This window comes from Lithobates pipiens, unplaced genomic scaffold (assembly GCF_037356315.1).
Source record: "Lithobates pipiens isolate NorthernLeopardFrog02 unplaced genomic scaffold, aLitPip1_a1.2 Scaffold_22, whole genome shotgun sequence".
In the NCBI taxonomy this organism is placed as follows: domain Eukaryota; kingdom Metazoa; phylum Chordata; class Amphibia; order Anura; family Ranidae; genus Lithobates; species Lithobates pipiens.
Genome location: NW_027507784.1, coordinates 39257237 through 39318184, shown reverse-complemented (window position 1 = coordinate 39318184; position 60948 = coordinate 39257237). Strand labels below are relative to the sequence as shown.

Genomic DNA, 60948 nt, shown 5'->3' with positions numbered 1-60948 from the left:
TATCTCCGTCCCTGATTTCTGCATTTCCTGACAACTGGACAAACTGAGGCCCCTTGGCAGCCATAAATGGTCCTTAATAAAGTTTAATTCAGTCCTAATGTGTGAAGGGACCTCCCCCCAGCATTCCCTCTCACCTAGCAGGAGGGTCCCACATCAAAAGGTGTAGGCTGGGCCTTCAAGGATCAGTCAATGTGTTGTCCTCACACCAGTTGCGAAGGATCTTAGTTGGCACGTCTCTGGTCTTACAGGGAACCCTGTAAGGTCTCATGTTCTGATATCTGGTCTCTGAAGACCATGTACCACTCCGATTTATTCCAGCAATACGGACCGACGTATGCCGTTAGACCGCCGCACTCCCTGCCGCCCACCTACCCCACCAGCAGCGCCCATCATGATGCCTACAGGTACCCAGGTAAGAGAACATGTTGGGGTCTATTTAGATGTTGGGCTCTCGCTTCTTCTATATCTTCCCTACATCTCAAACAAAAAGTTGCGTGCTGCAATATTTATGGTTCTTGGGGTGAGGTCTCAAATGCCTTCCCCGATGCTCGGAAAGACGTATTAATGCCCTGACGAGGAGGACCAGTCCCTGGGAAACTTGCCTTTTAAAAATGTTGACTGATCTCATTATTCTGGCCATATGTTGAATGATTTCGTTTAGTCATTCTTGTCAGTTTTGAACACAACCGTGACAATTTAGGACCAATCAAAGTGGATTGTTTAAGAGCGGCTCATGGTTTATTTGTGTTGTTAAAGATTCATTGTACAACCATACAGGTTATGGTGAGACGGGACTAAAGGAATCCAAAAGCCCTCCAACCGAATCAGTGCCTAGTGCTGTGTTAAAGATGGAACTGAACAAGCTGGCCATATGTATTACCGCTTCTGTACACTCCCCTTTAGATTTACCAAAATTGGGCAAAATTAGAGCCCACCCAAACAATCCAACGTGTACCCATTCAAGAAGTTTCTTGTAGCTGGTGGTAGATCTACAGAAGATACCAGTAGAATTTCCATAAAAAAATTTCAATTTTTTGAACATTTGTTTGATTTTTTTTTAATAGTTAATGATGACCTCATTAACTATTAAAAAATCAAACAAATGTTCAAAAAATTGAAATTTTTTAATGGAAATTCTACTGGTATATGGCCAACTATATCAGTCCCGCACTGTAGATCTAAACATTACAATCTGATTGTATGTACAATCTTCTGTAGATCTACCACCAGCTACAAGAGACTTCTTGAATGGGTACACATTGGATTGTTTGGATGGGCTCTAATTTTGCCCAATTTTGGTGGTGATCGTTTTCAACTGTACTGACCAAGAAATTTGAAGGAGTAGGATGGACAATTTCTAATAGTGTATGCGCTTTTTGTTTGAGACATTCCATTCATTCCAAAATCGAAATTTAAAACTGAACCAAACTTTGAAATATTTTTGAATTAAATTCAAACCTCTGTTGTCAATATCGTTTGTACTGGTGAGTTTTTTTTTTCTACACAAACGTTTGTTTGAAAATCTATATGAATAATTGGCTTGGGTATAGGTTGAACTGTCTGAGATTCTGAGAGTTGTATTTTTTTTATCATTCTGTGGGCATTTATCCTTATTGACTGTTGTAGCAAGATATCAAATTGCTGTGGGTTAGGATTCTCCTCCCACGATCCCTGTTGATGTGCTATGGATTGGATAGATGTTTATATTACCCTCCTTTTATATGTGGAAAAGTTATACTTTGCTATTGTTTTATTCTTCCTCTTAGTCTCCTCTTCTACCTTTTCATATCTAAAGTAGAACTGTAGAACTTTTTTTTTAGTTTGGATAGCGAATGGGAGAGTTATAACCTCTGTCAGATTTTTTTTTTCACCATCTGTGTCCCATTGCGGAGATTTCCCTTCACTTCCTGTCCCATAGCCAAAACAGGAAGGTCATCAGAACTAGCAGTGGAAGATTTCCCTTCTATTACTTTTTTAGCGACAACCCAAAATGTTGGGGTTTTCTTATACTTCCACTTTCAGTGATAAAGTTAAAGGGATTGTAAAGTAAAATGTTTTATTTTTTTAAAATATTGGATGTGATTGACAGCAGCGCGAGCCAATGGCTGCACTGCTTTCAATCCATACACTCCAGCCAATCAGCGGCCAGGCTGAGCGGTGAAGAGGACGGCGGGGGCGAGCGTGGGATTTCCGAGGGGTCAGGTAAGTAAAACGGGGGGACTGGGGGCGCCGGCAGTGTGAGATGTTTTTTCACCTTAATGCATAGAATGCATTAAGGTGAAAAAAAATTTACCTTTACAACCCCTTTAAATAGGACAAATAGAGAGGATAAATCTCCTTAATGGGGGCACAGGCTGCAATAAAATCGGACAGGTGTTCTAATCCATCTCCACTCCATCCAAAACTAAAATAAAAAAGTTTTGCCTTTAGTAATACTTTAAGTAACTCTAAAGTTAATTAGAATTTATTATAAAAGTCAGAATTCATTTTTTTAAGGGAATGTCCCCCCAAAGGTGGTGCTTATTATCTGCCTTGAGGACCCTGCACTGTAAGTCATGTGACTGTTTAAGGACCATTCTGAGACCCCCTCAACCTTACCTTTTTGACCACAATGCAGAACATGATAGTGACACTTTAAAGCCCCGTACACACTATCAGTTTTTCTGCTGAGTTTTTCCTTCAGATTTACCAAAACCATATAATATGAAGTCAAACCTTAGGAGTTTAAATCTGTATGCAGTCAGGCAGGCCCTTCTACTACATGGTTTTGGTAAATCTGAAGGAAAAACTCAGCAGAAAAACTGATAGTGTGTATGGGGCTTTAGATGAAAATAGAAAGTATTGCAATTAAAGGCCGAATCCATCCACAGCTGATATTTAATCAAACTGAATTATTATATCTCTTAGGGGCCCCAGTTGTGTTTCTGTTGCTATTTCTATCTACCTTCAAGTTGTGTTCTCACTCACCCTTTAACGTTCCTACCTCTTACATTCTCACAATAATTATTATAAAATTGAGCAGGAATGGTGGGAACCCTTCACAATGGGAACAGCAGGTGTACAGACCAGGGAACTCAGCCCAGGGATGATGGGAACACCTCATAATGTGCACAGCAGGTGTGGAGAACTGGGAACTCAGCACAGGGATGGTGGGAACCCCTCATAATGGGCACAGCGGGTGTACAGACCCGGGAACTCAGCACAGGGATGGTGGGAACCCCTCATAATGGGCACAGCAGGTGTACAGACCCGGGAACTCAGCACAGGGATGGTGGGAACCCCTCATACTGGCCACAGTAGGTGTACAGACCTGGGAACTCAGCACAGGGATGGTGGGAACCCCTCATAATGAGCACAGCAGGTGTACAGACCAGGGAACTCAGCACAGGGATGGTGGGAACCCCTCATAATGGGCACAGCAGGTGTAGAGGCCCGGGAACTCAATTCAATTCATAGAGCTCAAAATATAAAAACTGGAGCAAAAAATAATAATTATGTTGTGCCCATATACTAGAGTAAGTAATTACTGATGAGATTTAGATTATGTAGACAAGGGCAAATTATGACACGCTTCAAACATAAGCAAAACCTTGGCCACTTTTTGTCTATTGAGGATGGCAAGAGCTGGCATTCCATAGGGAGAGGGATCCTACGAAGAGTGATTTTTTATTTTAACTTTAAGTTCTGTGTTTAAAGAGGAAGTAAACCCTGATGGGTTTTCTTCCTCTTTGATTCCCTGCAAAGGTAAAGCATAATGGACTACTATGCATCACATAGTAGTCCATTATGTGTCACTTACCTGACACAGAAGCCAGCGATGTCACCGCTGTCCCCTGTAGTTCCGAACGTCCATCTTCTTGGTGGGTCTCGCTGCTCCAGCGCTGTGATTCGCCGTAGCAGCGATGATGTCACTCCCGCGCATGCGCACGGGAGCCGACACTCGCTGCATATTGCCGCGATCTGCGGCTTTCCCAGTGCGCCTGCGCGCCGCTGTCTACGGCGCATGGCTGTCTTCAGGTAAATATCTCCTAAACCGTATAGGTTTAGGAGATATTTCTTGGACCTATAGGTAAGCCTTAATCTAGGCTTACCTGTAGGTCAAAGTGGTTTGTAAGGGTTTACAACCAATTTAAGGTCTTGTTTTTCAAGAACTCTGTTTTATTTGAAAAGTTATTTTGTACAACTAGAGAGTTTAACAAGGTCATTAGATGCAGTTGTGAAGATGATGGGTTTCTTCTAGGGAGATTTCGGATAAATGAATGAGGTTCTGGTTGTTTATGCTCTTATTTTCCTGTTTGGATCGGATAGACTTCATGTTCTGCTGAAGTTCTTTTGTACAACCAGAGTGTAGCAAGGTCATAGGATGTAGTTGTGTGGTTCCAGTGTGCTTATGTTTTTTGGGAGGAGTTGGGTTCTGGAACATTTTAAAAGCTGTGGAGATTATGGAAGGTTTATAGGGAGAGTGTGATAAATGAATGAGGTTCTGGTGGCTTTCTGTAGACCTCTGAGATCCTATGAAGAGGGATATTTTTTTGTTTCGCTTCTTATTCTCCTGTTTGGGTCCAATAGACCTCATGTTCTACTGAAGGTTTCTCAAGAATTCAGTTTTATTTGTGAAGTTCTTTTGTACAGCTGGATAATCTAGTGGTTCTGGTGTGCTTATTGGTTTTGGGAGAGGTTGGGCTATACTGCAGATGGTTCTGGAGCATTTTAGAGGTTGTGGAGTTTATAAAAGGCTTCTAGGGAGATTAATATAAATTTGTGAGGTTCTGTTGGCTTTCTGTAGATCCATGAGATCCTGAAGAGGGATATTTTATGTTTAGGTTATTATTCTCCTGTATGGACCCAATAGACCTTATGTTTTGATGTAGGTTTCTCAAGAATTCAGTTTTATTTGTGAAGTTCTAGTGTACAACCAGAACGTCTATCAAGGTCATGGGATGCAGTTGTGTGGTTCTGATGTGCTTATGGGCCTTGGAAGGAGTTGGGCTATTCTGCAGAAGGTTCTGGAGCATATTCAAGGTTGTGGAGACTATAAAAGGCTTCTAGGGAGATTCTGATATATTAATGAGGTTTCGGTGGCTTTCTGTAGACCATGCCCTTGAATATTAGAGGGATTATAGAGATTCTATGAAGAGGGATATTTTATGTTTAGGTTCTTATTCTCCTGTTTGGATTAGATACACCTTATATTCAGCAGAAGGTTTCTCAAGAATTCTATTTTATTTCTGAAGTTCTATTGTACAATCAGAGAATCTATCAAGGTCATGGGATGCGGTTATTTGGTTCTGGTGTGCTTATGGGTTTTGGGAGGAGTTGAGCCATATTGCACATGATTCTTCTGAAAGATTTTAGAGGTTGTGGAGACTATAGAAATCTTCCAGGGAAATTACTATAAATGAATGAGGTTCTGGTGGCTTTTTGTAGACCCCTGATATCCTGTGAAGGTGGATAAGATAAGTTCTTATACCCCTGTTTAGATCCGATAGACCTCATGTTTTGCTGAAGGTTTCTCAATAATTCATTTATATTTCTAGTTTAGTTATTTTAGATATACTGCACAACCATAGAGTCAATCAAGGTCAGGGGATACAGTTGTGTGGTTCTGGTGTACTTATAGGTTTTGGGAGGAGTAGGCCTGTACCGCAGAAGGTTCTAGAGCATTTTAGAGGTTGTGGGGACTATAGAAGGCTTCTAGGGAGATTCTGATAAATGAATGAGGTTTTGGTGGCTTTCTGTAGACCTCTGAAATCCTATCTATGTCCTTGAATATTAGTGAAGTTCTATTGGCGTTCGTCTTAGGGAGATCTATTGAGGTTCTCATATATTTGTTGAGGTTCTTTTATATTTAGGATGTTGTGTGTATCTGGTCTGTGTTAAATTTATTAGGGAACAGGAGGGGAATCCACCCATCTCGTTAACATAGCTCCTCAGCAGGGTTCCAATTAGCAGGACATGAGGGCTATTTAGCACCTAGCTGTCAAACAGAGCAGCTTGTGACCGACTTGAGGCTTGTGAGAAGAACTGGACTTTGCCGGATGAAACTCCAGCCAACCCTTTTATCATAACTTATGATAAGGACGATGGGAACATTTCATAATAAGTCTTGTAGACTTTGGATAAAGCTAGCCTTAATGTTTGTTATGTCTATGGAAAATGCCTAGTGTCTATTCCTTCCTTCAGGAATTGATTAAAAAGGAGAAATCTTTGGCACAAAAGTGGCTCTTAAAAACACCAACATTGGTTCATCTTTTAGTTTGTTACTCTCTTTGTCATTTTGTACAGCACCATTGTAAATGATGGTGCAGTCTAAAATATTATCAGCACATGCCTGGTGCTAGGAGTAAGACATGTAGCCCTAAAGGGGTTTTAGCACAAAATAACAAATGTAATTTTCACACTAAATACACATGTAATAGGTTAGCTCTTGTGGCACATTATGGCCACTAGATGTCACTGGTGATCATAGGAAATCAATGTATTAAGTAACATACAGACAGAATTCCTGATGGCTGGGCAAATATCTGTGATTATTCTTCCAACATGTTTTTTTTTTTGTATAATTATACCCCTTAAAGTGAATCTATACTTTTCTGATATTAGGCAACGCAACAGTTTCTCGTTACTCTAGGGATCCTATGATGCATTTACTTATCATTAAATCTCATTCTAACACAACCCTATTCCTTTACCTAACCTTAACCCTTATCCTAATGTCTATGCTGGCTACGCACTAGGTTATTGTGTGCCAAATTCAACCAGCCATCACACACGATGACCCAAATCAAACTAAGGAAGTGGTCGGTACTGTTGGTGATGGTTGTGTTGATAAAGTATGTAATTGAGAGGTCCTTGAAAGTAATTGATATAGCCAAACAATTTGAAACAGTATAAGCCCTAGAATACCCAAGTACAGGACACTAATTATTCCCATTTGATATGCCATGGGCTGTCCAACCATAACAATTACAGACAAGGCCAGGATAAGGGGGGGGTTTCCTTGGGCACCGTGGTTTCATGTGAGGTGGAGGGCGCTTTGAGGAGATTTTGGGGGGAGGGGATTTGTGTTGGGAGGGGCAATTTGGGGGGCCGCAGGGGGTAAAAATTGCTAGGAGTAGTGAATTGGGGGGGATTTGGGGGGTTAGTGCTAAAAGGGGTGATATGGTGAAGGGGGGGGGGGAATTGTGCTAGGAGGGGAAACTTTTGTTTGGGGGGGGGATTTGTCCTAGGAGGTAAACATGTGCATTTTGTTTGGTTCCGAATTCTTTTTTTTTTTACGAATTTCGATAAATTACCCAAATTAACGAAAACCCTTTAACAAATGTTTCTGAATATTCATAAATTCAAAAATTCATAAATTGGAATAATCGAATATTCAAAAATTTGCATTCAGGAATTCTAAGTCTGAAAATCAGAAATTTCAGAAATCCTGAAAAATAACTATTACTATTAAATTATAGGTATTGGAAGTTCTTTCCAAATTTGTCTGTTAGTGAACGTAACGAATGCAAATTTATCCAAAGTTACGAATTTATTCAAAATAATGAATGCCGTATCTAAACGAATAGAGCGTAACAAATTCATAATAATAAATAACAATAATAATAAAAACTTTTTATTATTATAATTATTAATTCATTCCGTTCCATTTGTTTAGCTGCGGCATTCGTTGTTTTGGATAATTCGTAACTTTGTATAAATTCGTATTCGTTACATTGACTAACAGCCAAATTTCAAAGGAAATTTCAACTCCTATAATTTAATAGTTAGTTATTATTAGTTAGTTATTTCGAATTTTCGTATTTTCTTTCTTATTTTCGAATTTCTGAATTTTGAGGGGTAGAGGATTTGTGCTAGGAGGGGGTGACCGTTTTTGGGGGAGGGCATTTGTGTTCAGGGATTTGGGGGATGGGGGGGGCAAAGATTTATGCTGGGAAGGGGGGATTTCAGCAGGGGGGCATATTTGTAGATTTATGCTTAGTGCTCAATTTTTTGGGGGGGATTTTTGCTGACACATAATGCTCATACATCTTGTGGGGGGGGGGGATTGTGAATGTTCGCCCTGGGCTCTAGATTACCTTGTCCTGGCAGTGGTTTTAGAGAGCTAAGAAATTAAATGTGCTTTTTTTTTTTTTTTTTGCAGAATTTGAGGTTCCCGCTAGTCAGAGGTATGATGGCCTATTCCCCACGCTGGACCATTCCCAGAGGATTCTGGGAGCCTCCCCGCTCACACCTCTCTCATTGCCCCCTGGTCCTGCCCTTGGGTTTGGGCAGCCGCAGCCCCCATGTGATGCACCTCGTCTGCCTGGAAACGTCAAGATGATACTGGAGAACAGAGAGCTCTGGAAACAATTCCACGCCATTGGAACGGAAATGATTATCACTAAATCTGGCAGGTGAGAAAAATTGGGGGAGGAAAATCAATATTTTTGGGCCGGTTTTGCACAATTGAATACAAAAGTCCTACCCTGCAAGAGCTGCAAACCTCTAATGGTTTCCAGGACCTCCAATAATGATTGTGAATACCAAGTCACTTCTACCTCCTGTTATTCACAGTTTAGGGCTGGGTTCACACTTGAGTTCACAGGCGGCTCACAGCAGGAGTCCGGAGCGTCTCCATTCACCATTTCAGGTCCGATTTCAGCCTGAATTTTTGGCTGAATTCAGACCTGAAATGGACCAAAAGACACACAGGGCTCCATTGCAATTCACACCATTGAGAGACGGTCACAATCTCCTGCTATGCGAATTGGATGTGGGGAAACCCACATCCAATTCGCCTCCCCAGATCCAATTCGCAGTAGTGTGATCCCAGCCTTAGGTACCTAAATCCTTAAGGCTAGGTTCACACCGCTGCGATGCGGGAACGCCGCGAATTTGCGGCGTTTTCCCGCATCGCATACCTCCCGCCGGCAGTTCACACTGCCCTATGCGGACGGCTGGGGGTGTCAATGTTATGTTAATGACACCCCCAGATCCGTCGGCATATCGCAGTGCGATCTGCCGACTCGCACAGGAATCGGATCGCATGGTGTGAACACCCATGCGATCCGATTCCGTTGCGGACCCAAAAAAGGGTCCCGTGCGAGTTTGCTGCGGGACCGCTGCGAGTTCAGCCATACTATCTGTATGGCTGAACTCGCAGCGCTACGGAGATCGGATGTGATTTGCTGTGCGAATCACATCCGGTTCTCCCCCCGCAGCGGTGTGAACCCAGCCTAATAGTTATTTTAGTTTTGGATAGTATAGAGAAAGTTCAGATCCTCTAACAAGTTTTTATTGCTATTAGACTAACCATAGTCTAGGAGGGAAATTACCTCTCCCTTCCGGTTGTGCCTTTGAGACAAGACTAAATCTCTCCGAAGGGACGCATATTACAAATAGAAAGGTATAGATACAAATCTTCTATTAGCCATTGCTGAAAGAGGTGTCCCTGTTGGAAGATGTCCCTTCACCTTGTATTGTTATGAAAACTGTAATATTTGTGATTTCCCATAACTTTCTGTTGTCAACAGGATAAATAGAGAGGGTGCATCTCCCAAGTCCCAGTTATAATAAAACCCTTCCATACTCCATCCAAAAAAAAAAAAAGGTTTTGCTATAGATGAACTTTAAAGCCTAATTTAGACTCCCCCTCTGGCACTGGAGGTCCCTCTGGCAGTATCTTATGTTTTTAATTTCTTTAATATACCTACCTTTTCCAGAAGTTTTCAGGCCAGACATGTTGGTGGTCCTCAATTATGCAGAAAGCAATGATGACATTATCATCAATCTCTGCATCATTTCACTATGAGAGCAGGGAGCCATGGTGACTTTCCTTTGGAGGACAGGTTCATGACACCCTGTACTCACACAAAGTCCTCCCTCTTACAGGTCAAATGACAATGGATGTCATTCAACTGATAAGACTGAGGACATCTTGTGGCAGAGAAGAGGTACTTCAGGAGACACTTTTTTTTAATTTTATTTTTTTCATTCTGATAGGGGATTATTTTCTTTAAAATACAATGTGCCTGGAGTTGGGTTTAATCCATAATTAGTTAAATTCTATACCAGCCATTCTCAACCAGGGTTCTGTGGAGCCCTGGGGTTCCTCCAGAGGTTGCTAGGGGTTCCTTGAGCTGTGGCTGATGAACCACCTTTTTGATGATGCCTACAGAGTTCGAGGTTCAGCACCACTTAGCAAAGCCAGTAGCATGACACAAAATATATTTTTAGCTGTCTCTAAGGGTGGCATTCTGAGCACCATTTTAGGGGGAACATTCTTCCTATTGACCACCAGTATAAGAGGCATTGTTCTATTGACCCCTGATAAATTGTAATGCCGTGTACACACGACTGGACTTTTCGAGGGACTAGGTCCTCGAGACCTGAAAATTATTTTTGGGGTTGCTATAGGGTTAAAAGGTTGAGAAAGCCAGTTCTATACATTTACAAACTTCACTTGAAAAACCTTTCATCCCTTTGATAAATGTAGTTGCCCACTTTTAAACTCTCCAATTCCCATGTCCTTCTGACAGTGTGGTGCCCAGAAATGTAACTATAATATCTGTAATTATAACGTATTAAGTAAAGTGAAGCTGGAATATCTTTTTAAAATGTTTAATTCCTCCCCTTTATCATTCTCTCTCTTTTGCAGACGGATGTTCCCTCAGTGTAAGGTCAGCATCAGTGGTCTGGAGCCAGATGGTAAGTATGTCCTTCTGGCCGACATCGTCCCAGTGGACAACAGTCGCTACAAATGGCAGGAAGACCACTGGGAGCCCAGCGGACGAGCGGAACCGCGGCTGCCGGAGCGAGTGTACATCCACCCGGATTCGCCGGCCCCTGGGTCACACTGGATGAAGCAGCCAATCTCCTTCCACAAGATCAAACTTACCAACAACACCCTGGACCAGATGGGACATGTAAGGCATGCATGGGAGGGCACCAGCACAGAGGGTGGTTTGGAGGGATGTAGTTAAAACTGTATATGAACATTTCAAATATTTTTCCACTTGTATGGATTACCCACTGAAGATCTAGAAAATGTTTTGGTTCTAGATACACTATACACACATAAGAAATTCATCAGCATGGATGGGGTATAAAGTACAGTGGTATTTGTAAGTTTAAAGCATTATACACATTGGGTCCTGTGACTTTGTCTCTCCTCCAGATCATCCTGCACTCCATGCACCGCTACCAGCCCCGTTTCCATATCGTCCGAGCTCAGGATGTCTACAGCCGCCGATGGGGAGGGTGTTCATCTTTCACCTTCCCAGAGACCCTCTTCCTGACCGTCACCGCCTACCAGAACGAAAAGGTGAGATCAAGGGTGTTGTTAAAGGGTGGGCACCCCAAAAACCTAATATTTCAGTTTTGGATAGCTTATAGCAGGCAGATTACTAGCAGAGCATTGTAGTTTCTGCATAAAGTGTAACTAATGACTCCTCTGCCTGCCCCCCAAATGTGTCAGCGTGCTTAATGTGAGGTTCTAGAAGCACATTCACTTTCTACTTCATGGTGTCCTTCCATTTATATGCTGTGCACCTCTGTACCTTTGTGAGTATGCATTCTATTGGTTTCCTTTTATTTTAATAAATACTTTTTTACTCAGGTAATGCACCATCGGCTTGCGCCTTCCCTTTTTTTTGTTTTTGTAGTTCCACATTGGATATCCCGGGAGGGCTGCATCCGCCGGGCATTGGACCGAGTATGTGATGTGTCACTGGTTTGGCCATCCCTCTGATGAGGACCACTGAGCGCTGGGAGTGTTTGGCTGTCTTTTCTTGTTGAGCGAGCCTATTTAAAATGAATAGGCCGCCAACACACTGTAATATGTCTAAAATTGCACATGATCCTTTTTTCTAATGCAAGTGCATTGGGGTGCCATTCAAAATGAATGAATTTCATGCATAACTGCAACGCAGAACTTTAAAGTAATTCTAGATATTGCTTCTGCTGGTTGGATATCGTCGTTAGGAGAAAACATGGGACAACTTAGATTGAAAGAAAACACATTTGTAGGTGTGTAAGGGAATGTTTTAAAGCCCAAACCCAATTCTTTTTTTACAACAGAAGTTATATTATAAACTCTGTGAACCTTTTAATCTTATCTGTGTCCCCTTGGGGAAATGTTATCCTCACTTCATGTCTACTTGCTGGATGTCAAAAGAAACAGGAAGTGGCGGTCAAAGGTCATCTCTTTGCTTGAGTAGGGACTGGGTGTTCATGGAGGAAAATGCAAAAAGCAGGATGTAAAAAGTCCAGATTTTATTCTATTCGGACTCTTTCATGATTAAAAAATCCAATGCATTTTGGTCATTCAAAGGGTCCTCCTTGATCAGGGCTTGGTGCTGTTGAACAGAGTGTGCACTGGACTGATAAACCCAAGGGATTCTGAGTGGTATTGCCCAGAGGTGCCAGTTAAGCCAGGTCCCCTTTATCAGTCCAACAGATGCTTTGTTCAACAGCACCAAGTTCTAAAAACTGGGAAGATCTTTCAACCCCAGAAACATGATTTTTTTTTTATGATATAAGAGTCTGAAAAAAAATTATATCTGGACTTTATATGTTCTGTTTTTGACACTTGCCCCTTTGCATACTCGTGAATGTCTGTGTCTCCATCACATGTGTGAGTGACAGAGTTGGACCAGTATGTGGTCCGGCATCACTGGAGGTGATCTAGGATTAGGTTGTCCTTCAAGGGTTTATAAAAACCAATGAAGGTCTAATGTAGGTAAGCGTTGCTGGGGTGTTGGCTGCTGCCTCTCTGGTAGAGACAGAAAGGTGCTCTGTAAGATAGCCCTGGATAGGTGTAGAGGAGGTGCTGGGTATAGCAGATGATCACATTCGAGGCTAATATTAAATTGTTTATTAAAATTGACAGTTCACATACGATGTGAAGGAAGTGTCACAGCTGTGATGGTAGGTGGCCATCTGACAGCACTTAAAGGGCTCTATCATAATTGACCTGTGACTCTAGGTCAGTCACGACCACAACCACCATCACAGTCATGGATTTGCTGAAATAGTGTCGGGTTAAGTGGCGCTGCCTAAAAACAGGTTTCCATTCCAAAGTGGACTCAAAGAGTATAAATGTTGTAGACATGTCACTGGAGAAGTGATCGAGGGGGTGTACATCTCACCTAGGTTGCTACACAGTGTGAGATGGTAAATCCAGGATGGATCAGTTTCTCAGCAGCGATATGCTGCTGAGTTGTTATTTAATTTTTGCCGGGCCTGGGTTTATATGGAATGGCAGGTAGGTTTGGTAGAGGGACCTGTCATTCCACATCCCCCGATCCAGTTCTGGGTTTGGGATCAGGTGAGCTTTGATCCTAATTAGCCTGGGAAGGTAAAGGCTCTGCAAGGCCTGCAGGTGATTGCTCCCAGCCAGGGAATGAACAGCCTGTATGTTGAAGGAAGCTGCAAGCACAGACACTGCTGGAGCTAAAACCCACCCTGCGATATCCAGACGAAAAGACGCTGTCTTTATAAATGTCAGATAGGTGAGAAGAACCTGTTAGTAAGCGCCCAGCCGGGCTAGGACTTTTGTTTATTTTGTTGTACTTAGAAAGCACGGTGTTGCTGTATGTTTTGTTTGCTGGACTGTTTGTACCACGAATAAACGCCAAGATCTGCTTCATATATTCCAAGTCTGCTGTGAACTGTGTCCAAACACACCCTACCCCGGGAAGATCCCTTACAATTGGTGTTCGAATGCGGGCAACAGACGGTTGCTAGGGGCAACGGTGTGGACAGACTTGGCTACAGCTGCTTATGTCCTGGGTGAAAGCTGCATCTAAACTCCAAGAACAGTCCAGCAACATGGAGGAGATGCTGAAGCAGTTTATGCAAGTGAGTTTGCAACAACAGCAGGCGCAGACAGAGGCCAATAAACGACATGAACAGTCCATGGCTGCACAACAGCAGATGATGGCTGCACAACAACAACTTCTCGAGCACCTGATAGCAAATCGAGAGGCGCCTGTGGTTGCTAATCCACCCACAGTGGAGGGAGCCGCTCCAGAAATTTTTTTTGGGAGAAGGACTGTGCAGAAAGCGCTGCAAAAGATGACTGCTGAGGACGATGTTGAGGCCTTTCTAACAATATTTGAGCGCGTGGCTGAGCGAGAGAAGTTACCAGCCGCTGAATGGGCAGAGGTAATTGCGCCCTATTTAACAGGTGAACCTCAAAAGGCCTACTATGACCTCAGTGAGCAAGAGGTCAAGGACTATACTCGGCTAAAAGCGGAGATACTTGCCCGACTAGGAGTTACTACTGCGGTCCGTGCCCGGAGGGTACGCAACTGGAGCTACAGTCTGGACCAATCAGCGAGGTCCCAGATGTATGACCTAATCCATTTGGCAAGAAAGTGGTTGGAGCCAGACACTTCTACTCCTGCACAAATCCTAGAGAAGATCGTGATGGATCGCTACCTCCGAGCACTTCCTACTGACCTGCAACGCTGGGTGGGACAAGGTGATCCTAAGGATGCAAACGAACTTGTCAACCTTGTGGAGAGGTTCCAGGCGACTGAGGACTACCTCCGTGATGTTCCTGCAGCATCTTCACCTCCCCGGAGCGCCAGACCTGTGCCGTCAGCTGGTAAGAGACTTCCATCTATTGGGGGAGTGTGGAGGGCTGCTGATGGAGGGATAAGGGCTCAAGTGGTGTCTCAGGGACAAAAGACTGGTGATGGTCCCGGGTGGCTAAGGGGCTCTAAAAAGGACTCCTTGCCAAGGAGACCAGCCCCTATCCAGTGTTGGAGATGCCATGAGGCGGGACACGTGTCTGCCCATTGCCCTCTTACCTCTGAACCCATGGAATGTGACGCTAGCCGGCGCCAGTCGCTATTTGCGGAACCATCTTGTGCTGCAGTTCCTGGACTAGAGACTGAACCGCAAATCTGCAACATCACAATCAATGACTTTCCTGTTAAAGCGTTAATGGACTCAGGAAGCCTTGTAACCTTGGTGCATGCTAGCCTGGTGGCTGGGGACTTAGAGCCTAACAAGCATATGAGTGTTGTGTGCATACATGGTGATACAAAAGTGTACCCTATAGTGCGGGCTAAAGTCGGGACTAAACAAGGCACCGTACAATATGAAGTGGGTGTGGTTAAAAACCTCATGCATGATGTAATATTGGGCCGCGATTTTCCGTTATTCTGGGCTCTCTGGGAAAAAAGAGAAATCCCCAAAAGGAGTGAGGATACCTCTAAGGAGGTTGCCTTGTCCGCTGTGAATGATAAAAGTATGCAGGATGAAAATGATTGTTTTCCTTTGCAGGTCCTGGTTGGGGAGGAGGATCCTCCCACTGAGCAAAATATACTAGACTTAGAGGTGTCTAGGGATAATTTTGGGGCTGCACAATTACAGGACCCCACTCTCAAAAATGCGAGAGAGCAGGTTACTGTTATGAATGGGGTACCTCAGGAACCAGATGCTGAAAAAAGATTTCCACATTTTTCGGTGACTAATGATCTTTTCTATAGAGTCAATAAGATTAAGGATGAGATTGTGGAACAGCTTCTGGTACCTAAGCCGTACCGGCGTCAGGTGCTTGACATGGCTCATAACCATGTTCTTGGGGGACACTTGGGGACTGACAAAACGAGAGAGAGGGTTCTCCAGAGATTTTTTTGGCCGGCCATATATGATGACATTAAAAAATACTGTGAGTCGTGCCCCACATGTCAGGTTAATGCCCCAGTGTCTCATTTTCGCAGTCCTTTGGTTTCGCTCCCTATTATAGAGGTGCCTTTTGAGCGTATTGCCATGGATTTAGTGGGTCCCATTGTAAAGTCAGCTAGAGGACACCAGTATATTTTGGTAGTCATGGATTATGCGACCCGCTATCCTGAGGCTGTACCCTTAAGAAACACTGCATCTAAAACAATTGCACGTGAGTTGTTTTATATGTTCTCTAGGACTGGGATCCCCAAAGAAATCCTAACTGACCAAGGTACGCCATTTATGTCGAAAGTAATGAAGGAGTTATGCAAACTATTTAAAATCTCACACATCCGTACCTCTGTATACCACCCCCAGACGGACGGATTGGTGGAGAGATTTAATAAAACTTTGAAACATATGTTGAAGAAAGTGGTGGAAAAAGATGGTCGTGACTGGGATCATTTATTACCCTACCTCATGTTTGCTATTAGGGAAGTGCCCCAAGCGTCCACCGGGTTCTCACCATTCGAGTTGGTCTATGGTCGTCACCCTAGGGGTCTACTGGACATCGCAAAAGAGACATGGGAGAATGAGTCCACCCCATACAAGAGTGTTATTGAACATGTAGCACAAATGCAGGACCGTATAGCCACTGTAATGCCCCTCGTAAGGGAACACCTCCAGAGGGCTCAAGAGGCCCAAAGTAGGATTTACAATCGGTCCGCAAGAATCAGGACATTCAACCCAGGCGATAGGGTCCTTATACTAGTCCCCACTGTTGAGAGTAAATTCTTGGCGAAGTGGCAAGGTCCTTATGAAATTGTTGAAAAGATCAGTGAGGTGAACTACAAGGTGCACCAACCAGGTAGAAGGAAGCCTTTCCAAGTTTATCACATAAACTTGATCAAGCCCTGGAAAGACAGGGAATCCTTGGTGGCGACAAATACTGTTAATAATTTGTCACAACCAATCCCTCCAGTCAAGGTAGGTGATACTCTATCAGTGTCACAGAAACAGGAGGCTCAGGAATTTCTACAGAAAAACAAAAACAAGTTCTCTGACCTCCCAGGGCGTACACACCTCATCCATCATCACATTGAAACTGAGCCTAGAAGCAGAGTAAACCTTAAGCCCTATAGGATACCGGAGGCACGTAGGGAAGCCGTATCTGCCGAGGTAAAACGTATGCTTGCGCTGGGGGTAATTGAGGTGTCCCAGAGTGAATGGTCCAGCCCAATTGTGCTAATCCCAAAGCCCAATGGAACTTGGAGGTTCTGTAACGATTTCAGAAAGTTGAATGAGATCTCCAAGTTCGATGCGTATCCTATGCCCAGGGTAGATGAGTTAATTGAGAAGTTGGGTAACGCCAGGTACATAACCACCCTCGATCTCACAAAGGGCTACTGGCAGATTCCACTGTCTGCTGAGGCTAAAGAGAAAACGGCATTCTCTACCCCTGATGGACTATTCCAGTATGTAGTGATGCCATTCGGGTTACATGGAGCGCCTGCAACCTTCCAGAGGTTGATGGACTTAATTCTGCGACCACATCGTGATTACTCAGCTGCCTACCTCGATGATGTGGTCATTTTTAGCCCTGATTGGGAAAGTCACCTCTGTAAGGTACAGGCCGTGTTGGATGCCATAAGTGATGCGGGGTTGACCATAAATGCCGAGAAGTGTGCTCTAGCCCTAGAAGAGGCCAAATATCTGGGCTACATTATTGGGAGAGGGTTGATTAAGCCACAGCTAAATAAGATTGAGGCAATACAGAATTGGCCTAGACCCCTGACAAGGAAACAGGTTAGAGCTTTCCTGGGTATTACGGGGTATTACCGTAGATTTGTGCCGAACTTTGCCTCAGTTGCTGCTCCACTAACTGACTTGACAAAGGGCGGAAAGACAGCAATGGTCACGTGGACCCCAGAGGCCGAGAAGGCTTTCCAAAGCCTTAAGTCTGCCTTGTGCCAACCACCTGTGTTAATCACCCCCGATTTCAGGCGAAAATTTCTGGTCCAGACAGATGCCTCTAACACAGGCTTAGGTGCAGTACTCTCACAAGTAGTGAATGGTGAGGAGCATCCGGTGACGTACTTGAGTAGAAAACTAACCCCGGCCGAGAAAAATTATGCCATTGTGGAGCGAGAATGTTTGGCAGTAAAGTGGGCTCTAGAAGCTTTAAAGTATTACTTGCTAGGCAGGAAATTCAAGTTGGTGACAGACCATGCCCCCCTAACATGGATGAAGTTAAACAAGGAGAGAAATGCAAGAGTGACTAGATGGTTTCTGTCCCTACAAAACTTTAATTTCACTGTGGAACACAGGCCAGGGAAATTACAGGCAAATGCTGATGCATTGTCGAGGGTAAGTTGTCTGTGGGGACAAAAGGCTCAGCCCTCCGGTCTGAAAAAGAGGGGGGGGATATGTAGACATGTCACTGGAGAAGTGATCGAGGGGGTGTACATCTCACCTAGGTTGCTACACAGTGTGAGATGGTAAATCCAGGATGGATCAGTTTCTCAGCAGCGATATGCTGCTGAGTTGTTATTTAATTTTTGCCGGGCCTGGGTTTATATGGAATGGCAGGTAGGTTTGGTAGAGGGACCTGTCATTCCACATCCCCCGATCCAGTTCTGGGTTTGGGATCAGGTGAGCTTTGATCCTAATTAGCCTGGGAAGGTAAAGGCTCTGCAAGGCCTGCAGGTGATTGCTCCCAGCCAGGGAATGAACAGCCTGTATGTTGAAGGAAGCTGCAAGCACAGACACTGCTGGAGCTAAAACCCACCCTGCGATATCCAGACGAAAAGACGCTGTCTTTATAAATGTCAGATAGGTGAGAAGAACCTGTTAGTAAGCGCTCAGCCGGGCTAGGACTTTTGTTTATTTTGTTGTACTTAGAAAGCACGGTGTTGCTGTATGTTTTGTTTGCTGGACTGTTTGTACCACGAATAAACGCCAAGATCTGCTTCATATATTCCAAGTCTGCTGTGAACTGTGTCCAAACACACCCTACCCCGGGAAGATCCCTTACAATGTATAAAAATAAATACAAATAAGAATAATAATAAAAATCAAGATCTTTTTACCAAGAGCCCAATAGTGTCTATTGGGGCTCCATATTAGTAAACCCAGAAAACTAGAGGGAACCTCAACTTCACCCTAACAAAATTAAAATAAACAGTGGGTGTAGTAAATCTATAGGCCACCGGGGACAGTGGACACAAAACCTGGAACTCTAGTATTGAGGACTACTAATCACATCCGTTGCGCATTAAATCTCCAAAACAGCAGGGGTAACAAGAGCTTACGATGTTAGAACAGGTTAAAGTATTATCTTATAGGGGGTAAAACAACACTCAATCTCAAATAAAATATAGCTTTAGCCAAAAAACTAAAAATCACGTGTCGCAAACTACATGTGCAACCTGATGCGATTATGAATCAAGTTGCAACAATACAAAAAAATTTTTTGTTGCTCAATGTTAAACCTACTAACAAAAAATACCAAAGTACCATAGGTACCCCAAACCAATATATAGTAATGGAAGTATCTATGTATATTTGGTATAACATACAGTAATGGTCAAACTAAAATCCCATATGTATACTCAAACAGTGTTAGGTGACAAAATTTTTTTTACCAGTGTCTAAGTTGAACCTGTGTGGTGTAACACAGATATATATATATATAAACTTAATGATTAATTGTAAAAAATATATGTAGACACTTTACATACCAAAAATCGAGACAATTATAAAATAAGAAAGAAATGTGTATGTGTTAGTGCACACAAGGGGTGAAAAAACTATAACAAACCCTTTTTGTGATAGAAGGTTTAAAAAATATATATATATATGAAAAAGTGCAAATACCCGTAAAAAGTGAAAAAGTAAAAAGTCACAGTCATGATGAAGGGAAAGGGCCCAAAATTGGCATTGGCTCTCAACATCACCTGTGAACTGTCAATTTCAATAAAACGTTTAGTATTAACCTCAAGTGTGATGCTCTTCTATATCAAGTGTGCCTCGTCTACACCAGGGGTCTCAAAAACTTTTGAAACTAAGGGCCAGTTTACTGTCTGTTTGACTTGAGGGGGTAAGACTGTGGCCAATGTAAGTACAAAATGCCTTGGTGTCAATGGGAGTAAACAATTTCTCATCATTGGCATCAGTGGGAAAAATAATGCCCCATTGTTGGTCTCAGTGGGAAGAATAGTGCCCCATTTTTGGTATCAGGGTCAGGAAAGGAATAGTGCCCCATCATTGGTGTCTGTGTGAAAAATAGTGTTCCATCATAGGACTCAGTGGAAGGAATAGTGCCCCATCATTGGTATCAGTGGGAGGAATAGTGCCCCATCATTGGTGTCAGTGGGAGGAATAGTGCCCCAATGCCAAAATAAGAGCAAGCAAAGGTCCACAATTTGGAGACCACTGGTCTATACTCATCCTATGTCCCCATCAGGGAGACTTCCCCACATTTCTTGCCCAGGTAGTGGAAGTGGAAGCGATATGAATCGTCAACAGGAACAAAACCAGACTTTACAGCCAGACAGAAAAATGTCCTCCATAGGGACACAGATAGTATTTAAATTCCAACAGGAGTATTAACCCTTCCCTCCTTTATATAAGAAGATAACGTTTTTGTTGGTGTCTGGCTTTAGTCTCACTATGAAAAGGTTGATGGGGTTATCTCAGATGGGTCACAGTAGAGATAATAGGACTTGATGGTAAGTTAGCACTCTAGATGTTGGAATAGGTGTGGTGAAAAGCAGGGGGGTGGGTACCTCCTCTGGGTCATCAAGTGGACACCTTCTTTTTTGGTGACATTCTATCTATTTTCTACTTTCTTGCTTGCAGATCACACAGCTGAAAATCCAGACCAACCCATTTGCAAAGGGGTTTCGGGAAGAGGGACTGAAGAATAAGAGGTAGGGACAAAGTACACCAAGTTTCTCATAGCTTTTTTTTCCAGCAAAGTCAATTATGCACCAGATGCCAAAGAGTACTATTGCAAGTAAAGGAGAACTCTAGGCAAACACCTAGCTCCACAGTGTAAAAACATAACTGTTTAACCTTCTGAAGGTTTAGCAAAGCAACATGCATGCTTTTGTGCTTCACTCTCCATTCTGTGTTGTGTGGTTGGGGGGGGGGGGGGGGGGGGAAAGAGATACACAAAACACTGTTGGCATTTCTAGAGTAGGTTCAGCATGCCAGTGAAATCAAAACACGATTGGAATATTTACCGGTGGAGCTGTTTCTGATGTTTTAACCCAAATGTAGAAGAGATTATCCATTTTTTACTGCACGTTGATACAAAAGTAATAAAACTCATTGTTTCATTACAGAGATCGCTCAAACAGAGCCAAGAGGAAACCAGTGAACACAGAACAAGACCAGGAGTCCTTCCAGCCAGGTAGGCATTTCATATATTGCACTCCATTCCCAGGTATGGATGTGGAAGGGAATCAATAAAGGGGTCCAAACAACCCTTCATAGGGGTGTCAAACTCAATTTCATTGTGGGCCGCATCAGTATTATGGTTGCCTTCAAAGGGCTGGGTGAACACTCCCCCCTTACATTAGATGTCAAGACCCCCCAGCCATCAGAAGTTAAGAGTCCCCCACCAACCCTTAAATAACAGTGCACCCCCCTTAGCTTGAGCTGCTTCTGGGAAGAAGCTGGGGACAGAGCTGGAAAGCAGAAAGGGCAGGGTCTGGAGGAGGACTATAATCAGCTTCCGGAGTCTAATCAATGCTAAAACCAAGAGAGGTGGAGATGAGAGGGTGCTGCAGCTGCACGGAGAACCAGAGGATCTGGTGGAGGAGATTTGTCCTCCTCTCTGCTGCTGACTGCTGAGACAAGGTAGGTTGGAGACAAGGGGTGTGCCACCGCTGTTGGAAAGGTGCGGGGGGCCACATGAAATGGCCTGGTGGGCCGAAGTCAGCTTGTGGGCCTTTTGTTTCACACATGTGCTTTTATTAGTTCACTTCGCTGCCAGTGGATCTCCAAATAAAGCACCTTGTGAAATGGATAGCATAGTCATACTCAGCAGATCGTCAGAGTAGAAACTATTGGACGGGAAGATTTGATTGGACATACATGGCACAGTTTACCCAAAAAAGAGGTTCCTAAACTTCAAGTAGATGTTCTTCTTTTAGTAGAATGCTGTACTGTATGGTCTATTTGTTTACTGACTGTATGTCCTGTCTTCTCTGTTGCTTTCTTTACTCCAACTCTGCGCTCTAGCTGAATGTAAGAGACCCCTTTACTCGGGACCCTGTGACTCCACCCTGGACATCAGTAGTGGCCTGGCTCTCCCACTCCCAAGTCCTGACTGCTCCTTCCACCCCATCACACCCCCCAACCCAACACCACCCTCTGCCGAAGCTACTGAGCCTTCAACGCTACCCATGACAGCCAATCAGGATCAAGGAGCCAGCCTGGACATGAACCCCCAAACTACAGAGACCTATTTGCCTCCAGAAAGACAGGCCTACTCAAAGATGCCATCAGCAGGAGTTGGCAACATGTATACATGGTAAGTAGTATTTTACCTCTAAAGTACTGAAAAAAAAGTCTAACTATGTTTAATCTGTTGGGGCCCAGCTCTGTTCTTCTCCACTTTTCATGTAGTATGCTATGCTTCATGACGTAAGTCCCTCATAATAGTGGCGGCAGATGTACAGACCTTAAAAAGGCCACTGGAGATTACCACATTTTAAAGACATAGAAAAACAGCTGGTTAAAATTTCGATCTTCAAGGCTTCATAGTGTAAAACCACTATGTTCTTTATTGACATGAGAGAAAGATACTCACATTTGGAAACATATACAAAAAACAGCAAACAAACTAGCCACCGCTCGATCTGGGGGTAGGATGACGTCAGCACAAGTTCCACCCCAGGGGGTTTCATCATAGGAGACGTTCTCAAGGGGCCAGTTTTAGATTTTGAAGCCTTTGTTACTTGTTTCTTACTGAAATCCTGATGCTTGCTGAGTGGTGTTGGTTATAGCTAAATTCCTATAGAACCCCCGCTGGTGGTTTCTGATCTCCGTGAAGGAGTGTGGTGAAGGCCCTTAGACATCTAAAAAGTGCTATCTGACCTCTCAATTTTTAGCGTCTTTCTTTTTGGTAAGAGGCAAATTTTTGAAGTGGTGGTGGAAATCACAAAGTGGTTGGAAGATTTCAAGTGCCAATATTGCAATATTTAATTTTTGGTGGATTTATGTACTTTGATTTTTTTTTTTTCCACTATCGGGTTCATATACATATATAGTATTATATGATCTGAATTTAAAGGTGCAGTGCCACAATTTTTTGTTATTGGATTAATTACATACCGTATTTTCCGGCGTATAAGACGACTTTTTAACCCATTAAAATCTTCTCAAAAGTCGGGGGTCGTCTTATAGGAAACTTCTGCGATCGCCGTGGAGGGAGCTCCAAAATACCGCAGCCGCCGTGACATCCGCCCTGTATGCAAGCTACAAGCTGCAGGCGTCTGGGATGCCGAAAAAAAAAAAAAAAGACATACAGCGGCAAAACACGCCTCTTTCACCCGTCTGGCCCGCCCTCCTATCCTATTACCATACCTCTTCTCTGACGAGCTTTCGCTCCTGAGGACTGGAGCGAAGAGGAGCAGGCGCGCATGTGCTAGTTCTGAGAGGCAGATGTACGGTAATAGGATACAAGGGCGGGCCAGACAAGTGAAAGGGGCGTGTTTTACATTAGTCTTGGAGACAGGGAGGGCTGGGCAGGCAGGGAGAGCTTACCGGACTATGATTTGTTTAAAGCAACCAGCAAATCGCTGGTAAGGTGGCTGTTATACCACATACAGTACTAGTAAAATATCTACCGGTATACCAGTACAGCAGTATCTACAGTACAGTACCAGAGGGGTAGTCTTATACGGAGAGTATATCCCAAACACTACATTTTAACTGGAAATGTTGGGGGTCGTCTTATACGCCCAGTCGTCTTATACGCCGGCAAATACGGTACTTGTATCTAGGTGTTCTTGAGTGCTAACATATCATAAATGCCCAAAAGGGATCTACCACATTTAAGGAAATGGACTTGTCCCAGTGGGTAGCTTGTATGAGGTGGGTAATGACCATTGGCACTAAGGAAGCCTAAATTATGGAGCCATTATTCAGGCTAAATAAAGGTTTCAGAAACCAAATACCAAAGAAAAAATTGGATTTTAAAGGCGCCACACGCACTGATTCTCAGATACTCAGTATATTTTGCAATACCATATAAAGCTTTGTTGGGCTTGTTCTTGTTGAACCTCATCAGTGCAAGATTTAGAAATCATGGATTTTTCAGAGTAGAACTGAAGCAACACGATAGTACAACCCACCAGGTTATCAAAATAAAAAGACTTCCAGTAAAATCCCATGAATATGACCCAATGCTTCAGAACTCATATCTGCATCTGGCGCTGATGAGATCTAGGCTTCATCTGTGCTATACAATAGCTGTAATAATAGTAGAATAGTTTGCATTACTCCACACAATCACAAACTGAAGTTCCCACAGCTACCCATGCCTTTTGCATTGTAGCCATTGTATAGTATTAGACATTAACACTAGAACCTAACTACATAATTTTTTTTTCTCCCACCAGCCAATCAGAACCTGCTGTCTCTCAGGGTCAAGTGGTCCCTCGTCCTCCATCCTTGCAGAGGTTCACCCCGTCGTTTCAAGCCTCTCAGGACACCGCCCCGCTCTATGATGGACAAGTAGATTTTAGGCTGTATGGGCAGGAAATGAGCTGCACAGCAAATTACGGCTCACCAACCTGCACTGGGACTCCTCCTGGAGCAGATGAAGAGTCTAGCAGAGGTTACTCCAAGAACTCTGATGTGCGTTTTCAACACTTCTTACCAAATTCTGGGCCCAAGCCAGGACTGCAGTTCTCAGGAGCTCAGCTTCAACGCCTCTACACAGGGGGTGGCTGGATGTAAGATGCCCTTCAAGAGAGCCCGAGCCGCCAGCCTTGTCAGATGGACTTTTAAGGCCAAAACAGGAACCCAACTACAGAAGAGACAATTTGGTGTTTAATTTGTCAGGTACAAAAGGGTATGAAGTCTTGAAACTCTAGGCCTGTGCCTATAGACCAGCCCTGGACATACACCATATTTCCCATGATCCTATTGTGGTCACATGCTCCCTTTATGCCTACATTCACTGAAAGAAGCTGCTTTACCCATTATTAAGACCACCTCTTATTGTTTGCCCCCATTTTTGACAGACATAAATTAAATCAAGATCTGTAAGGACCTCTAAGAGATGTTCACTTTTTCTTATTCTGAGTACTTCAAGATGTCAGGATGGCTTTTTAATAAACATTAGAAAAAGATGGAGCACAATTCACTGATGTGGCACCACATCCATGAGCGTGCGAGAAAGCAAAAATTAAGAAAAATGGATTTTAAAGGTGCCACTCTTGACCCCAAAAGAAGAACTTGGTTAGTATAAAAAATGAATAATTGTATTTGTATTTGTTACAAAAAATGTCAAAATACCTATATCCATAAAAACATTTTATTGCAATTACATATAAGAGGTTCCCTAAGACAGATACTCATTCTACTAAGCCATATCCCATGGGTATACAATTAGAAAGTGACATTCAATATACATTCAATACAACTGTTTTAGGCTAGACTGCAGAAGACAATTAGGTGCTGATCTCTACAGGTTTTGCTGCTTATTTGCTTCCTCAGGAGCCCATACATATAACTAAGATCTTGTGACACTATATCCAGATGGGAAAGATGACCCAGGTCACCTCAAAGCATGGAGGGGGCATGTTGCAATTAAGCGGCTAATAGGAACCCCAAGATGGCAGTGCATGACACTGTTCCAATAGATTGTACAAAAGAGTGTTGAGCCCTTGTCCCAAAAAGGCCAAAAGCCGAGCAGTTTTGATTATGCTTAAAATGTTCAAAGATTTGTTAGCCGGTCCAGCAACATGTCTCCACGACCCTCTTACTCTTTTGTACAATCTCCATCTATTGGAACAGTGTTATGCACTGCTCTCTTGGGGTTAGCTGCCTAATTGCAATGTGCCCTTTCCATACTTTGAGGCAACCTGGGTCATCGTTCCCATCTGGATATAGTGTCAAAAGATCTTGGCTATATGTATGGTCTTCTGAGGAAGCCAATACATGGTGAAATGTGTAGAGATCAGCGACTGATTGTCTTCTGCCTAATACAGTTGTTATATCAAATGTATATTGAATATCACTTTCTAATTGTATACCTATGTGCTATGGATCAGTGTTAATTTCTTCAACTAAAACCGACTAAAATATTTAATAGACTAACTTAATACCATTTAGTCGACTAAAATACGACTAAAACGAAAAACAACTGAGATTACTAAATTACGACTAAAGCTAAAAATGCCATTTTAGTCAAAAGACTAGGACTAAAACTAAACTGAAATTTGACATCAAAATTAACACTGGTGTGTAGTGCACGTTCATACCTCAATTACATAAATAATAACATATTAAATTTTTCACTCCAGAAGTATATAATGAGTTTGGAAATTGTAGAGAAATGCTTAAATAATGCATTACAATTTAACTACGCCCATTAGATTTTATATGATTAAAATGAGTTTTAGTCGACTAAAATGATTTTAGTTGACTAAAATGTACTGGAGATTTTAGTCGACTAAAATGTCCTGGAGATTTAGTCGACTAAATACGACCAAAACTAAAACAACTGCAGAATACCAACATGGGACTAAAACTAAAATGAGATTTGCTGCCAAAATTAACACTGCTATGGATTAGCAGAATGAGCGTCCTTTTTCTATGCAATATATAACTGTATTGAAATGTTTTTATGGATATAGGTATTTTTTAAGGAATTTTTGTAATGAATAAAATTATTTCAATTTTATACTAACCGATTATTCACTTCTTTGGGGTTAAGAGTGGCACCTTTAAAATTCTTTTTTTTTTTTGCTTTAATTAATGAACACTAATAAGCCCTTGTACACAAGGTCGGACATTCCGACGGAAAATGTCCGATCGGATCGTGTTGTCGGATAATCCGACTGTGTGTGGGCTCCATCGGACTGTTTTAGTTGGAATATCCGACGGACAAAGTTTTAGAGCTGGGCTATAAAACTTTCCGACAACATGATCCGATCGGACAAAGTGCCACGCATGCTCAGATCAAATTCCTAGACCAAAGCTATTGGCTACTAGCTTAAACGTGGTCCCGTCGTAACAAAATACCGTCATCACGTTACGTACGATTGGATTTTCCGACAACTTTGTCTGATCGTGTGTATGCAACACAAGTTTCGGACAAAATCAGGCGGATTTTGTTGTCGGAATGTCTGACCGTGTGTACAAGGGCTAAGCCCTTGTACACACGGTCGGACATTCCGATGGACAATGTCCGATAGGACCGTGTTGTCGGATAATCCAACATTGTGTGGGCTCCATCGGACTGTTTCCGTCGGACTATCCGACGGACCAAGTTTTCCAGCAGGGCTATAACATTTTCCGACAACATGATCCGATCGGACTTTGTCAGATCATGTGTAGAGAATTCCGATCGGATAAAGTGCCACGCATGCTCAGATCAAATTCCTACACCAAAGCTATTGGCTACTAGCCTGAACGTAGTCCCATCGTAACGAAATAACGTCATCACGTTAAGTACGATCGGATTTTCTGACAACTTTGTCCGACTGTGTGTATGCAACAGTTTCGGACAAAATCCGACGGATTTGGTGGTTGGAATGTCTGACCTAGTGTACAAGGGCTAAGACGTTCACCTAAGATGTGGAAGTAGGTAAGTAGGTGCAACATCTTGAAGTTCATATATTTGACAAGTAAAGAGGTACTCATTTGCACAAGTTGGGACACAGCGTCAATGAAAAATAGAGGGAAGTTGTACTGAAAACCAGAGTTAGATTTTTCAGTAACTGTTTCTAGAACCGCACAAGAGAGGAACATGAGGAACAGAAAACACGTGAACAAAAACACTGTAAAAAACGACTGCAGAACTGGTCAGCAGTAAACAAGAACCAAAAGGGAGTCGTTTAAAGAGATACATACAATAAAACAAACTTATCATGAAGGCAGAAAGCTTTCTGTCCATGAAAACTGCATTGTTGAGAAGTCCAGGTATCCAAGTCCTCTTCCGGGAAAACACTAGTGACTTCTCTTAGGCCGCGTACACACGGGCGGACTGTTCGCCCAACTTTGTTCGTCAAACAATCCGACAAACAGTCCGCTCAAAATTTGAATGAACAGACTTGACCACACACGATGAACGAACAGTCCGCTGAAAGCGTGCGCGATGACGTGAACGGCACGTACGACGGGACTAGAAAAACGACGTCCTATACACTGCAATGCAACCTTCGCCGTGTAAATCCTTTCTGAGCATGCACGAAACTTAGTCTGTCGAACGAGCCTACACACGAGCAGACTGTCCGCTGAAACCAAGTTTGGGCGGACAGTCTTACGGAAATTCCGAAAAACTTTGTTCGTCAGACTGTCCGCTGAAACAGTCCGCTGAAGCCCACACACGAGCGGACTGTCCGCTGAAACACTGTTTAGCGGACAAAGTTGGGCGAACAGTCCGCCCGTGTGTACGCGGCCTTAGAGGGATGACCATATAGATATGGTGACCCCAGGCCTATGACAAGTTCTGCAGAAGGACTTTTGAGATATGTTTCCTGTTCCTGGTGGGAGAAGCCTCTGTCTCGTGTGCTGTCCTGGAAGGTAATACAGTGGTAAATAGAGTCTACTTACTAAAATGGCAGAATAGTTCCAAGTAGAAGTTCATAGATGACATGAGGTACTATGCCACCATGCAACCAAGTTAGGAGCCACGTCTACCTCTACAAATCAAGTGACCAACTACAAAGCATTCTAAAGATCCATACATTCTCTTCTCCGCCTGATAGTATAGACAACCTTTCTGTTTTCTCGTGAAGTTGTCCAGGGAGAAGAAGGAGCTTATAAAGTGATTGGTAGGTGGAAACACTTTTAAATTAAAGAGAAAAGAGACTATTTCAAGCTTTTCCTGATTCTACGGTTTGTGTTTTTTCTTTTTGTTTTTAAAGTTGACACATCTTTTGTAGTAATTGTTTTGAGTGTTTGGTTTTTGTCACCCTGTCCCCAACTATTTCACAGCTATTCTGTACTATGTGCTATTCTTACTCTCTACCGTTAGTGCATTGAACAATTATTTATCAGCCTTTGTGTACTGCTTAGCTCCCTTTTGATGTACATTTTTTTTATATGTTGCAATAAAAGTTCGACATTTTTGTGGTATAAAAGGAAAAACTGATGCTCTGTTAAGTACAACTAAAAGGGGGGGGGAGAGCAAAAGTTAAGGTATTCCAATGCAGACACTGAAAAAGTGATACCCTACAGTATATGGCTAAACGTTTGTGGACATCCGACCATTAAACCAAAATGATATGGAATCCCCACCAAATGATTGAGCTCAGAAGTTTCCAATAAAGGGCATGATTATTACCACAGCATACGAAGACATTGTAGACAACTATGCTCTTCCAACCCAGTTGGATGAAGACTCTTGTTCCAGCATGACAGTGCCCCTGTGTACAAAGACTACAGAGACATGGTTTGATGAGATTGGTGTGGAGGACCTTGAGCCACCTGCACAGAGCCCTGACATCAACCCTACTGATACAGTAAATGAACGCATAATGCATATAAAGTAACTTCAATTTTTAAATATAATGGTATTGGTCAAAAATTTATTTTATCTTCTTCCATGATTGCAAAATTTTCTTTCAATTCCAGTTGTATCACCAAAACAGAAATTCAGTAAAAATTCCTCCAATAGGGAAAACAACAATAACAAAAATACTTTTAGTATAAAGAGTTTTCAAGGATTAGAACCTCTGTCATATATATATATTTCTGTGTGTCACCAAGACATATGCCCAATCACCAATGACCATGGTCTAACCCAGGCTTTCTCAACCAGGGTTTCGTCGAACCCTGTATTATGTTCCTCCAGAAGTTTCTAGCGATTCTTGCCCAATGATCATTTTCAGACTCTCTAACCACCGACAACAATTATTATTTTAGCTATCTTTATAAGGGGGGGCAGAATTCTTCCCTCTAATCACCAAGGACAGGAGCATTCTTCCCACTGAAGACCAATGTAAGGAACATTCTTCTAACTGAAGACCAATGTAAGGAACATTCTTCTCACTGATCACCAATGTAAGGAGCATTCTTCTCACTGAAGACCAATGTAAGGAACATTCTTCTCACTGAAGACCAATGTAAGGAACATTCTTCTCACTGATCACCAATGTAAGGAACATTCTTCCCACTGATCACCAATGTAAGGAACATTCTTCCCACTGATCACCAATGTAAGAAGCATTCTTCTCAGCTTTGCATGGGGGTGTGACCGGATGGAGTTGGGCGTGAGCGAGTGAGTGGGAGCGTGTGTGTCTGAGCTCCTGCCTCCGCCCGGTGTCATGTGGAACACCGCTCTCTGATGAGTATAGCTGCGATGACCAGACCCCCTCTACTGTAGCTCTGTAGCGTGAGCGTGAGCAGCGTGTAGCGTGGCGCGCACTGCTTCCCGACGCCCACCGCTTCGCATCGGCGGAAATTGACGGAGATCCCCGAGTGTTCCCGAGACGAGCTTTCGGAAAGCTCCGCTACTACGCTGGTCGTTCGGAGATCCACGGATAGGAGGAAGCCTAAACCCCACATGAGGCTAAGCCAAGGACACGCCGAGCAAGTTCCATGACGGCCTTGGATGACAGCATTCCTCTCGGCGATACCGGTCTGCTCTATTGAGGGAACAATCTGTCGGCAGTGCGGTGAGAAAACGTTATTGAAGCTAAGGGGATGTTAGCACCTGGGCAGAGCCTGCGGCTTACCTGATACCTCAAGGTGGAGAGTTGTATAGGCAATCCCTGCTTGTTCGGAATGTCAGCCTTCTTTTTCTACCTGTCTTGCTCTTGATGACTGTCCGTTGAAACGAGCTTATTGCATGAATATAATCAATAAGAGACTTGGCAGTGTGTGTCTCGCGCCTGGTGAGCTGTCCGGATCTCCCCCCCAGGTTCTTTCTCAAATATTTGAGCCCTTTGCTGGGAAGTAGTGATTTGGCAACACTAATGTTATAGTATTAGCCTTTATCCCCTGCCGGTTTAGCGAACCTTCTATGCGCTTCTTACCATGCTTAGCAAACGTGCGATAGAAGACGCACTTCATGGAGAGGGGAATCAAAAAACGCGGGCTGCTAAAGAAAAGCTGAATCAAGCCTCTGCAGCTTCGAAGCTTGAGCGTTTTGCACGTGTATCCTCCCCAGGTGGGAAAGCCCAACATCACCCGCTGGGACAATCTAAAATGCAGGGGTCTGCTGGGGACAGGAGGAGTGCAGGTTGCCCCCCACCAGATCCCCGCTGCCAGGAGGGGGGGTAGTTGAGCTGCCCCAAGAAGACAGCAGGGTGCCCCAAAAACCTGGGGAGGGTGGGGAACCGACTCTGCGTGAGATACTTACGGCAATCAACGACTGCAAGAACTCTATCTCTGGGCTAGACAGCCAACTGAGCAGCATCCAAAACGAAGTACACGCTATGAGCCAATTACTAAGTAATACTATTGTTAGAATGGACGCTCTAGAGGGAAGATTAAGCACGGTGGAAGATGAACTATTCCCTCTGCAGGAAAAAATAACTACACTTCAGAAACAAATTGTCGCACAGGCATCTAAAATTGATGACATGGACAATAAGAACCGCAGGAATAATGTGCGACTAATTGGCCTGCTAGAGGGTAGTGAGGGTCCTGACCCCATAAATTTCTTGGAAAACTGGTTCAGGGAATTACTGGGGGATGTTTCCTTTTCCTCTACCTCCAGCATCGAAAGAGCCTACAGAGTTCCTCTCAGAGCTCATCTATCTGAGGGACGCTGTAGACCAATGATTTTGAAATTCATTAACTATAATGATAGAGTGATCTTGATGCGGAGAGTTAGGGGAATGGGAGACATCTCCTACAAGGGGTCTAGGGTGTCATTCTATCCAGATTTTTCGCCAGACCTACAAAAACAGAGGGCGGAGTTTATCCCCGTTAAACGTACCTTAAAATCGCATAATATAATGTATGCCTTATTGTACCCAGCCCGTCTCCGTGTGTCTGCTTTGGGCTCAACAATCTTTTTTAGTTCTCCGCAGGAGGCCATGAATTGGCTAGAGGAGCATAAGGGAGCCCTCTAATGACACTCAGAGTTGGTCTGTACTGGTTCCCCCCCCCCCCCCCCCCTTTTTTTTTTTTTTTTTTTTTTTTTTTTTTCTCTTTTTTTTGTCTGTGTGGGCAAGGTGGGATGAGTGGGGAGGGGGGAGGGTGGGAGACAGTAAAATTTGATACTAGCATCTGTGGGAATAATTTTTATATACTATATATCTTATATACTTACTTTGGTGTGGAATTAAGGTGTCCTAGGCTACTGCTCGCTGACTACTGATGGGTAACAATAGGGCGCAATAATTTAACTAGGAATATGGTAAAACACTATGGATTATAGAGCACTGTGATATGATAGGATGAATTTATAGATATATAGATGAATTTATAGATAATATAATATTTTATCGTTAATTGTGAACGAGTTACGATGGAGGAGTTGAGTGTGTGGGATTGGTTAATGTACTATAAGTAAGTGAACACTATAGGCTGACAAGTTGGGCGGGAATAGGCATGGTCACAGATGGGGTGAGTTGGGAGGGTGGGTGTTGGGGGGGGGCCAACTACATGGGTAAATATAATTTTATGCTGTTATGTATGTATATCACTAGAAACAATTGGTGAATCCATCTTGGCGAAGGAATAGGGAGCCAAATGGCTGCCGTTTGGGTGAGATGGACGAACTAAATTGGTTAAAGCTGGGGTATAATGCTTTGGCCCATGGTACACTGAGATATATGGTGGATAGATAGCCCACATAATTTTACATTTATAGAGGTAATAGGGGGTTAGAGTTGAGTTGGGGGGGTGGGGTGGGGGGGGGCTAACCTATATGTTGTCCCCCCCCCCCCTGCACCCCCCCTTTTTTTTTTTTTTTTTTTTTTTTGGTTTAGGGGGGGAGGGGGGGAAAGGAAGGGTGGGATTGGCACTACGGAGTGGCTATGTTTTCACTTTTCAATTATTGTGGACGGGGAGGGATATGATCGGGTGGGGGTCCAGTGAGCTCGGACACCGTTGAATGGGGTATGGGTATACCGGTTACAATTGAGACCCCTAGGGGTGGCTCTGATGGGCAGGGTTGGGCGGGGGGTAGGAGGGGAGGGAGTTTTCGAACGCATGCTGAGAGGTATAAGGCGATAGGTGGGGACAGTTTGAGTAGGAGGGAGGCGACGGGGAGAGGATGCGGTTCCCTCTCCCCCTACCCTCCCCCCTTTAGGGGTATATCAATTATTGGAACAGATGGGTGAGAGGAATACTACTGGGGCCTATGGCTAGGTGGAATATAACCTCGTGGAACGTGAGGGGCTTGGGAGACCCTAAGAAACGCAGGTCTGTGATGTTAGAGACGGAGGGAAGGGGACCTGGCCTGCTTTTTCTTCAGGAAACCCATTTAACTCCAATTACGGCCCCTCTGCTCCATGATCGTAAATTTCAGGCATACTATCACTCTTTTCACTCGTCGTACTCTCGTGGGGTGAGTGTGCTAGTATGGAAAGGTACGGATTTTCTATGCAAAGAGTCCCAGATAGACCAGGAGGGGAGATTTGTGTTCTTGCACTGCTTAGTGGCGGGGCAAGAGTACATTCTAGCAAATATCTATATACCCCCTCCCTTTAAATTAGAGGTCATGGATAGATTTCTTATGTTCAGCCTGGGCAAAATGGGCATTCCATGGATAATTGCCGGTGACTTCAATGAAATTATAGACAAGCGCCTAGATAGGTTTCCTTGCGCAGCTGGGAATAGAACAGGTCGACTACATGAATATCTACTGGAAGTTGGATTATGTGATATCTGGCGTATGCGATACCCCCAGGACAGGCAATACTCCTGCTTCTCCAGTACCCATCGGACGTTATCAAGGATAGACATGGGCTTGGGGAATAATGAGGCAGTAGGAGGGGTGACAGATATAGAATATGGGGTACGTGGTATCTCAGATCATTCTCCTTTAGTTATAACTTTGAATACGGGAGTGCGCGCCCCATTGAGAGAGTGGAGAATAAACCCCGCTTGGTTGGAACTAATTGATGGATCTAACCTCTTGGGGGATGAAATAGGGGAATTCCTTCAGGTTAATAGAGGGACAGCGGCCCCTGGTATGGTTTGGGATTCCCTTAAAGCCTTTATTAGGGGACTACTTATTCAGAAAATTGCAATACTAAAACGGGAGTCTCGAACTCAGGAAGAGAAAATTCGTAATAACGTTATTCAGGCTGAGAGAGAGTTTGTAGAAGACCCATCGCCGGGGAAACAACAAACCTGGGAGGATAATCAACAGATATACAAAATGGCACTCTTAAAAAAAGTGGAGAATCAACGTATTTTCCAACACCAATACTATTTTGGCGAAGGGGAGAAGGTAGGTCGAGTCCTCTCCTTATTGACTCGTGTCAACAGCCCCCCTACAGTAATATCGGCAATTAAAACGCAGAAGGGTGGCACTGTATTTAGGCCCTCCGAGGTTATGACGGAACTGGGGGAGTATTATAGAACATTATATAAATCATCGGTACAGAGCTGTGAAGATCTGGCCACTAACTTTTTGCATCAAATAGATATCCCCGCGCTTTCAGACCAGGATAAGTTGAACTTAGATCTACCACTTACTCTGGAAGAATTAAAATTGGCAATGAATAGTATGTCCAACTATAAAGCTCCTGGACCCGATGGGTTACCAGTGGAAATCTATAAGCGCTACAGCGAACAGCTGATACCAGCGTTACTGGAAACCTTAAACTACGCATTGGAGGCGGGGGAACTCCCCGCTTCAATGCGGGAGGCCAATATTATTTTAATTCTTAAAGAGGGGAAGGACCAACAAGAGGTCTCGTCGTACCGGCCGATATCTCTGCTATGTTCAGACATAAAAATATTAGCCAAGGCCTTAGCAACCCGTCTAAATAGTTGCATCCATAAATTAATTCACCCAGATCAATCCGGGTTTATCCCGGGTAGAACAACTAATTCCAATATTAGGAGAGTATTTTTAAACCTACAAATACCTAGAGACGGTGGCAATCCAGGTGCTATACTAGCTTTGGACGCTACTAAGGCTTTCGACAGCCTGGACTGGGATTATCTCTGGGGTGTATTGGAACGTTTTGGCTTTGGCACCCAATTTACCAACTGGGTAAAATTATTATATAGGGGACCCAGGGCTAAGATCAAAATGGGGACCCTATTCTCCGACATGTTTTGCTTAGAAAGGGGAACGAGGCAGGGATGCCCGCTGTCTCCCCTCCTGTTCGTGTTGGCGATGGAACCCCTGGCTGTGATGGCGAGATCACGCCCTGACATCCGGGGATTCCGGCGCGGACTGGAGGAGGAGAAACTGGCTTTGTTTGCGGACGATGTTCTATTTTTTGTGGATGAGGTGCGGTCAACTTTGAGTAACGTGGTACGGCTAATGGAGGAATTTGGGCAGCAGTCAGGATTGGTCATTAATTGGAGTAAATCAGCCCTTATGCCACTAATAGAGTCTGAAGAGTTAATATTGCCTAGAGTTGAGGGTTTAGAAGTGGTACCTAAGCTGAAATACTTGGGGGTTTGGATTTCCAGAGATGTAGATCGATATGTAGAGGAGAATCTGGTACCACTGCTGGCAAAGTTGAAGCAGAAGGTCAATAGCTGGTGTCGCCTCCCCTTGTCTATGGCGGGACGCTGTAACCTTGTAAAAATGATCTGGCTGCCCCAGATTTTGTACATCCTCCATAATTCACCAGTCTGGATTAACCAGAAATGGTTTGACAGACTTGAGGGATTAATTAGAGAACTAATATGGAAAAAGAGACAGCCTCGGATTCGGCTGCGGACGCTGCAACTCCCCGTGGAGAAGGGAGGAGTGGCGATCCCACACTTAAAAACATACTTCCTATCAGCCCAGCTCCAGCATTTAGCTGGGGCTGGACTGGAGGAGGGTAGCTATCCGAATCATAAACTGATGATTAATAATGCATACCATAGAATTTTAGTTGAAGTCCTGGAGGCTAATTCATTTGCCCATAAGTGTCCCACTAACGCTCTAGCAAGGAAAGTATGGCAGCTAGCTAAACGACTCTTGGACCAGGGGGGGGGGTAACAGAGTATACCCCCCTATGGAACAATAGAGAACTAGCGGAACTAAATAGTATAGATCGCTCTCTTGAGTGGGAGAAGAGAGGGATTGGAAGATTGGTGCATCTCTATCAGGGGAACACTATAAAATCTTTTGAAGACCTTCGCCAGGAATTTGGTATCTCTAATAAAACATTTTATATATACTTACAAGTGAGACATGGGATACATTCCCAGTATGGCACACTTGTAATTGAGAGGAAGAAGAATCCCCTAATACAGAGACTTCTCGAGCAAGGACAATTAAAGGGCCAGATCTCCTACCTATATACAAGACTTAAGGACAAAGTTCTGAATGGAGAGGCATTAGATAAATGTAGGAAAAGATGGGAGGATGACCTGGGTCCAATTGAGCAGGTACAATGGGACGAGATCTTAGCACAGGGGAATCTGGTGTCCATCTCCCCATCGCAGCGCATGTCCCATAAGCTTTTTCTATATAGAGCATATTACACCCCTAAAAAAATGAGGAGGATAAATAGAAAGCTTAATGGCGAGTGCCCTAGATGTGGAGCACCGGGAGACTTAATCCATATGGTTTGGAAGTGCCCAAAATTATACCGCTACTGGATAGATATTGTACGTAGTATCAATAGGACTTTTAATACCATTTTGGAACCCGAAGCTAGGCTTTGCCTACTAGGGATTATGGATACGAGTAGAATTTCTGCTGCGACAAAAATATCTATATTTAGGTGCCTGTACCAGGCTAGACGCTTGATTGCGCTGAACTGGCAAGCAAAAACTCCTCCAGTATTGAGCGCATGGACAAATGCTATAAACTCCACGATCTGGTGTGAACGGGCAATGTACATTAGACAAAATAATCTTAAAAAATTCAAGTCGCTTTGGATTCCATGGCTGCGTGATATCGGCTACCCTCTAGATGAGATACCGTAGGATGAGACCTAGGCTGTATTGTACCTAGGCCGGGCCTGGTGGGGCTCGGGAGATTATCGGAAGATTCTTACTATTGTATCTGAGCCTCCTTGCCGTTTCGCCACTGGTTTGGCTTGTTGAGTAGACTTGATTGGACCTCACAGCAGGCGTTCGAAGCACAGGGTTGGGGGGGGGGGGGGTAGGGGTTAGTTCTGTAGCCCACTAGGGATAATTAGTGCGTTAGTCATGGTAATGTTTTTGATATTATGTAATGTATCTTTCTTCGTTTTAAAGGATAAGTTGTTATTCCCTGCTGGTATGCAAAAAAATTTTTTACAACTGTAAAAGCATGTTATTTGTATGTATATTCTAAATGCATATATATTCAATAAAGATTAATTAAATTAAAAAAAAAAGAAGCATTCTTCTCACTGATCACCAATGTAAGGAACATTCTTCCCACTGATCACCAATGTAAGGAACATTCTTCCCACTGATCACCAATGTAAGGAACATTCTTCTCACTGAAGACCAATGTAAGGAACATTCTTCTCACTGATCACCAATTTAAGGAACATTCTTCCCACTGATCACCAATGTAAGGAACATTCTTCCCACTGATCACCAATGTAAGGAGCATTCTTCCCACTGATCACCAATGTAAGGAACATTCTTCTCACTGAAGACCAATGTAAGGAACATTCTTCTCACTGATCACCAATTTAAGGAACATTCTTCCCACTGATCACCAATGTAAGGAACATTCTTCCCACTGATCACCAATGTAAGGAACATTCTTCTCACTGAAGACCAATGTAAGGAACATTCTTCTCACTGATCACCAATTTAAGGAACATTCTTCCCACTGATCACCAATGTAAGGAACATTCTTCCCACTGATCACCAATGTAAGGAACATTCTTCCCACTGATCACCAATGTAAGGAGCATTCTTCCCACTGATCACCAATGTAAGGAACATTCTTCCCACTGATCACCAATGTAAGAAGCATTCTTCTCACTGATCACCAATGTAAGGGACATTCTTCCCACTGATCACCAATGTAAGGAACATTCTTCCCACTGATCACCAATGTAAGGAACATTCTTCCCACTGATCACCAGTGTAGGGAGAAGAGCATTCTTCCCACTAATCACCAATGTAAGGAGCATTCTTCCCACTGTCCACCAATGTAAGGGGTATTCATCCCACTGATCACCAATCTAAAGCCGCGTACACACGGGCGGACTGTCCGGCCAACTTAGTTCGTCAGACAGTCTGACAGACAGTCCGTCGTACTTTTGAATGAACGGACTTGACCACACACGATGAACGAACAGTCCGCTGAAAACTTGCGCGATGACGTGTACAGCACGTACGACGGGATTAGAAATAGGACGTCCAATACACAGCAATGCAACCTTCCGCCGTGTAAATCCTTTCTGAGCATGCGCCATACTTAGTCCGTCCAACTAGCCTACTCACGAGCGAACTGTCTGCTGAAACCCAAGTTGGACGGACTGTATTTCGGAAATTCCGAAATACTTAGTCCGCCAGACTGTCCGCTGAAAAAGTCCGCTGAAGCCCACACACGAGCGGATTGTCCGCTGAACTGTGTTTCAGCGGACTAAGTTGGACAGACAGTCCGCCCGTGTGTACGCGGCATAAGAAGCATTCTTCCCACTGACTACCAATGTTTACCAATGCCACCATATATTATTATACAGGATTTATATAACAGTTTGTGCAGCACTTTACAATATAAAGAGGGACAGTACAGTTACAATACAAAAATACAAGATTAAAGTGGTAGTAAACCACGGCTTTCAAAAAAAAAAAAATTCCCTGCAAGGCAATGGCGTAATTGCATAATAGCACATTATGAAATATTTACCTTAGAATGAAGCCCTCCAGCGGCGTACGGTCACTGCTGATAGGGCTTCCATCTTCCCCTGGACTTCCTTCCAGGTTCACGGGCTCCAGCTGTATGAGTGGCCAGGGCTCTGATAATGTCACTCGTGCGCCCTTGACTCCGGCACAGAGCTCTGAAGATCCAGCGTTTTATGCTGGACCCTCAGAGCCCATGTGCCCGGTGACCTCACCAGCTGCATCCAAGGTGAATATCTTCTAAACACGGCAAGTTTAGAAGATATTCACTGTACCTACAGGTAAGCTTTATTATAGGCTTACCTGTAGGTACAAGATCAAAAAAATGAGTTTACTACCACTTTAAAAGGGCCCTGCTCATAAGAGCTTACAGTATACTTGGATGGGGTAAGTGGTACAAAAGGTTATAACTGCGGGGGATGAGCTGATGGAAGTGATAAAAGTTCAGTCAGTTGGAGGCATGATAGGCTTTCCTGAAGAGATGAGTTTTCAGGGATTGCCTAAAGGCAGCCAGAGTAGGGAATAGCCAGATTGAGGTAGAGAGTTCCAGAGGATGAGAGAGGCTCTGAAGAAGTCCTGGAGACGAGCATGGGAGCAGGAGACAAGGGAGCTTGAGAGCAGGAAGTCTTGAGAGGACAGTTTGGGTGATATTTGGAGACAAGATTGGTGATGTAGCTCAGGGCAGAGTTGTGTATGGCTTTGCATGTTGCTGGTATTTTGAATTTAATTTGCTGGGTGATGGGAAGCCAGTATAGGGATTGGCGGAGAGGGATGGCAGACACTGAGCGGTTGGTAAGGTGGATAAGGCCGCATACACACGGGCGGACTGTATGGCCTACTTAGTCTGTCATACAGTCCGACAGACAGTCCGTCCTACTTTCGAATGAACGGACTTGACCACACACGGATAGCCATACAGTCCGCCGAAAGCTTGCGCGATGACGTGTACAGCCCGTTCGACGGGACTAGAAAAGCCAGTATCCAATAGCTTTCTTTTTCGTACTTGCTTCTGGGCATGCGTCATTCTTAGTCCGTCGAACTAGCATACTGACGAGCGGATTGTCCACTGAAACCAAAGTAGGACGGACAAAATTTCGAAAAATCCGAAATACTTAGTACGCCAGACTGCATGCTGAAAAAGTCCGCTGAAGCCCACACACGAGCGGACTGTCCGCTGAAAAGTGTTTCGACGGACTAAGTAGGCCATACAGTCCGCCCGTGTGTACGCGGCGTCAGTCTAGCAGCAGCATTCATGATAGACTGAAGAGGAGATAGCCTATGGAGGGGTAGGCCTATGAGAAGGGAGTTGCAATAGTCAAGATGAGAGATAACAATGAGGAGCTTGGTGGTTTCATTAGTTGAAAGAGGGTGAATTTTAGAGAGGCTATGGAGGTGAAGTCTACAAGCTTTTGACAATAACTGGATTTGGGTCTGAAAGGAGAGATCAGAGTCTAGGATTACACCTAGTACCCTGGCGTGAAGAGTGAGGGATTAATAATTGCATTATTGAGATTCCTGACCTCCACCAGATAGAACACTTTTTGGGATGAATTAGAGACTGCGAGCCAGGCCTTCTCGTCAAACATCAGTGCCTGACCTCCCAAATGCACTTCTAGAAGAATGGTCAAACATTCCCATAGACACACACCTAAACCTTGTGGACAGCCTTCCCAGAAGAGTTGAAGCTGTTATAGCTGCAAAGGGTGGGCCAACCCAATATTGAACCCTACGGACTAAGACTGGAACGCCATTGAAGTTCATGTGCGTGTAAAGGCACGCGTCCCAATACTTTTGGTAATATAGTGTAGCTGCACCCCACCCTCCAGATGAATATCTTCCTGTTTGCACAGCAATCACGTTTGCACCTGCACCCCCTTTCCACATCTCAGACACCATTTGTCTGCCCCATCTTGCATCAGATTGCCTGTTTTCACACCTCCCCACCCCCTTGACTGTAGCCAAACATCTGCGCCCCCCCCCCCCCCCCCCCCGGCCAGACAGGAAGATGCAAATGTCCGTCCTGCTCTCTCCTCATCCTGGGCTTTACTGGCCAGGATCCCAGATCAAAGTTCCAGCTTTCAAAAAGTTTAAAACTTTTAAGGGAGAACTGCAGGGTATGAAAATCACAACCAGTTGCTCCATTGGGTCATTTTATTGTCTGGCATTGTTGAAGCTGAATTCTGGGTATGCCAGCTCTTACATAGCTTCATTGTTCTGGCTTGGACTAATGTAAATATGCGCCATACTTTCTATGCCCTCATTGCCGCTTTAGTATGCCCTCATTGCATTCTTACTGTGCCCTCATTGCAGCCTTTCTGTGCCCTCATTGCAGCCTTTCTGTGCCCTCATTGCATCCTTACTGTACCTTCATTGCAGCCTTTCTGTGCCCTCATTGCCTCCTTACTGTGCCCTCATTGCAGCTTTTCTGTGCCCTCATTGCAGCCTTACTGCGCCCTCATTGCATCCTTACTGTGCCCTCATTGCATCCTTGCTATGCCCTCATTGCATCCTTTGTGCTAACATTGCGGCCTTAATGTCCCCTCATTGCATCCTTACTGTGCCCTTAGTGTGCCCCCATTGTCGCCTTACTATTTCCTCATTGCTGCTTCATTGTCGTCTTACTGTGCCCTCATTGCATGCTTTCTGTGTCTTCATTGCCGCCTTACTGTGCACTCATTGCATCCTTACTGTGCCCTCATTGCATCTTTACTGTTCACTGATTGTCACCTTACTATACCCTCATTGCTGCCTTTGTGTGCCCTCATTGCCGCCTTACTGTGCCCTCATTGCCACCTTACTGTGACCTCTTTGCCACCTTACTGTGACCTCTTTGCCACCTTACTGTTCCCTCATTGCCGCCTTACTTTTCCCTCATTGCCGCCTTTCTGTGCCCTCATTCCTGCCTTTCTGTGCCCTCATTGCAGCCTTTCTGTGCCCTCACTGCAGCCTTTCTGTGCCCTCATTGCCGCCTTACTGTTCCCTCATTGCCGCTTCATTGCTGCCTTACTGTGCCTTCATTGTCACCTTACTGTGCCCTCATTGTAGCCTTTCTGTGCCCTCATTGACACCTTTCTGTGCCCTCAGTGTCACCTTACTGTGCCCTCATTGCAGCCTTTCTGTTCCCTCATTGCATCCTTACTGTGCCCTCATTGCATCCTTACTGTGCCCTCATTGCAGCCTTACTGTGCCCTCATTGCCTCCTTACTGTGCCCTCATTGCAGCTTTTCTGTGCCCTCATTGCAGCCTTTCTGTGCCCTCATTGCAGCCTTACTGCGCCCTCATTGCATCCTTACTGCGCCCTCATTGCATCCTTACTGCGCCCTCATTGCATCCTTACTGTGCCCTCATTGCATCCTTGCTATGCCCTCATTGCCATCTTACTGTGCACTCATTGCATCCTTTGTGCCCACATTGCGGCATTACTGTGCCCTCATTGCATCCTTACTGTGCCCTCATTGCATCCTTACTGTGCCCTTATTGCATCCTTTCTGTGCCCTCATTGCCGCCTTACTGTGCCATCATTGCAGCCTTACTGTGCCCCCATTGCAGCCTTACTGTGCCCTCATTACTGCCTTTCTGTGCCCTCATTGCATCCTTAGTGTGCCCCCATTGTCGCCTTACTATTTCCTCATTGCTGCTTCATTGTCGTCTTACTGTGCCCTCATTGCATGCTTTCTGTGTCTTCATTGCCGCCTTACTGTGCACTCATTGCATCCTTACTGTGCCCTCATTGCATATTTACTGTTCCCTCATTGTCACCTTACTATACCCTCATTGCTGTCTTTGTGTGCCCTCATTGCAGCCTTTCTGTGCTCTCATTGCCGCCTTACTGTGCCCTCTTTGCCACCTTACTGTTCCCTCATTGCCGCCTTACTGTTCCCTCATTGCCGCCTTAATGTGCCCTCATTCCTGCCTTTCTGTGCCCTCATTGCAGCCTTTCTGTGCCCTCACTGCAGCCTTTCTGTGCCCTCATTGCCACCTTACTGTTCCCTCATTGCCGCTTCATTGCTGCCTTACTGTGCCTTCATTGTCACCTTACTGTGCCCTCATTGTAGCCTTTCTGTGCCCTCATTGTAGCCTTTCTGTGCCCTCATTGACACCTTTCTGTGCCCTCAGTGTCACCTTACTGTGCCCTCATTGCAGCCTTTCTGTTCCCTCATTGTCGCCTTTCTGTTCCCTCATAGTCGCCTTTCTGTGCCCTCATTGCATCCTTACTGTGCCCTCATTGCATCCTTACTGTGCCCTCATTGCAGCCTTACTGTGCCCTCATTGCCACCTTACTGTTTCCTCATTGTTGCCTTACTGTGCCCTCATTGCAGCCTTACTGTGCCCTCATTGCCACCTTACTGTTTCCTCATTGTTGCCTTACTGTGCCCTCATTGCATCCTAATAAAGCTTACATAACATTATATAAATAATAAAGTTTAAAAAAGTTTTAAAAAAAAATTGATTTTTTTTTATACTATAAATTTTGGTTATTGTTGGCCACAATTACATATAAAATAAAGCTTATATAAGATTTTATAACTATTAATCTAAAAATAAACCTGTTAAAGCCTAATGTAGGATTTTATAAACAATAACCTAGAAATAAACCAAATATTATTATTATTATTATTCAGGGTGCATATAGGGCTGACAGTTGTGCATTGCTTTACAACATGATGCAGTCAGTACAATTACAATATTTAATACATCTGCTGTTATAAGATGTAATAAATAATAACCTAGAAATAAGCCTAATAATAATAATAAAATCATATAAATAATAATAATAATATTTATTATTTATTATAATTAATGGTATTATTATAGCCAATAGATGGTTGGATACAACTGAAATTGACAAAAAAAAAAAAAACACCACCACTCTGGTAACATTTAGAAATAAAAAGAAAAGTGTAAACTAATAACAACAACAAAGACCTGTACAATTGGGCCAAAGGCTGGCAGCACTACAAGTCATTTTTATGGCCCCTGTGGCCCTCCTGTTTCCTTCTGGTGGCCCCGGTGTCCCTTCTGTGTCCCTCCTGCAGTCTTCTTGTGGCCCCTTTGTCCCTCCTGTGTCTCTGCTGCGTCCTTCTTGTGACCCCCTGTGTCCCTCCTATGTCCCTTCTGTGGCCCATGTGTCCTTCTTGTGTCCCTACTGTGTCCTTTATGTGTCCCTGCTGTGTCCTTCTTGTGATCCCTGTGTCCCTCCTGTGTCCTTCTTGTGGCCCCTGTGTTTCTTCTGTGGCCCATGTCTCCCTCCTGTGTCTGACCTGTGTTCTTCTTGTGTCCCTCCTGTGTTCTTCTTGTGACCCCTGTATCCCTCTTGTGTCTCTGCTGCGTCCTTCATGTGACCCCTGTATCCCTCCTGTGACCCCCGCGAACCCGTGTCCCATGTATCCTTCTTGTGGCTCTTTTGTCCCTCTTGTGGCCTGTGTGTCTTTCTTGTGGCTCCTGTGTCCCTCTAGATACATCCCCAAGTAATAAGAGAGAGGGTCTCTTCCCATCCTAGTAGGGGTATGTAGCGTGAAAATTTCCATACAACTGTACAGGTCACCATATATGGGTCTAGATCTTCAGGTTGTTAACTGGTTTTCCACCAGTGATCCCAAATTTTGTTACATGTGCACATAAGTTAATCTCTTAAAAGGGAGAGATTGATTAATGTCTGCGCTCCACTATTCCATCGTGGGGGGTGGGCTGTGCCTGCATCAAGTGACGGGCTACCAATTTCCTGGCACTAAACAAAGTTTAATGCAAAAAAGTATTGGGACTCCTGCCTTCACACACACAAACTTTACTGGCATCCCAGTCTTAGCCCGTAGGGTTCAAAACGGAGTCCTTCTCTCTCTATACAAACATCCCCCATCCCCAGTCCAGATAATGTGCAGTAATTTATGACCATTCATTCACCCCGTGTGTATGTGGAGAGTGTACACTTCTGATTGTACAGAGGTTGGGCAACACAGGGATATATGAATGGTCATACATTACCTTCATATCATCTGTACATACAGAGTGCTAGGAGCTGGCAGTTTTCATTGTTGAACTGTTGTAAATATTAGTGGATGAATATAATAGCTTTTGTTTTTATATACAGCACTATTTCCCAGCCCCCAACTCCCCCCAGGTGTATCACCCCCAAACCACTTCATATATCCAGCTGGCATCATCCCCTCCGCACTCTTCTCCTATACTTACTACCCCCACCATCCCCTCCGCACTCCTCTCCTATACATATTACCCCCACCATCCCCTCCGCACTCCTCTCCTATACATGCTACCCCCACCATCCCCTCCGCACTCCTCTCGTATACATGCTACCCCCACCAACCCCTCCGCACTCCTCTCTTATATATATACTACCCCCACCATCCCCTCCGTACTCCTCTCCTATACATGCTACCCCCACCAACCCCTCCGCACTCCTCTCCTATATATACTACCCCCACCATCCCCTCCGTACTCCTCTCAAATACATACTACTCCCACCATCCCCTCCACACTCCTCTCCTATACATATCACCCCCACCATACTCCTCTCCTATATATACTACCCCCACCAACCCATCCACACTCCTCTCCTATACATACTACCCCCATCATACCCACCACACTCCTCTCTTGTACACACTGCCCCCATCATACCCTCCATACTCCTCTCAAATACATACTACCCCCACCATCCCCTCCACACTCCTCTCCTATACATATCACCCCCACCATCCCCACCGCACTCCTCTCCTATACATATCACCCCCACCATCCCCACCGCACTCCTCTCCTATACATACTACCCCCACCATCCCCTCCGCAATCCTCTCCTATACATGCTACCCCCACCAACCCTTCCACACTCCTCTCCTATATATACTACCCCCACCATCCCCTCCGTACTCCTCTCAAATACATACTACCCCTACCATCCCCTCCACACTCCTCTCGTATATATACTACCCCCACCAATCCATCCACACTCCTCTCCTATACATACTACCCCCATCATACCCACCACACTCCTGTCTTGTACATACTGCCCCCATCATACCCTCCATACTCCTCTCTTGTACATACTGCCCCCATTTTACCCACCACACTCCTTCTGCCACTCTGCATGTTGCAGAGCTTGGTGCCTCTATGCTTCAGCCTGCCACATTAATCTTGGCTCCCATGAGACAGCCATTTTTAAACCTGGGGGACCCATGATCGTTAATTGCCTGGAGGCCCCATGAGTTATAAGTCCACCCCTGGCACAGACGGTGGCTACCCAGCAGGGTTGCTCACTGCAATTGTAAGCCAAGAGTGTCAACTTTATTGACTCTGATGTAAAGGGGGACTCTTTTGATTAACTCCATATGATTAGAAATGTTATTTAACCACTTAAGGACCGCCGTATTGCCATTGTACATCATCACAATGGCATGTACAGGCAGAAGCACGTACATGTACGTGCCTGCCTTCCAGCGGGTGGGGGGTCCGATCGGACCCCCTCCCGCTGGATACAGCGGTCCAGTTCCCTCCAGGAGCGATCCGTGATGAGGGGATGGCCGTTGGTTTCTGGCCACCCCCTCTGGATCGCTCCTGGCCAATGACGAGCTTCCTCCCACTGTGTATGGTTTACACAGGAAGGAGGAAGTGATGTCATTCTCCTCGGGGCGGTCTTTTTGACCGGACTACAAGGAGAAGACTAAATGTAAGTGCACCAAAACACTACACTGACACATAGGTACACATAGGTACACAAACCCCCCCGATCCCCCCCCCCCATTCGCCCCCCTCCCCCCCCCAGTCACAGTGTCACTGATTGCATTGATCATTTCTTTACTGATCACTGCATTCAGTGTCAGTTGTAAAAGTTAAAACTGTCAGGGCAGTTAGTGTTAGGTCCAGGGTAGCCCCCTATCACCCCCCAATAAAGATTTAACCCCCTGATTGCCCCTAGAGTTAACCCTTTCACCCCCTTTTGCCAGTGTCACTAAGCGATCATTTTTCTGATCGCTGCATCAGAGTCGCTACTGTAGCTAGGTAGCTAGTTATTTTTTTAGGTTCACCGCCAGGTTTTTATATCGCTAGGTACCCCGATATACTACCCTATAATGGTTTTAACCCCCTGATTGCCCCTAGTTAACCCTTTCACCCCCTTTTTCCAGTGTCACTAAGCGATCATTTTTCTGATCGCTGCATTAGTGTCACTACTGTTGCTAGGTAGCTAGTTATTTTTTTAGGTTCACCGCCAGGTTTTTATAGCGCTAGGTACCCCGATATACTACCCAGTAATGATTTTAACCCCCTGATTGCCCCTAGTTAACCCTTTCACCCCCTTTTGCCACTGTCACTAAGCGATCATTTTTCTGATCGCTGCTTTAGTGTCGCTACTGTCGCTAGGTAGCTAGTTTTTTTTCGGTTCACCGCCAGGTTTTTATAGAGCTAGGTACCCCAATATACTACCCAATAATGGTTTTAACCCCCTGATTGCCCCTAGTTAACCCTTTCACCCCCTTTTGCCACTGTCACTAAGCGATCATTTTTCTGATCGCTAAATTAGTGTCGCTACTGTCGCTAGGTAGCTAGTTATTTTTTAGGTTCACCGCCAGGTTTTTTTAACGCTAGGTACCCCGATATACTACCCAATAATGGTTTTAACCCCCTGATTGCCCCTAGTTAACCCTTTCACCCCCTTTTGCCAGTGTCACTAAGCAATCGTTTTTCTGATCGCTGCATTAGTGTCACTAGTGTCGTTAGGTAGCTAGTTATTTTTTTAGGTTCACCGCCAGGTTTTTATAGCGTTAGGTACCCTCATATACTACCCAATAATGGTTTTAATCCCCTGATTGCCCCTAGTTAACCCTTTCACCAGCGATCACAGTATAAGTGTCACTGGTGACGCTGGTTAGCCAGTTAGTTATTTAGGTTCGCCGTCAGGTTTTTATATAGTGCCAGGGACCCCCATATACTACCTAATAAAAATTTGAACCCCCTGCTTGCCCCTAGTTAACCCTTTCACCACTGATCACCGTATAAGTGTTACGGGTGACTCTGGTTAGTTTGCTTTTTATAGCATCAGGGCACCCACCATTTATTACCCAATAAAGGTTTAACCCCCTGATCACCCGGCGGGTGATATCAATTAGGTTTTAGGGTCAGGGTCTGCGTTGCCCCAGGCAGCGCGAGGTTAGTGCCAGTACCGCTAACACCCACACGCAAAGCATAAACCTCCTGTAGTGGTATAGAATCTGAACAGATCAATATCTGATCTGATCAGATCTATACTAGCGTCCCCAGCAGTTCAGGGTTCCAAAAAACGCATTGTTAGCGGGATCAGCCCAGATACCTGCTAGCACCTGCGTTTTGCCCCTCTGCCCAGCCCACCCAAGTGCAGTATCGATCGATCACTGTCACTTACAAAACACTAAACACATAACTGCAGCGATCGCAGAGTCAGGCCTGATCCCTGCGATCGCTAACAGTTTTTTTGGTAGCATTTTATATTTAAATCCGGAAGGCAGTGCTTGGTTTTTGGGGTCCCGTACGTGGCTAGGCTCCCAAAAAGTCCCCCACATGTGGTATCCCCGTACTCGGGAGAAGCAGCAGAATTTATTTTGGGGTGCAATTTGACTTATGCCCATAGCATGTGTGAGCAATATATCATTGAGTGACAACTTTGTGTAAAAAAAAAAAAAGTTTGTAATATTCCCGCAACTTGTGGCAAAATATAAAATATTCCATGGACTCAACATGCCTCTCAGTAAATAGCTTGGGATGTCTACTTTCCAAAATGGGGTCATTTTGGGGGGTTTTGTGCTATTTTGGCATTTTATGGCCTTCGAAACTGTGATAGGTAGTGAGGAGTGAAATCAAAAATTTGCACCCTTAGAAATCCTGAAGGTGGTGATTGGTTTTCGGGGTGCCGTGGGCGACTAGACTCCCAAAAAGTCCCACACATGTGGTATCCCCATACTCGGGAGAAGTAGCGGAATATATCTTGGGGTGCAATTCCACATATAACCATGGCATGTGTGAGCAATATATCATTTAGTGACAACTTTTTGTAAAAAAAAAATTTATTTTTATTTTTTGTCATTATTCAATCCCTTGGGACAAAAAAAATAAATATTCAATGGTCTCAACATGACCCTCAGAAAATAGCTTGGGGTATCTACTTTCCAAAATGGGGTCATTTGGGGGGGTTTTGTGCCATCTTGGCATTTTATGGCCTTCAAAACTGTGATAGGTAGTGAGGAGTAAAATAAAAAATGTATGCACTTAGAAATCCTGAAAGCGGTGCTTGGATTTCGGGGTCCCGTACGCGGCTAGGCTCCCAAAAAGTCCCACACATGTGGTATCCCTGTACTCAGGAGAAGCAGTAGAATGTATTTTGGGGTGTCATTTCACATATGCCCATAGCATGTGTGAGCAATATATTATTTAGTGACAACTTTGTGCAAAAAAAAAAAGTTTGTAATATTCCCGCAACTTGTGGCAAAATATAAAATATTCCATGGACTCAACATGCCTCTCAGTAAATAGCTTGGGGTGTCTACTTTCCAAAATGGCGTGAAATCAAAAATTTGCACCCTTAGAAATCCTGAAGGTGGTGATTAGTTTTCGGGGTGCCGTGCGTGATTAGACTCCCAAAAAGTCCCACACATGTGGTATCCCCATACTCGGGAGAAGTAGTGGAATATATTTTGGGGTGCAATTCCACATATAACCATGGCATGTGTGAGCAATATATCATTTAGTGACAACTTTTTGTAAATTTTTTTATTTTTTATTTTGTCATTATTCAATCCCTTAGGACAAAAAAAATAAATATTCAATGGGCTCAACATACCCATCAGCAATTTCCTTGGGGTGTCTACTTTCCAAAATGGGGTCATTTGGGGGGGGGGGGGGTTATACTGCCCTGTCATTTTAGCACCTCAAGAAACGAGATAGGCAGTCATAAATTAAAAGCTGTGTAAATTCCAGAAAATGTACTCTAGTTTGTAGACGCTATAACTTTTGCGCAAACCAAAAAGTATACGCTTATTGACATTTTTTTTACTAAAGACATGTGGCTGAATACATTTTGCCCTCAATGTATGACTAAAATTTAGTTTATTCGATTTTTCTTATAACAAAAAGAAGAAAATATCTTTTTTTTTCATTTATATCGCAAAAAATAAAAATCGCAGAGGCAATCAAATACCATCAAAAGAAAGCTCTATTTGTGGTAAGAAAAGGACGCAAATTTCGTTTGGGTGCAATATTGCATGACCGTGCAAATACCAGTTAAAGCAGCGCAGTGCGAAATTGGAAAAAGACCTCTGGTCCTTAAGGTGTTTATTGGTCCGGGGCTGTAGTGGTTAATAACAAAATATATGTATAGTGTATACTATACAAATACATAAAAATTGCCTTGCATTGTACAGAGGTAATGAATTTAATGTACTACTGGAAAAAAAATTACTGTGCGCTGCTAATGTGTTTGGTTTGGCTTGAAGAAAAGGTGGCAACCCTACTTCAGACCGATCCTCCTGTCATCTTAACCCTTCACTGTAACTCAAAACAAATCCTGTCAGCTTTCCACCCTAGGAGACTCAGACAAAAACTCTCAGCTCACCTCTTCCCTGCACCGATGGGTCCTGAGCAGGGCAGGAGGTTGGGTGGAATGGACCTGTGTGCAGGAGGTGCTGGCTTGTACACATTCTGTCCCGTATGGGGGTGGGGGCTAAGGGATCAATTGCAAAAGGCATTTTAGGCCAGGCTGTAGATCCTAGTATGAGGTGGCTTTCCTGGAGGGATCCTGTGAGAGGTATACCCACCTAGGAGGCTTCTGCAGAGAACACAGTCCTGTGAGAACTGATGACCCTGGGCAGTGAAGCGACTGTATGGAGATGGCTGTGAGGTGCTGCACATGGTTTCCCCTGAGACTACTGCAGATCATCCAGTTTACATCAGTAAAGTGCAGTGGGGTTAGTTATTGTGTGGTCTATGGCTGGAGATGTTGTGAGGATGCCTACAAAGGAGCAGGGCACAAGATGGCGGAGGGGTCGGCCTCAGCAGGTGGGATTGTGTTCTAGCAGGGCTGGAGTGGGGGTAAAGCATTGTGCTTGGGCACCAAAACTAGCCAACCACAAAGCCACTCTTGTATACTGTACCTGCAAGCAAATTTTTGTTTTCCAACTTTAAAGGCTTCTTTACACATGCTGTGACTTTAACACACATTAAAGTGCCTACCTTTTTTGAAACTTTAATGGGAATTACACCCCAAAATACATTCTGCTGCTTCTCCTGAGTATGGGGATAAAACATGTGTGAGACTTTTTGGGAGCCTAGCCATGTATAGGACCCCGAAAACCAAGCACCGCCTTCAGGATTTCTAAGGGTGTAAATTTTTGATTTCACTCCTCACTACCTATCACAGTTTCAAAGGCTATAAAATGCCAAGATAGAACAACCCCCCACTTCGAAAAGTAGCTTTTTTTCATGCAGCCTGTGGGCTGAACGAAAAAAAGAGATTGATCGGTGGGTATGCCCACCATTAGAATACCACCCTTCATCCACTCACATCTAATGATGGGCATACATGCACCATTTTTTTTAACTGTGGTGGAGAAATCACCTCATACAGCACTGAAGTTGCTGATTTACGTATAGTGGGAGCAAACGCTGTTGCTGGCAAGACAGATAAATCAGTGTTGCAGCTGAATGGCGTACCTGCTAAGCAAATGATGGTTAACAATAGAACAAAATAACATTACAGTATAACAGTAAGACATACCATACCTGCAAAGTAAATACAATAAAACAGTAAAAATAAAACATTTTTTAACGCAATCTGTGCCTAAAAAATATATGCTGAAGCATGGTGGAAATCCACCCCTAATGTTAGGGGCAAATTGTCCCTCCACCCCTGCCCATATGCTTCGCCATATATGCTCTTTTTTTTTTTTTTTTAACTGTGGTGAAATCACCTTCTACAGCACTGGAGTCACAGCTTTATGTATCGTGGGAGCAAACGCTGTTGCTGTCAAAATAAATAACCACTTCAGCACCGGAAGGATTTACCCCCTTCCTGAGCAGTGCACTTTTTGCAATTCGGCACTGCGTCGCTTTAACTGAGCATTGCGCGGTCGTGCGAAGTGGCTCCCAAACAAAATTGATGTCCTTTTTTTCCCCACAAATAGAGCTTTCTTTTGGTGGTATTTGCATGGTTTTATTTTTTTTTTGAAAAAAAAAAAATAATTTTTTACATTTTTCTATAATAAATATTCCCCAAAAATACATATTAAAAAAAAAAAAATTCCTCAGTTTAGGCCAATATGTATTCTTCTACATATTTTGGGTAAAAAAAACCGCAATAAGCGATTATTGATTGGTTTGCACAAAAGTTTACAGCGTTTACAAAATAGGGCATAGTTTGTATGGCATTTATATTAATAATTAATTTTTTTTTAAATGGCGGCGATCAGCGATTTTTATCATGACTGCGACATTAACGGGGACACATCGGACATTTTTGACACATTTTTGGGACCACTGTCATTTATACAGCAATCAGTGCTATACAAATGCACTGATTACTCTGTAAATGACACTGGCAGTGAAGGGGTTAATCACTAGGTGGCAGTGTAGGGGTTAAGTGAGCCCTGGGCAGTCCTTCTAACTGTGGGGGGGGGGGGGCGTGGCTGTGTGTGACACATCACTGATCTCTGCTCTGATCACAGGGAGCAGACGATCAGTGACACTATCACTAGGCAGAGCGGGGAGATGCTTGTTTACATTAGCATCTCCCTGTTCTTCCTTCCCATTCGGCGATCGCGGGTATCCCCGTGGTAATCAAGTCTGCAGCACCCGCGACCTGACTCACAGAGCTTGCCGCGGGTGTGTGCTCGCCCGCTGGCTGCCACTTAAAGGGCCACCTACAGGTACGTGATTCTGCCTGTACGAACCGTTCTGCTGACGTATATCGGCGTGAGGCGGTCAGCAAGCGGATAAATCAGTGCTGCAGCTGAATGGCGTACCTGCAAAGAAAAAAATGGTTAACAATAAAACACAGTAAACAGTAAAGTATAAAAGATTTACATACCTGAAAAGCAAACATGATAAAACATAGTAACAATGAAACATTGCATTGTAGAATACAGTAAAAAAGAACAGAACAATAGAGAGAGAATAGAGAGAGAGAGAAAACAATAAAACGACCACTAATTTTGGTTTATTTATTTTATATATATATTTTTTTACACTTTTATTTGTAACTATAACAGTAGTAATGGTTCAGTTCCAGGTTCCGGTCTCCCAAAATGCGATGTCATCTTGGGAGACCCTGTGAAAGTGTGTCCTAGTCTGTTCAGTGCTGTACCCTACAATAATACTCCACTAGTGTATGGTAACGTTAAAAACATTCACCAATGCAAAGACCAGGATGGTCGGGACAGGAAGGACAGTAATAGCGGGTGTCACGCCTATATCCGCGCTTTCTACAGACACAACATTTTCTTTGGGGGGCTCATTGGGTTGGGGTACTAGGGAGGACATACGGAAAATGCCTCTCATGCAGCCGGCTTACTGCATTTAGATTGGGAAGTTGAACCACAGCACCGTCTGGAAACAGAAGGGCTGTGATGTTCTCTTCCTAGAATTTAAGAAAGGATCCAGTCCGTTCTGAAGCTCTGTATAGCACATAAGCGTTCAGCAGAGCCAATTGAAATAAGTATATAGACACTTTTTTGTACCAGCGTCTGGCCTTACGGGCAACTAGGTATGGCGCCAACAACTGGTCGTTGATATCCACCCCTCCCATGTTAAGGTTGTATTCATGGACACCGAGGAGTTTTTCTCCACAACACCAGTCGCCGTAGGAATTATGACAGTCGTGTCTGCGTGAAGCGAGGACAGAACGAAAACATTCTTATTATCCTTCCACTTCATAGTGAGCAAATTATTACACTTGAAGCAGGCTCTCTCTCCAAGCCTAAGACGGGAATCTACAGGCCGCTGGGGAAAGCTCCGGCAATTAGATGACACGGTGCCACATGCGCCAATTCCATGATCAAACAAGTGACTAAAAAGTAGCACTCTCGTGTAATAATTGTCCACATACAAGTGGTACCCCTCACCAAATAAGGGTGACACCAAATTCCACACAATCTTACCAGCGCTCCCAATGTAATCTGGGCAGTTCTCCAGCTCTACGTGACTATCTCTTCCCTCGTAAACCATAAAACTATATGTATAGCCTGTGGCCCTGTCACAGAGATTATACATCTTGTCCCCGTGTCTGGAACGCTTGCTGGGAAGATACTGTTTGAATGACAAGCGGAAAGAAAACGTAATCAGGGACTCAACAATGCAGGCAATTTGATTGGGAGTGAACAAGGCTGCAAACTGTTGATTGAAGTAGAGGAAAACGAGAAGAGACAGGCGGGACTGTTACGGTGCTAATACTAGTAAGAAAGGAATGTATAAATGTATAGTTAAAAGAGAGTATTTTATTAAATGTAATAAAGACGATCAAAAAAAAAAAAAGGAAAATATTACAATAGGATCAAATTTAACAAAATTGCATATATTAGCTACCATACAAAACAGTATACAAAATCCAACAATTAGTTTAAATAACCCAATTCTTGGCAGTTCAGATAGAATATTCCCGACATGTTTCGCCTATCATTAGGCTTCTTCAGGGGAGCCAGTAATTGGTGGAAGAGAAATTGTTTTGTTTAGAATACAAAAAGGGTACACTATAAATAGAAAGAAATAAAACAAAGTTAATGGAGCCGGTCACATACACAAAAGAGCACATCCTTAGTCCCCAACACCGCCCAACTGTCTCCAAAGATTGGTGGATAGGGAATGACACAAAAAAAAAAAAAAGTATATGTATATCTCTAAAGAGTATAAGCGAAATAATACCTACCTATTTAAAAACAAATACGTCTAGTCCCTAAAGGGAAGACCCCACCTGGGATTGGAGAATGGACCGATCATAGACAACCGCCAAAAGGGTGACTGCAGGAGACAAATCAAGCGAACAGACAAGTCTAGTAATCAACAAACTTCACAGGGAGCTTAATAAAGCTTCCATAGGGATTATTGGTTAATCAATAGGTTTAGAAAGTCCATAGCAATAAAAATAAATTTAGATTTAAACTATACCTGTGCTGCATTAGATGTAAAGTATGTTGCACATGAAAAGTTGAAAATTGCACAGAGGGAGGTCCTTGGAGTTGTGTCTAGAGGCCCGTGAGATGATCTTGGTTATAGTAAGGTAGTTTAAGAAGAACACGAAAATAGAAAAAATATTCAAAAAAGAAAAATTATATGTAAAAGAAGCCCTAAAACAGAGCAAGAAAAAACAAAGGAAAAAGGTCAGCTGGGCAGTGTGCTCACGAATAATTATTGGTCAATTAAAGTAGTGCTAGCTTACCATGAGCATATGAGAAGTGCAGTCACAATTATTGCTGTATCACACAGGCAGCAGCCCAAGCGTACCGCGAAGCAGACAGCACCAGAGCCACAACATTCAGGCTCTAAGCAGAGCCGCCAAAAGAATCAGTCTAAGATCTAAAAATGACCAGAACAAATTTGAATAAATTAGATAAGATGAAAGAAAAGAAGGGTTGGAACAGCAGCCTAGTCTGTGTGGACAGACTCAGTGCTAGTTCAATGAACTGACCTTGCAGCGAAAACTTCTCACGTGGACTCGGCAGGGCGGACATGCCTGCAGCATTGATGAACGCTTATTTATCTCCCTCACCACCCGGCGTCTAATCAGCGACGCCGGATGTGAGCGGACAGTAAGTGCGGAACTGCGCATGCGCGCGCCCCCGCGTCACAAAGGAAGCCTACAGTCCCCATAATGCACTGCGGAGGTGTCTCCGTTGATTGAAGTAGTTTAAGAGGGGCCAAATTTTGTAGAACCGATCATATCCAGGGTCACCTTGAGGATGACAGAATTCATTGTCGTTGAAGTGCATGAACTGCAATATCTGCTCGTATCGTGCCCTGGTCATGGAGACAGAGAGCACGGGCATATGGTGAATTGGGTCATTGGACCAATATATGCCCACAACTCACTTTTTTTAGTTATAGCTATGAGGGGGGATAGGCCCAGGAATGTCTTAAATTTGGAAACCGTAATTGGTTTCCATTCTCTGGCAAGGGTCAAATGGGGATTAGAGGTGATGAATTGACCAGCATACAAAATGCTTTGGTCCACAATAGATCTATAGAGGTCTTCCGTGAAAAACAACAAATAAAAATCAAGTGGCGTAAAATCAACTGTTTCCACCTGAATTCCGGGTTGGCCAGTGAAGGGCCGAAGTACAGGTGCTGCAGAAGTGGTGGGCTCCAAATTCAGATTGGCAAATGCAGCAGGAAAGCCACTATGGGCTCGACGGGCCTGTCTTTGTCTTCTTGGTGGCTGAAGTACACTAGTTGTGCTAGCCACTTCACCAGCTTGAACTGCACTTATGGGACTCGCCATGTCACCACGTGATACTGCAGTGCTGGTTTGACTATGACCAGGCTGTACTAGGCCGCTGTTGCTCGACAGTTCACTCTCTGCTCCATACGAGGAACCTGCGGTTTTTGCACCTCAACAACAGCAGAAGAACGGGGTCAGGTATCTGTCAGGGTGCCACTGCTGTCTACAGGTTTGTATTCTGAGTCCGAATCTGACAGATGGGTGACTTCCTCTTCACTATCTGTCATGCTCAGAAACGTGTAGGCCTTTTCACTACTGTACCTTTGGTTTGACATTTTGGTCTCTAAATTTACTGGTACACTAGTGAGACTCACAGGATAAAGAGCTCCTGACCGTCAGCGACTGATTCAAATGCTACCAAAAAAACTGTTAGCGTTCCCAGGGATCAGGCCTGACCCTGCAAATGCTGCAGTTATGTGTGTTTTGTTTTTGTTAGTGACAGTGATCGATTGATACTGCACTTGGGTGGGCTGGGAGGAGGAGCTAAATGCAGGTACTAGCAGGTATCTGGGCGGATTGCATTTTTGGGAACCCTAAACTGATGGGGACACTAGTAAGATCTGATCAGATCAGATATCGATTTAGGCACTATACTACTAAGGGGGGTGTATGGTGCGTGCCTGGGTGGGTGTTAGCACTACTGGAACTAATCTGACGCTGCCTGGAGCGATGCAGACCCTGACTGACAGTAAAACCTAACTCATATCACCTGCCGGGCAATCAGGGGGTTAAACCTTTATTGGGCAATATATGGAGGGTTCCCTGATGCTCTAAAAAAAACAAACTAACCATAGTCATCCGTAACACTAATATGGTGATCACTGGTGACAGGGGGTGAAAGGGTTAACTAGGGGCCAGTCAGGGGGTTAAAACCTCAATTAGGTAATCTATGGGGGTACCTGACACTATAAAAATCTGACGGTGAAACAAATCAACTAACTGGCTAACTAGTGTCACCAGTGACACAAATACAGTGATCGATTAGTGACACTGGCGACAGGGGGTGAAAGGGTTAACTGGGGGAGCGATCAAGGGGTTAAACCTTTATTAGGGGGGTTTAGGGGGGTAACCTAGACCTAACAGGGCCAACTACTACTAACTGCCCTAACACTTATTTCAGTCAAAAATGACACCAATGCAGTGAACAGTGAAAAATATAAAAACTGCAATTGGTGACACAGTGACAGGGAGTGAAGGGGTTAACGGGGGGGGGGGCAATCAGGGGGTGGCAAGTGTACTTGTGTGTACTAGTGTTAGTGTAGTGTTGTGCAACGCAACTCACGGTTAGAGGTCATCTCTCCTCTCACTGGAATCTAAAAGACTCCACGAGGAGAGATGACATCACTTCCTCCTGTCTGTGTTTACACTTACACAGACAGGGGAAGGTTTACATTTGTTGGGACCAATCACCAGGTCCAGGGCATGAATCATTGGTCTGGCCCTGGGGACTGATCGGTCCTCTAACGGATCCAACCTCCGATCGCACCCCCTGCCCATGGGGAGGGAGGGATGTACAGGTATGCCCATTTGCCCACCCATAACATTCTGCCAATGTACACATACATGCGACGGTCAGGAACTGGTTAAACTTATATAGATCTATATAGGGCTTTGAGTTCATGAAGCTGGTTACATAAAGACAAGGATGTCCGCTTTCCGTTATTTTCAAACCTTCGTTTAAAAAAAAATATCTGTCATATTTTTTAAAACAGCTGATTTTCTTTCCAAATGTGAATTATAAATCCTTTAATTTAGAGTCCTTCAATATAGACAATATGAGCCAAGACAGTACAGCCAGCCATAAAGCCATAATTTGTACATAGACAAGTCATTGTGTTATAAGCAGGGGTCAAGTCCTGGGGAAAAAAGTGTGGGAACTCCCACCCAAGATCCACTCGCACACAAAAAAAAAATGATACGCTCATATGCACGAAAGCTTCAAAAGTGGTATTTTTCATCCAATTTTCGGATTGTGTGTATGAAGCTTAACTGTTAGTACATAAAAAAAAAATCCTCAAACATAAATACGGTAATTCTCTGAATAATCAGCATTCATTCAATTGTGCTTCCATGCAAATGTGAACATCATGTTCTGATCTTTATTGGGGAATGTTATTTTGTATATAGAGTGTTTATGTGGTGAGTTTACACTTTTCATTGAACAGAGTTTGGATAACACAGGGTTAAACTGAAAGGTCATAAATGAACTGCACATTATCTGGACAGAATGCTTAGGGAGATAGTGATGTGTTCCTGCTTAGGAGATGTATGTTAGCTTGGGGGGGCTGCAAACTCTGCAGGGCTCCAGAACACATTCGCTGCTATTCCAACTCTTCACATATTTCCACATAAACTTCCCTCCTGGCATTAAACTTTGCCAGGTAGTGTGCTCAGCTTACCACCCCAAACTGATATTCCTCCCTCAGCTCACCTCTCTCCCTGCATGTCCTGTGAGCAGAATAGCTGTGCTCCTCCTCTGGGTTCTCTCATCATATGGCACTGAAGATAGAGGAGGGGGGGATTCAGCGGGACACACAGCAAGTATGCAGGAGACTGGGGGGGGGGGGGGGTGAGGAGACAGAACATCAGGAGGGGCCGGCGGGGAGGAGCATCACGAGAGGTCTGACTAAATACAATCTCTTAGCAGCAGGGACCTGATCTACCCATCAGCTAGCTGTGATTGACAGGTACATCGAAGCGGAAGCTGTCATGGGGCCCCCTACTGGCAATGCCTAAATGGTCATATTGTGAGCTGTGTCGGCAGCTACTGGTGTAGCAACTGCCACACAGCTCACATACTTCAAAGTCTTGCAGGACACAGCTTCTAACGGGAACTGAGTTCCTGTTGTGGAAAAAGTACAGGAACTCCGTTCCCATGCGTTCCCGCAGGACTTGAGCCCTGGTTATAAGGACAAGGACAGAGCTGTGGGTTAGAAATGATTCCCATATCTGTCAGATTTTTTTTAAATATTTTATTTTATATTTTCAATATTTTTATATTTTAACACTAATATATAACATAAGCTCCCGTTACATAACATTATATGTTGTTTACATGTTTGTCACTGAACATACACTGCATAAAGTTTTTGAGAAAAAAAAACGGTTGTTTTTCTATATAAGGCAGCTGGGGACAGAGCTACACTCAGTATGCACATCACCATCTGAGATTACAGAATTTAGCACATTAACATAAGATTTATCAAATCTAGGCAAATATAAGGATATAAAATATATATTTTTTATATAAAAAGGCAGAAAATTGCAGCATGTAGATATCAGTAATGTTATGTAATGGATGCTTATGTTATGTACTAGTCTATTTTTAGACATTTGACAGTTATTTTCAAAGCTGACATCACTTGTCAGTTGGTGAGGGTCAAAGGTCAGCGTCAGTTAGTGAGGGTCAAAGGTCAACGTCAGTTGGTCAGAGCCCATATAAGGCAGTTGCGCCCTCTACTGGGTGTCAGAATCTTGTTGACTCTCGCAGCGGTAAGTTCATTGCTCTCCTGGATTCTGGGGACAGAGCTACACTGCTTATGTTATGCACTAGTCTATTTTTAGACATTTGACAGTTATTTTCAAAGGTCGCTTAAAAATTACTGCCATTATTTGTCATGTGACCAATTATTTAGAGTCCTGCAATACAAAGACAATATGAGACAGTAAATTGCAGCTAGCCATATAGAATATGTACATAGACAAGTCATTGCACTACATAGGGCGATGGGTCTTGACAAGGACGTGGCTGTGCGATATAAATTATTCTGATATCCATCTATTTACCAACCATTCATCACTGCATAACATAAGCGCCCATTACATAAAATTACATGTTCATTACATAACATACAGCATGTTATCCCAGTACAAGGTGGCTTTCCTGGAGGGATCCTGTGAGAGGTATACCCATCTAGGAGGCTTCTGCAGAGAACACAGTCCTGTGAGAACTGATGACCCTGGGCAGTGGAGCGACTGTATGGAGATGGCTGTGATGTGCTGCACATGGTTTCCCCTGAGACTTCTGCAGATCATCCAGTTTACATAAAATGCTAGGGAGGTAGCTGCGGCGCACACCAACTGCTATTACTACACCTGGTCCATGCAGGGACCAATCTAAAACCAAAAGGTGTGACTAAATAAATACCTGTCCCCCAAAGGGCTTGAGTATAATATATACAGATAAGTGGGAAGGCTGGCCGTAGGCCAGCCTGTATTTGTGGGAGGAGTCAGAGACTATATAACCCTCCTCCTCTGTCAGGGCCAGGGTTGGGGTTTTCTAGGTGGAGGCAGCTCATGGGGGAAGGGCTGTCCATCTATCCCCCATCACTCACTTCTCTACATTCATGCTGGTGGAGAGGGGTGTGCGATCCCCTGTCCTGTTCCAGTGTAGGGAGAGGGGGGGGGTGATCGGCATTCGGCCGCCCCAGCAGCTCCTCTCTCTCCCCACGTTTGCTCTGTCCACCCATCTGCCGTTTCTTCCAGTGTGGGGAGAGGGGGGGGGGTGATCGGCGATCGGCCGCCCCAGCTCCTCTCTCTCCCCACGTTTGCTCTGTCCACCCGCCCGCCGTATCTTCCAGTGTGGGGGGGGGGGGTGATCGGTCGCCCCAGCTCCTCTCTCTCCCCACATGTGTTGTGCTCCGTCCGCCTGCCGGTTCCTCCGGGGGGGGGGCTCCACGTGGCGGCCGTCGGCTGCTTCTCCCTGG

At 44.1% G+C, this 60948-nt stretch overlaps 1 protein-coding gene across 1 annotated transcript; it reads left to right on the top strand.

The window, feature by feature from the left end:
• Positions 1-294: 294 nt before the first annotated feature.
• On the top strand, positions 295-24833 carry TBX6 (T-box transcription factor 6). Its single transcript, XM_077449954.1, has 8 exons — positions 295-412; positions 8144-8396; positions 10640-10907; positions 11159-11305; positions 20521-20591; positions 21009-21076; positions 21910-22201; positions 24294-24833. Exons 1-8 carry the CDS (start codon positions 295-297, stop codon positions 24631-24633), a joined length of 1557 nt encoding a protein of 518 aa, XP_077306080.1. The 3' UTR covers positions 24634-24833.
• The last annotated feature ends 36115 nt before the right edge of the window (positions 24834-60948 follow it).

Bases quoted from the DNA above. Each gene is read 5' to 3' on its own strand.
- TBX6 (XM_077449954.1), top strand. From the start codon at position 295: ATGTACCACTCCGATTTATTCCAGCAATACGGACCGACGTATGCCGTT. The intron at 10,908-11,158 runs GTAAGGCATGCA...TCTCTCCTCCAG, and splicing joins CCCTGGACCAGATGGGACAT to ATCATCCTGCACTCCATGCA. The intron at 22,202-24,293 runs GTAAGTAGTATT...TTCTCCCACCAG, and splicing joins GTTGGCAACATGTATACATG to CCAATCAGAACCTGCTGTCT.